Genomic DNA, 72,089 nt, shown 5'->3' with positions numbered 1-72,089 from the left:
CACCACAGTCATCAGGCTCCCAAAAGCCTGTTCATGTACCAGGGACAGATGCCGATCCCCCTGAATGGGTGCTTCCCAAACAGTTCTAGCCAAACAACCAACTTCCATATCCAGAGGGCCTAGTCCAGTCCCATGGGGCCTCCACAGCCACTAGTCGACAGTTCATGGGCTTCCACTAGTGTGGCCAGTCATCCCTGCATAGCTCAGTGGTTAAGAGCACGGATTGCACTTCCAGAGATTCTGAGTTCAATTTCCAGCACCCACATGGTGGATAACAGTGATGATTAATATCATGACAAAGAGGTTGCCTACCACAGTCATCAGGTAGAGGGTGGCAAATGGCAGCAGGAGGAAGATCTGTAGTTCCCTTGAGGCACAGAGTCCCTGAAAAACAAACTCAGACACCACAGACTGGTTTGCTTCTTCCATTTAGTACACTGTGCTCCAACTGGTTGAGAGAGACAGAGCCTAACTACGAATTGCTGAAAGAGAAACAACTTAATGTGCAGAGTCAAGTAAGCAGAAAAATTTTGAAATTGAAATCTTTGCATTGCACCAAACCAAATTTTAAATAAATCTTTCTTGTATTTGTGCATTGTGTCTAATGAGGGAAGGTTTTAAAAGTAGAATGATGAGTCAAAAGTTTTGCACATCTAAAAGACAATGTTTATAGGTATCAATATGAGTATACTGTTTAAAAATATCAGTAGCACGTATTCTCTTTGCATTTTTTCAAGCTTTAATCTGCTTTCTAAATGGAATCAAATAATTTTCTTCAATGAATATTAGAGTCATAGTTGCAGCCTGTTTACTTGACCATCATAATTTCAAAATGACAATCTATTGACATGTTTCTAACATAAACACAAAATTGCCAGGCACAAATCTACTGTTGACTGTAGGATCATACAGACTGAAACCAAGTTTACTACAAAATGTGAGAAAAAAAGGTTCATTGAATAAATTGAGAAGCCATGTGTTAAAGACACATGTTAACGTAATGTCTTTCCTTGATTTTTGCCTTATCTATTAGAGTGTATCTGTGAACAACCATTTTGTTCATAACCCTGGGGGGATGTTACTTATTGTCCTTTATTGACTGACTGGCTTTCATTTCTAAATAGTGAGATTTCATATGATATTCTGAATAACTAATAAATGAAAGCTAATTTCCCTGCCTTTCTACTCTTTCATCTCCTTCCTTCCCTCTTTCTTTGTATAAAATGACATTTTCATATAACTTACATTGAATTGGTGAATTTGGAGTGAAGTATTATTATTTAAACCTCCAGCATTCTCATCTCCTTCATACTCTTTTTACCTGGTTATCTACTTTATTATCCTTAGAAAATAGACATAAAAATTTGAGATAATAAGATAATTTTAGAGTAGGCTGTTTTGTCAGCAGTATGCTTCTTCAAGAGAGAGTCTTGTAACTTGTCATGTTACAGAGTTTATTTTATGTGAACATATACAACTACTTAACATTTTCAGAAGCCTCGAATGTTATGTGGAAAGGTAAACTTACATTTTTGGAAAATAGAACAATTAAAAATGCAGAGTCAAGATACTATGAAAATTACCTGTTGAAAAAAAAACTGTTCTTTTTTTTCTATAAGTGACATTTAATCTCTGAAATTCATAATATACCTTATGGTTCATGTTGCAGTTTCTTAAGCAACTTTCAAACATGTGAACTGAACCTCCATTTCGGGCATTACAGTGTAATTCAGACATTTTTATTGCTCAATAACTATTCTGAGGCTTGTTCTGCCCTAATTTATCTGCTGCTTTTGTAAAGGTAAGTTCAGGACTTGACAGCGTATGTTTGGCTTCCTGTGGTCTTCAGGAAGCAACATGAACTATTCAGGTGGCCAGGTGGTGGTGGTACTTGCTTTAAATCCCAGGCCTCAGGAGGCAAAAATGGTGGATCTCTGATTTCTAGGCCAGCCTAGTCTATGGGGTGAGTTCCAGGGCAGCCAAGGCTGTTACACAGAGAAACCCCATCTCAAAAACCCCAAAAAGCAAACCAAAACAACAACAAAACCCATCAACACAGCTGTAGATTTTAGGACAGTACATTATAGTTTCAGCTCTGTCCCAGTGACTTTGAGACATTTCATTAAATGGTCTTCTATTCTAAAAAAGGAATTGTGCGTGGGTGGGATTTAATTATTCCTCATTCCCATCTTTCATAAAAGTTTCCTGAATTTTTAGGATTTATTTATTGGAAGAGTATTGTATTAAGAAAAGTACAGTCCTTGGTAAAAGTATGAATAAATAATTTTTTGAGGTCAGTAATCTTTCACTATTTAATTACATGAAATTGGGCCAATGACAGATTACACAGTAAATAATAGCCAGGAAAGGTTCCCCCTTATCCTCATTGTTTTACATATGTAATAATCTTTGTGACTATATACTCTGCTATATTTCTTGCTGAAGGGACATAGTATAAATGCATTTAAGAATGGGGTTATTGCTAAGTCAAAGTTGAAAGATGTGTGGTTTTATAACAGCAAACCTCAAATATAGCAATATATTAATTTTCTGCAAAAATTTAACAAAAACCTATATATGGTTTTATTTTTTATTTTTAATACCTGAGCATAACACTTCCAGCCTAGACTAGTATTTCATCTATTCTAATATTCTGTGGTTGACATTAAGCAATGGTGGATGTGCCACAAGAAAACCTAAACATATAGCGTAATGTACATAATTATACACTACTATGTCATTATTACAGATGGTGTTTAGATTACACTCTGAAAGAAATGAGAACAAATCCTAATTCCCCTCTTTCCTCTACAGCTTCCCATATGGTGATGGGAAACGTCCAACAAAAGTAGAAGTAGAGAATAAATTAATGCTTTTGTAACATGACAACTGACCAAGAAATTGTCATCTAAAATGAAAAACTTCACACAGAACTAGAACCCAAAGTGACAAAAACATATTATTTGGAAGGGAGATTTTAATATACTACAAATCATGATTCATTCTAAAAGAACTACGTATAAAGCAGATGTGTAATTTTTAGCCAAAGTTAAAGACAAAACATTACAATTTCTACCAAAGGCCACGCCATTTTATGACATGCAAAACTTTTGTCTAGACAGCTGACAGCATTATTTTTAACTCTACAGAGAAATGACTTCACAGCTCTTTTGTAATGTTTTTAAATTAGGGATTAGGTTTATTAAGTGCTCATCTCAGTGTGTAAAACTACATAATGCATAAATCTAGTTCACCCTTTAGGCAATACTAGTTCCTAAATAATTACAGACAAAAATGCATTGCCTTTTTCAGATGTTTAGAGAAGACAATTCTTTTGGTAGTATAGCTAGGCATTGGTTTAACAACACTTTTATTCAGGAAAAAGTTCCCAACTAAATTGTCCATGGTATCATTTGAGTTCATTTTCTTTCTCTAACCTCAAGTAAGCTGGAGAATATCATATCATGCCATAATATCTCATGTATTTAAAACCTCTGATTAATGTCTTCTTTTCAAAATTACTACAGGTCTATGACCCAAATAGAAGTTGAGTCCCAGGTTCAGTTTTATTATAATTTCTATATGATATATATTATAGTTCAAATATGTGCTTCTAATGCAGAAAAACATTTTTTAAATTTTATTTTATAATTTAATTTAATTTTACATATCAGCCACGGATTCCCTTGTTCTCCCCCCCCCCATTTTCCCCCAGCCCACCCTGCATTCCCATCTCCTCCATGGCAAAGACTCCCCTGAGGATTGAGTTCAACTTGGTAGATTCAGTCCAGGCAGGTCCAGTCCCCTCCTCCCAGGCTGAGCCAAGTGTCCCTGTATAAGTGCCAGTTTCCAAACAGCCAGCTCATGCACTGAGGACAGGACCCAGTCCCACTGCCTGGATGCCTCCCAAACAGATCAAGTTAATCAACTGTCTCACTTATCCAGAGGGCCTGATCCAGTTGGGGGATCCTCAGCTATTGGTTCATAGTTCATGTGTTTCCATTCATTTGGCTATTTGTGTCTGTGTTTTTCCAACCTTGGTCTCAACAATTCTCGCTCATACAAACCCTCCTCTTTCTTGCCAATTGGACTCCTGGAGTTCCACCTAGGGCCTGGCCATGGATCTCTGCATCCAATGACTGAGGTTTCTAGCACGACAATTAGGGTATTTGGCCATCCTATCACCAGAGTAGGTCAGTTCCGGCTGTCTCTCGACCATTGCCAGTAGTCTATTGTGGAGGTATCTTTGTGGATTTCTGTGGACCTCTCTAGCACTTTGCTTCATCCTATTCTCATGTGGTCTTCATTTATCATGGTCTCTTATTCTCCCTCTCTGTTCTTGATCCAGCTGAGATCTCCTGCTCCCTAAAGCTCTCTTTCCCTCGACCCTTGCCCTTCATTACCCCCACTCACATCCAGGTTGATCATGTAGATCTCATCCATTTCTCTGTCACTGGGCAATCCCTGTGCAGAAAAAACTTTTTAAATGAATATTTGTGGTGAAAACCGACAGAATAACAATCACTTTGGGATGTACTTGCACTACAGGAATCATCTCATCAACCAGGTCTTCCCAAGTAGATCATATTCCCTCTAAAGTCTGCTTAAATCTGAAAAAGTGCCACATTGTAATAATGTAATTTCTTCTGTGAAGAAGGTTGGCAAAGACCTCATCTCAGTGTGGCTTAAATACATAGACAAAGTCACGTCTGCATTGAAACTTTCATTTTTCTGTACTTTAAATGGGTCCAAATCCCTGGGGATCCTGAATTGGGACATCGTGCAGTAATTCCCCATTTTCAATACTGCATTCATGTTAAGATTGCAAAATGCAATAAAAAAGTTTAAACAAAATATGAAATATGTTGCCTTAGGTGTGGAAAAACAGAACTCTTGTATCATTGTTGACAATATATGGTGTTACAGTACCTAAAAATGATGAAAGATTTTACAAAAATTAAAAATAACATTAATCTAAGCCTACTATCCAATCATTTGAGACACATATTAAATGAAATCCATATATCAAGGAATGCTGTATTACCATGTTCTTTGATGTATTATTTATAGCATACATTATCTACTGTAGTGTTTAGGGACAAATAGAGAAAGTTACACATCTGTATCATACATATATATGATACATACATACAAGCATGTGCATGTGTATATGTGTATGCACACACAGAGACATATTATTATTATTTAATTATTATTAATAATTGTGTTAATAACACAATGCCCTTACTTGTGGCAATGTGGATGACACTTAAGGACATTCTGTCATAGAAGAATAAATGTTGTGTATTTTCTATGTAGGTGAGGAATTTAAGACAACGAACTTTAGAAGCACAGAAAATAATGGTGGTTTCTAGGGCCTAGAGAAGGAAAAAAAGGAGGCATTCATTAATCATGTAATTATTTTACAAAACTTAACTTCTAGACATCTGTTTCACAGCATAGTGACAATAGCTTATTAAAGCTTCATTATAGAGGAGATCTATTTAGGGCTGGTCAGAGGACTAAAGTGCTTTCCACCCAAACATGAGGAGCTGAATTCACATCCCAGAATATACATATATTGGCAACAGTTCTACAGAAAAATGGGAGTTGGAAACAAGGGAATCTTGAGAAGCTAGGGCCAGCTATCCCAGGATACACAGTGGTCAAGAGTTAGAGAACCAGTCTCAAAAAGATGGAAGGAAATGACTAATACCCAAACTTGTCCTCTGTTCTTCACACATGAGCAGCAAAATGTTCTCTCTCTCTCTCTCTCTCTCTCTCTCTCTCTCTCTCTCTCTCTCTCTCTCTCTCTGTCAGAATGAAAAAATAAACCAAAAGTAAACAGAAAATGGAAACACAGGGAAGGAAATGTAATTTCAGATGGAATTGTAGATACAAAGCCATACCATTGTGTATATATTAAATGCATGTTTATTGAATATCAATTGTAGTGAACAATGTTGTTATGTTTAGCAAAGCTGTTAAATATAAAATGTGTTATTATTGTTTCTATAGAAGGATATGATGTACTTCTCCAGTATTTATATCTCATATCATAAAATTACATATCAAGATGTTATAACTGTCCCAGCAAAAGTTATTTGTTATGTACATGTGGAAGTGGCAGCCAGGTTAACATTGGCACACTGCCATTGTCCTTATGACTGATGAGCTTATATGAACATTTTCTTCCTTTACTCAAAGGAACATTGGGGATCACATCATGCTCAGTGCATCCTTTAGTTGAGTTCAGAAAAATCAAGTTTGATAGAAAAGCATACTGTGGTCCTTTTTCTAAGTGATTAGAGGACACTTCCTAAGATACATTAAATAAATAACCTAATAATACAAATAAATACAAGAGCTCAATAGTACAGAAAAAGAACTCTTTTCACTATTTATATATATAGTAATTGAGTTATCATTTCTGTATGTGCTATGACAACATACATGTTATATGCTGAATAATATGGGCCAGTGAGATGTCTCAGCAGGTAACATCACTTGTTTCCAAACCCAATAACCTGTGTTACATCATTAGGCTCAAATGGGTCTAACATGTTGGAGGGAAAAAAATGACTCCATCATGTTGTCTTCTAATCTCCACATATGTTGTTGCATGAATACATGTAAACATATACACATGCCTATATTCATGTGTGCATGTGGTGGTATTGTGTTTCCAGAAATATTGTGTACTCTAATAAACTTATCTGGGGTCAGAGACAGAACAGCCATAATATTAAACATAGAGGATAGGCAGTGGTAGCACACTCCTTTATTTAATCCTAGCATTCCAGAGGCAGAAATCCCTCTGGATCTCTGTGAGTTCAAGGCCACATTCAAAACAGCCAGGCATGGTGACACATGCCTTTAATCCCAGAAAGTGAGCCTTTAATCCCAGGGAGTGAGGCAGAAAGCAGAAAGATATAAGGTGTAAGGACCAGAAACTAGAAGCACTTGGATGGTTAAGCTTTCAGGCTTTCGAGCAGCAGTTCAGCTGAGATTCATTCTGGATGAGGACTCAGAGGCATCCAGTCTGAGGAAACAGGATCATCTGAGGAATTGGCAAGGTGAGGTAGCTGTGGCTTGTTCTGCTTCTCTGATCTTCCAGCATTCACCCCAATAACTGGCCTCAGGTTTGATTTTATTAATAAGACCTTCTAAGATTCTTGCTACATGTGCATGTACATACATACATGTAACAATTTTTTGAAAAATGGAAAATCCATTTGTCTGTAGTTTTACAGCTGTACATACACATTTACATAACTGTTGTGACATCTGAAACAGCCAATGAAGCCATTTATTTTCTCCCAGACTCTCTTTTGGTACTTTATTATTTATTTATTTATTTATTTATTTATTTATTTATTTATTTATTTATTTATTTATTTATATTTTTATAAAGATTTATTTATTTATTATGTATATAGAAGCTGGTGCTGGATCTCATTACAGATGGTTGTGAGCCACCATGTGGGTGCTGGGAATTGAACTCAGGACCTCTGGAAGAATAGTCTGTGCTCTTAACTTCTGAGCCATCTCTCCAGCCCTCTTTTGGTACTTTATGATCAACTGTACCACATCTATGACTCAGGCAAACAATCTTATTTTAGTTTGTATAGTTTTCTTTTTATTTTTAAATCCATTTATTCTATATGCTGAAGGTGAACACTATTATATTTTCATATACATGTATCGTAAAATTACATACCAGTACTTTACAAAGACACTGTGTGTGCATTAAAAGCATCTAAAAATCTCTTTGACTTACCATCATTAAATACCAATCTACTAGCTGTAGTTTTAATTCTGTACATTAATTTCCTAGAATTGTTAGCTACATACAACTATGAACTTATATATCTTCTATTTTTTCTGTGATCTACTTTGATGACCATAGTTCTATTATTTTCCTGTTTATTCAACTTTTTAAATCTTTACACCTTACAATTTTTTCTTTGTGCCTAGCATTTCATTTATCATAATTATCTCCACATTCACCAATGGCATTATATTCTTCTTTTTAAAGTCTTAACAGTATGGTATAGAACTTATTCCATATGCATTATGTGCTCTACATATTTGCTTTATATGTAATGGTAGTATTTTAGCCACTACATGTGTATCACATAAATTGTATTTACCTTGTAATCATTTAAAAACTATTGATAAGGAATTTGCATTGCATGTTGCCCAAAGTTAAACTATGTAGCACAAGTTTACTTGAAAAACATGATCTTCTTTCTTCAGTTTTCAGAGTGTTGAAATATTCCATGTTATTATCAACACTGGTTTTGCAAGTTTGTATTTGTATCAACAATTTAAGAATTCTTTTCTCCAAATATTTATCATAAAATCATGTATCATTTTTGATGCATATCTGAGAAGTTATAAGTATCTGAGAAGTTATAAAGTGTTATGCAATCACGACTTTGGTTTACATTGTAATATAGGATGTTCCCTTTTTGATTCATGGTTTCTTCTATCTGCACTTGTTATTAAACCATGCTATTGTATTAGTAACTTTCTTTTACTACTATTATTCCATTGTATGATGTCTATTTAGCTACTCCCTACTTCAGTACATTATGGTTGTATTCAATCTATAGCTTTTAGGAATACAACAGTAGAAATGTTTCTGTGCTTGTCATACACACAGATTTTTTAAAATTCAAGTAAATAGTTAATAGTGAGCTTGCTGTGCAAAGTGGCTTATCATGTACTCAATGTTATTAATTTTCTTAAGAATGGTGTTTAGATCCAGAGGCCTGCCTGACACCAAACAGCTCAGACAGCCAAGAGACACCCATGGGGCAGCCTTATGATAAACAAGTATATGGTGGAGAAATGGGAGTGAAAGAGAGGCAGAATGGTTGTGTGTTGTGGTAAGATGCAGATCTGAAGAAGTGAGGGTGGTGAGAAATGGACTGATGTTGGTGATATGCTTGCCACTCAGGACCAGGGTGATATCAGGTACTGAGCCATTGCCTGGGGCCATGTCTGGGTGTGTGGTCCTACTGCAGTTGATGTTCATGACCTGTGTTGTCACCAAAACCATGGGGATGCCCTGGGTTTGGGCTGCCACCTGTGGTCACTATGCTGTCCAGACCCTTGCCACCACTGGGGACATGCTGATTTGAGTGGCCTGTGTTGCCAGCAGGGGACATGATGACATCCTGCCCAAGCTGCTGCCAGGTGTCATGTCTGGGTCCATGCCCTGTACCAGTCAGCTCCATGAGTCCAGTTGAAGAGAGAGCAGAGGGATTCTATAAGATAGGGGGGATCAAGATCATGATGGGGAAACCTACAGAGACAATCAAACCAAGCTATTGGAAACTTATGAACTGTGAACCAATAGCTGTGGAGTCTCCATGGAACTGGACTAGGCTTTCTGCATAAGCAAGACAGTTGTGTAGCTTGATCTGCTTAATAGGCTCCCTGGTAGTAGGATCAAGATCCATCCCTGGTGCATGAGTTGGCTTTTTAGAGCCCACTACCTATGATGGGACACCTTACACAGCCTTGATGCATGGAGAAGGGCTTGGATCTGCCTCAACTGAATGTACCAGGCACTGCTGACTCCCCATGGGAGGCCTTATTTTTTTGGAGGAGGGAAACAGATGTGGGTTGGATAGGAAGGCTGTGGGGGTGGAAAGGGTGGAGAGGATGGAAGAGAGGTGTAGCCAGAAGTTTCTCCAGTCCTACCTGGTTCCAAGGTCCCACACCACTTATAAAATAATCAATCAGAGGCTGAATATTAATTGCAAATTCTATAGCCTATTGGCTCAAACTTCTTGCTAGCTAGCTCTAACAAATTAACTCAACTCATAACTATTAATCTATGTATTGCCATATGTTCAATGGCTTTGCTTGCAACCAATTACATGTTGCTCCTTGGACAGTTGTTGTGAAACCTCAGCAAACCACCCCCCACACTCTATCCCCTACAGACAAAGAGAAGCTTAAGCCAGGATTCCCAAGTGTAGATAACAACTTAGACCCCTTTTTTCCCAGGTGGCGGTATCTGCTACAGGGACTTTGAAAAACACAGAGTGAGGATATTTGACCAAAAGTCTAAAAAAGGGAGGCGGGTTGTGGAAAATAAATTATATGGTCTGTGCCTTTAAGAACTAGCCTCACAAAGAAAGGTTAGCACTCCTTCCAACCTCCCTGCTACATGAGAGATTTGGAATGAGCCTCCCTGCCAAGCCGCCCTGCTGAGTCTTGTAAATGTAGAATACACCTTGCTTTTGCATTCTGTACCTAAAGTCTCCAGTGGCTTAGGCTTGATCTGGGCATAACACAGGCCAGTTTGGGCTATAGAGATCCTGTCTCAAAACCAAATGGGATGGGAATATGGTGACACACACTTTTAATCTCAGCACTGGAGATAAAAGACCCAGACACAGTTTCCCCAGAAACCCAAAAGAGCTGAGGAAAGAGATATGTTAAAAATGAGTCAGTTCCCCCTTCCTGGAGAGGGTAAAGACTGGTGTTTTCAAAATAACAAAGTCAGGATATCTGGTGGTAACTGATTAACTATGAGATGCCCCTCTCCAGAGATAACATGACCAGACCTCAGAGATGAGTTGTAAAACTCCTGACAGGGCAAACAGATAAGATAAAATAAGACAAGGTCCAGGCCCAGGAAAAACTGGACCAATCAAGGATGGACCCGTACTAACCCCCTCCCCTCTAAGAAATTTTATGGGTTTTGCCTATAAAAACCAACTTCCCCAAGAAAGAGTAGTAACTTCCCTGCCTCACTGCCAGTGAGTGCTTGAGATGAGTTCCCTATCATGACTTGCAGCAGAAGTAAACCTTACTTTTGCATTCTAGTGTGCTCTCTGGGGTTTATGATCTGGGCACAACATTGTTTGGTGTCTCCTCCACTCTCCTTCTCCTCTCTCTCTAGTTCAAAAGTACTGCCTAACTGTATACTGCCTCGCCATTGGCCAAACAACCTCATTTATCAACCAATCAGAGCAACACATACTCACAGCATACAGAAACACACACAGGCCCGGCAGTGGTGGCACATACCTTTAATCCCAGCACTCAGGAGGCAAAGCTAGGTGATCTCTGTAAGTTTGAGGTCAGCCTGGTCTACAGAGTGAGATCCAGGACAGGAACCAAAACTACACAGAGAAACTCAAAAAAAAAAAAAAAAAAAAAAAAAAAAAAAAAAAAAAAAAAAAAAAAAAAAAAAAAAAGAAAGAAAGAAAAGAAAAGAAAAAGAAACAAGAAAAAAGAAAAGAAAAAGAAAAAGAAAAAAGAAAAAAGGAAAAAGAAAGACATACCGCAGTAGAGAGGGGGCTCTCTGGTTGGTATGTAAAATAAATATAAAATTTCTTAAAAATAAAAAGAAAACTTTTGGGAGCTGTAAATCTTCTACCATGTGAGTTTATGGGGGATTTAATTCTAGGACTCTGGTTTGGCAGGTAGCTCGTTTACATGCTGAGCTGTATCACTGGCCTCCATTGTGCTTCTAGAAACCCATATTACATACAAATAATGACACTGAATTGCTAAAATTTAATAAAATTTATATTCTTAGAAACTATATAAGCAATAAGAGGTCATTTTATAGGTTAATTATACAGTTTAGCAAGGAGTACTTAAGGTGTTCTGTTGTTATAGTATGACTGTGGCCAGGTGAGGGCAAGCTGTCTATAGGCTTAAAATCACTTATAAAATAATGCTGAGAAAGAATGTGGAAGAGGTTAGAAAGAAAGCAAGAACTGTGAAGTGTAATCTTGTGGGTATGGTACAGCCAATGCATTCATGATCCCAAGCAAATGATCACACAAGAAAATCAACAGTCAAAGATCATAGAGTAGCTATGTACTACTATATCTCCTTGCTGAACTGTGAGTTACTGATGATTCTGGGACAGAGCAAGGCATTTTCTTCAGTTGAGACCCACTGATGAGGTCATAGTGCCTCAGGGATAGTTGGAAACAATGGACACACAGATGGCTATGGGTCATTTCAGTGGATTTCAAAGCAAAACAAAAATACATAAATATTGGCATGATATTCAAAAGGTTCTCACTTTCATATACTTTTAGAAACAAATTAGACATCAAGCTATTGTAAAAATTTACACCATATAGTTTATCCAGCAAATGACTCACTACATTAAATGGTATATAACATGAATCATTATGTATACCATATTATCAAGAGCATATAATGTTTAGCTAACTGGCTTTAGCAGTTATGCTATTCCATTATATAATATAAAATCATGATCATGCAAATAATTTGTGAACTGAGGAAAGTATATTCAAATATTATAAACAGGTTGTCCTTTCAGTTAAGCAATAAAATAAAGAAAAATTCTGAATTCATATGAGTAGTTAAGACTTGAAAACTGACAGAGATTATATCAATATGAGGCAACTAGCATTATAATATGATTATTTTAGCATTTTGATTTCTAAGTGGCTTCAGTCTTCACAAATATCTTAAATGTGTTTTGTTACAAAGATAGAATTACGATTGATGTATAAATTCATATTTCAAAAGATGGTAAAATTGAAAAGTAATTCAAATAGGATTTTGTTAATAACAATGTAATTAAAGTGACATGCATAATTTTGGGAATTCAGATGATGTGTAGTAACATGTGATAATTATTTTTGCAACATTATTATCATCTTCTACTCTTCTATATACATGTATATTTGAATAGCTATTACTCACTCAAAGTGGGAAAACTATTAACATTATAATTTTGAATATATTTTTCTAATGGTTATTTTCAAAATGATATGCTAATTACAACTCTAATTCCAAAAACAAGTAATTATACTCTTCAATTTCCACTAAAAAAAATTGTATAAAATGTGCATACAATGAATTTGCCAATAATATTAAGATGTCTAAAAATTATTCCAGAACTCACATGTGATTTATCAGCTTCTTTATGGCATTTTTAATATCTCTATTTCTCAGTGTATAGATGGCTGGATTCAGGAGAGGTGTGATGACTGAGTAAAACACAGCAAGAAACTTGTCGACCCAAGTGATGTTGACTGGCCACAGATAGATGAAAATGACAGGCCCAAAGAACAGCACAACCACTATGATGTGGGATGTACAGGTAGAGAGTGCCTTTGATGAGCCATCTTTAGAGCGGAGTTGAACAGTTAACAGAATGTAAGTGTAAGATATCAGTAAGAGAATGAAACAAGCTGTTGCTAAAACACCACTCTCAGCATTTACCACGATTCCCAGAGTACTAGTATCTGTGCAGGCTAATTTCATCACCAAAGGAATATCACAGAAAAAGCTGTCTATTACTCTAGGTCCACAGAAAGGTAGTTCCAAAATCAGGATCAGCTGACTAATGGAATGCACCAATCCGATGATCCATGATATCAAAATAAGCCAGATGCATTTCTGTCTGTCCATGATGCTGGTGTAGTGGAGTGGCCTGCAGATGGCCACATATCGGTCATAAGCCATCGATGCAAGAAGTATCATCTCACCCCCTGCAAATAAATGCACACAGAGGATCTGGCTCATGCACCCGCCAAAAGAAATTGTTTTAGTATCTGTTAGGAGGTCTGTGATCAGTTTGGGGGTAGTAACTGAGGAAAGACAGAAGTCAATAAATGAGAGATTAGCTAACAGAAAGTACATGGGAGAATGGAGATGATGATCAGTGATGATTAATATCACGACAAAGAGGTTGCCTACCACACTCATCAGGTAGAGGGTGGAAAATGATATCAGGAGGAAGATTTGTAGTTCCCTTGAGGTACAAAGTCCCTGAAAAATAAACTCAGACACCACAGACTGGTTTGCTTCTTCCATTTAGTACACTGTGCTCCAATGGGTTGAGAGAGACAGAGCCTAACTAAGAATTCCTGAAATAGAAACAGTAACTTAATGTGTAGAGTCAAGTAAGCAAAAAGAATACAAATTACATCTTAGCATTGTATCCAGTCAAATGTAAAAGAACTTCCTTGAGTTTGTATATATTTTTTAATTAGGAATTTTCCTAAATATACGAAAAACTTTATTGTCAGTAGAAAATATTCTGCTTACATTTCCCAGCCTTAAAATCTAACTTTTTGGCATGGATTCAAAGGTAATTTTCTTTAATGAATATTAGAGTTATATTTATAGACTCTTCACTTGACTGTCATAATACCAGAATGACAATCCATTGACATATTTTAAACATAAATACAACATTCCAGGCACAAATCTATTTTTGATTATGTCTGAACAGACAAAATTGTATCAATTCTATTAAAAAGAATGATAAAAATGAAAAAATCAAATAAATTGAGAATCCATGTACCAAAGATTGTTTATTAGCATTGTCATTCTTTAAAATTTGTACTTGTCCATTGGAGTTTATCTCTAAACAACCATGTATTACTAGGCCTGAAGGATGTTACTTATTGTCATATACTTTCAGATTTTCAAATCTAAATGGTGAGATTTCATATAATAATTTGAATAATGTATTCATGAAAGCTGTTTTCTCTGCCTCTCTACCTTTTTGTTTCATTTCTTCTTTTTTCCCTTTCTTGAATCTCTCCCTTTATTTATTTCTCATATGTTTTCTTTCCTAATTGTAATATCTGTACTTTTTCCTACTATTTTTAGGTTTGAAAATGGAAAATTAAAATGTCAATAATCTGGGTGATATTTTAGGATTTCCTTGTTAAGTATTTAAAACATTATATGTTGGTAATAATAATGTTTACTGATTTTCTTGTCAATCAGCACTATGAAGTAGTAAAATTGTAGTGCAAAATGAGGTCTTGCTGTTCTGAATCCCCAATATCACTTCCAGATAATGAAATAAATGATAGGAATTTAGATTTTGAGAATTCCAAGAAAATTAATGACATTTGTAAAGCAAGTTACTTTGCTATTTAAATATAAGCACAAATAAGTAAAAATGACCAATTTAAGTAGTAAAAATTGTCAGGTTTACATAAAGTTAATTTTATTGTGGTCAAAATTGAACATACATAACTATGCAAATGTTAATGTCATTTTCCACACATCTTTCTTTAAATTTGGTGAATTATTAGTGAATTATGATTATTCTAATATTTGTCATCATTATCTCTCTCTAATTTCTGGTAACTACCTTCCTAATGTATTATTTGTATTTTGAGAAAATAGAAGGTCCAAAAAACTCAAAAGATAACCAGATAGCATTAGAGTAAGTTCAGTGACCTATGAGTACAATGTTTTTCTGTGTTGGGAGATTAGGAACTTATAAGATTACCCTAAGAGATCATTAGATGTGAGCATATAAAACTGCTCTATGTTTCTAAAGGTATCGACTAGTTGGAAGGGAAAACTATAATTCTTTGGTCAGGCACAACAATTAAAAAATAAAAATGCAATACTAATTGTAAACTCATGAAAGATTTTTAAAAATGTGCTACTAAAACAAACAAACTTTAAATGAGTAGTTGTGATGAAAAATGAAAGTACAACAATGAGTTTATAATGTACTCACTCTACAAGAATCACCTTATAAAACAGCACTTCCTTTTTAGATGATGTTCCTCCAACTTCCCCTGGAATCTGAAACTCTCACATTGTTTCTTCTGCTATGACCAGTGTTGCTGAGATGTTTCTACTTAGTGTGGCTTATATACACTGAGAAAAGTCATGTCTGCCTTGGAAAGTTTCCCATTCTGCACATTATGTAGGATCATGTAGTTGGAAAGCATTTTGCTTTCATAGTCCTTGGGGATCCCTAGACTTTCACTTCTCTTGAATTGGATACAAGATCTCAATAATAAAGAAGAAGTATTTCTTCACTATTACAAATATTTTGTAAATATGAGTTAATATTCTGTATGTGTTATGATAGTTCACAAGTTAAAAGATGAAGCACATGGGACAGTGACATTCCATAATTGCTAAAGTCACTTTGTGCTAAGCCTGATGACCTGAGTTAATCTTTGGTGTCCAGAGGGTAGAGGGATAGAACCCACTCACTCAGCTTCTGAACTCCACACATGTGCTGTTTCACGGGTGCAAGTACATAAGTAGACATGGCTACATTCATATACATACAACCATGTGAATAAATATAATAATTATTTGAAAAAGAGAGGAAACGTTTATAGTTTTATAGTTCACATGTCCATTTAGACAATTGTCTCCACATCTGGAAATACCAATAAAGACATGTATTTCTTTTGCACTCTCTTTTGAGAGTTTATTATCAACCCCTATGGCACCTTGAATCAGGCAAACAATCTTATTTTAGATTGTGCAATTTACCTTTTTGCAAATTCATTTCATTATATTTACTTAAAGTGACATCGTTATGTTTTCATAGACACATATATAGTGAAACTGATTTATGTAGAAACTGTGTATTCCAAAATCATTTAAAATCTCCTTTTGACTTTTCATCCCATAATTCTACTTCATTAATATAATTTTCATTTCATACAGTTTTAAAACTAATTTATATTCAACTCTGCATGTAGTCTTGTAGAGAAACATTATTATATATGAAAAGTAGTTTTATTAACAAAGTAATTATAGACCCCAAATGTGCTCCTAATCTTTTATATAATAAATCTCTTATTATAAGTATTTTCCCAAAGCATATTAACTACACTCTGTTATATATTTGTTATAGTCATAATGACCTCCAAACCCTTACATATAATCCTTCATGTTCTCCTTCAATTCCATGACTTTTTTTTTCTCATTAATTGTTAGTGCATGCATATATCCATTTGTAATCCCAAATTAATTTTCTCAGTCTGTATAATACTACCTGTATGTATGTTTTCTGACTTTTGGTCACTGTGCAACCAATTGATGTTCTCTTCTCTGGGATGAGGTTAAATATCTCTCAATCCCAGCTTTACTCAGTTGTATACACATATACATATACATATACATCATATACATATACATATATGTATGCCCATATATATTTAATGTGTGTGTGTGTGTGTGTGTGTGTGTGTGTGTGTGTGTGTGTAGGGTTGAGGTCTCATATGCTTTTCCCCATTAACTTTGACCTCTATTATTGTAGCCTTTGTTCATTTTATCTCTGAGCAGTCATGGTGGAAAGACTTTAAAGATGTAGATTTTGATATTAGTAGGAGACACAATCTCATAGCAAAGTCCATGATTCCCTGACTCTCACAATATTAATGTGTCCTCTTTTGTAATGATCACTGAGCCTTAGATGTGGGAGTGCTTTGTAAGGTATCCATTGGGACTGGGCTCTTGTTTTTTATGTGAAGTGCTTGGCACTGCCCATGTAGCATGACTGATGAGCATTAGAAGGTGCTCCTGACCTTTTTTACACAAGCAATGTGAAAGTTGTGAGAATCAAAGCCTAAATGATTTTTCCAACCCGAACAGCACAAAGAGAATGAAACAGTGAGGTTGTAAAGGAAGATTTCATGTGAGAAAATGAGTAGAAAGCAAAATAACTAAAATACAATCAAGCTTTGGATCTAAGCAATCCATATGTGCATCCTATAATTTCTTTTCTACCAGAGCCAATTCTCTCTTAGCCTCAGCTAATCATTTTCTTGGATTACTATTAAGCCAGAATGTAGAAATCACTAAGATGTCCTTACACTTAAGAATGGATAAGGAAATGTACATTTCACAATGAAATATTATTCAGATGTTAAAATTAATGACTTCCTGAAATTTGAAGACAAATGGATGGAATTAGAAAAATATCATCACAATTGAGGTAACCTTGACACAGAAAGATAAACATGGTATGAATTCCTTTACAACTGCATACTAACTGTGAAGGAAAGGATAACCATGTGACAATTCAAAGACCCAGAAAGGCTAAGTAATTATGAGGGTCCAAAACAGGGAATGAATTAATCTCTCAGGAAAGGGGAAATAGAACAGTTATCCTGGATAGACTGTGGGCAGATATAGACAGGAACTTGAGGGATCTGGTAGAGGAGGGTGTAGAGGAGAGAGTACTTGAAAGAGATGACTGGAAAGAGAGAGCTTTTCAGGGACAGGTAGAAAGCTGATGCAAGGGAAACTCCCATGAATCTACAAGGGTAACCCCAGCTAAGATTCCTAGCAATAGTGGATATGTAGCCTGAACTTGCCATCTCCTGTTATCAGATTGGTTACTACCACAATAATCATCAGAGAGCCTTTATCCAGCAAGCGATGGAAACAGATACAGAGACCTACAGCCAAACATAAGGCCAAGCTCAGAGAGGGATAAAGGATCATAGGAGCCAGAGGGATCAAGAATATCACAATCAAACCCACAGAAACAACTAATCTGATTCTTAGGAATTCATAGAGTTTGGACCAACAATCAAGGAGCCCTTGTTGGGACCTACTTAAGTCTTTTACAAATATGTGACAGTTGTATATCTTGGTCTATTTATGGAACTCCTATCAATGGGAGCAAGAGCTGCCCCTAATGCTTTTGATGGATCTTGTGAAACTTTTTTTTACTGGATCACCTTGCCCAGCCTAAATACAAGGAGAGTTGCTTAGTCTTACTGCAATTTGAATTGCCATGCTTTGGTGATACCAAAGGGAAGCCTGATCCTATCTGAACAGAAACAGAGGAGGAGTGGATTCAGAGGGGAGGTGGGGGAGGGAATGTGAGAAGAGGAGGGAGAGGAAACTGGTTGGGATACAAAATAAAAATAAATAAAAAGAGTTTGTAATTGATCTCTCCTGATTTGTACTTTCTGTGGTTGAGTTTTCTGTAAACCTATCTTATATCCTAGATAATTGATAGAATCTCCTCTCTGTATTTTTTGAAGAACAATTTGTAATCCCCAACAAGGAAAATTCTCTTTATTTTACCAAATATTTTTTCCTAAGGAAATGGACCCTGAATCAGCCAGTAAAATACCATCCATATAATGATAAATTGTAGAAAGAGGAAACTGTTTATGAATTATTTTTAATGGCTGATGTATTAAAAATTGACACAAAGTGGGACTGTTTAACATTCCCTGTGGAAGAACGTTCTATTTGTAATTTTAAGAGGTTGAATATTGTTATAAGTAGGTACTATGAAGTCAAACTTTTCTTTCTCCTCTTCTTGTAAATGTACAGTATAAAAACAGACTTTTAAATCAGTTACTACAGTAGACCATTTTTAGGTAATAAAAAAGGCAAGGGAATTCTAGGTTGTAAGTGCATTGGCTGAATAACCTTATTTATGGCTCTTAACTCTCCATCTGTTAACACTCTCCATTTTCCAGTTTTTTTCTAGTAAAATTAAAGGAGAATTCCAAGGCGTTGTTTATTCTACAATATATTGTATTGAGATTTAGCTGTTCCTATACTAGCTGTTCTGTGTCTGTACCTTTTCTGATGTCAAAGGCCATTGTTCCACCCAATGGGTTGTCAGTTATCCATTTTAAAGGCAGAGTGGTTGGTACCTTTGAATGACCAACAACTTTTGTATTCTGCTTATATACAATCTGAATGAAATGTGACTGTTCTTGATAATATCTTTTAATATTTTTCAGAAGCATTCTTTATGATTTATTTCCTGGGATTGGAGGAATGTTAATCTGTGTTTTTCATTGCTACAACAAATTATGTCCCCATAAATTTATGGCTATATTAGCAACAAATGTCTTTTACTTTCTTATTTGTCCTTCTGGCCCTATACACTAGACCTGTTTTGTACTTTGTTTTACTTGAGGTAAAGTTTCAATCCCTAGAAGTTGAATGTTTATCTCCTGAAGAGGCCACCTGAATGCCTAGATTTTGACAAAGTTATTGATAAATTTGCTCCAGTGTCTACTAAGCCTCCGATTTCAATGTCACTTATTTGTATTTTTTATTTTTGGTGTCTGATCATTTATAGCAGTTTGCCAAAATATTTGTTTTCTGTTATCTCCTTAATTTTTTGTTTCATCTACTGAAGTTTGTTCTGTCCTTGATTACATTCAGAGCAGTATGATTTTTAATAACAGGTATTAAATCTTTATTGTTCTGTAGATGAGTTTCTCCAATGCTGGCACAGAATGATTGAATCAAATTTGATATTGAAGCCTCCAGAAGTCCCCTGAGGGTTTTTCTTGACAGCAAAAAAGTTACCTTACCTATCCCTTATTGATCTGCATTTCTTAGTCTAATACTGGAGTTGCTGTGCCTTCTGCATACTCCAGAAGGCTGGAGACTTCTGTCTGGATTGTCTCTGAAAAAAACCTTGTTTCTAGGAACACTTTGCCTACAACCCATTTTCAAATGACCTTGTTTACCACAAATAAAATATCTGACATTTTGATTTTCCTTAAAACTTTTAGAAATTACTTTTCCTATCAGAGTAGCATCATGAATGTCACATTCAATATCAACTGTATTTTTAATCCATTCATCTATTTGTGCCAATCTTTCATTTTCAGGCCTAATAACACTTTTGCATTATAATTTTTAAAAGCCAAAAATTTGATTATTAATTTTCTGACTTCTGAATCTGATACTATTCTCTTTATAACTGATGTCAGCCTTTGCAAAAAATCAGTGAAGGTTTCTTTTGAGATTTTTGTAATTGTAGTAAATGACGCAGACCTCTTTCCTGATTCTTCATCTTTGTGCCAAGCATTTAAAGCTTCTAAACAACATTGCTTTATGATTTGACCTTCAAATTAAAAACTCAGCACATTGACCTTTGCCTAGAACTGGTCTTGGGAAATACTTATACTTGTAGCCCCATTTCCTTGTTCTATGGGCCTAGCTTCCTCTTTCCACCATTTTGGCTATTATAATTAAGGCGAAGCTTCCAATATTGATGTTGTCAAATCTTCCAGTCTTGGGGGATAATTCTATCTTGAGTTGTCCGTGTATTTAACATCTGCTTCATATAGGGTGAGTGCATACCATATGAAATGACTGCTTTCTTAAATATCCTCAAATTTAATATTTCTGTGGGATTCCATTTAACTTTTTTTTTTTTTTGAGACAGGATTTCTCTGTGTAGATTTGGAGCCTGTCCTGGAACTTGCTTTGTAGACCAGGCTGGCCTCGAACAAACAGAGATCTGTCTACCTCTGCCTCCCAAGTGCTGGGAATAAAGGCATGCTCCACCACCACCTGGCATTCCATTTAACTTATTGATAACTTTGTGGATGCCTACCATCTCCTGGTAGTTCTTATATAGTCACTGGATAAACTAAGGCTGGTTTTCTAACAGCCCTTGGCCATCCTCCTTCAGTTTCAAAATGTAGTGAGTGGTGCTTTAGTCTCTTGTCTAAATTCCTTTGTGTCAGAAAATATATTTTACATATTTTCATTTACAAGTCTTTCTAATGTTTGTATGTTTTCTATTCACTTTTCATATTTGGTGCAATAATCTACAAGGGCTATTAAGGATAATATATGAATTACCAGACTGATAGTAATTATAATCAGTATTATGTAAATCTCAGTTAAGTTATTTTTTCATTTTCTGTTTCTATTTTTAAGCCATCTAAAGTACCATTATGTAGGATCCTAATACCATACATTATAATATTTATCATCCTTAAAGTGGGAAAGATTTTTTCCTTTTAATATTACTCAACTCTCTCCTTGAGGACTTCCTAGTATTTTCACAGATATTATGTCTTCCCAGTTTGTCTGCTTCTGACACAATATCTTTGTCCATGTTGTCATGCCATGTCATTTTTATCTATACCTCAATCATTTGCTTTTACCAATAAAGACTCCAGAGCTAAATGCTGGGGTGAAAACCTGTTAGCTCACAGAGGCAGAGAAAGCACCTCCTATGCCTACATCCCAGAAAGAGAGTTTTTTTTTTTATAATGCTGTCTCAAACAAAACTTTTCAAAGTGAATGTCCCTCACTTCTACTTCCTGTGCATCTCTTTCTATCTGTTCTCATGACTCCATGTTTTTTTTACTCTATGGTTTTTTCCCTGTCAACTGGTTGCTTGCTCTGTCTTTTGACCTATGGGTTATCTTATTAAATCCTCTTTACAATATTCAAGCAGAAAGGTCTTGGATTAAAGGTGTGTGCTAGGGATAAGCCACACCACAATTAGAAACAGTTTTTTCCAGTACATAATGAAAAATTGGGGTTCACAGTATGATCAAATATCCTGCAACGTGTGTGTGTGTGTGTGTGTGTGTGTGTGTGTGTGTTCACCTGGTTTTCTTCATTTAGCATAAAGTTCTTGAATTCTGTCATGACATTGTATTTTTCTTAAAGAGAGTAAAGAGGCCAGGCAGTGGTGGCACACACTTTTAATCCCAGCACTTGGGAGGCAGAAGCAGGTGGATCTCTATGAGTTTGAGGCAAACCTGGTTGGTCTACAGAGCAAGTTCCAGTACAGACTCCAAAGCTACACAAAGAAAACCTGTCTCAAAAAGCTGAGAGAGAGAGAGAGAGAGAGAGAGAGAGAGAGAGAGATATTGAGAGAGAGTGAGAGAACATTCATTTAATCAAATTTTATATGGCCCTGGAAGCCTTTAGTAAAGAAGATCTGAAGACATGCAGAAGACTATGTATTCTCATGCTGGAACTCTGTGAAGAATGTACAGCATGTATGGATGTTACTAGATGGAAAAGTCTGGAATAGGATGAGGGACATGCCTTGCTTGTTAGATTTTTCTAAATTCTTCTCAGCCCATCTATTGAATAAAGGGAGTAAGGATAGACCCCTGCCATCAAAATTTTCTTCTTCCTGGATCATCAGCCATTTCTGTGAAGCACATTTACATTCTTTTGTTGCTTTGATGCCAGGCCATAATTTGCTCCTATACCTGCGGTGTATTGCATCATTAGCTCATTGAAAATATGGTCCAACTCTTCATATTTATTTTAACATAAAAGAATACTAGTTTGTACCTGAAAGAGTATTGAATCTCGTTTTAAAATTGAATTATAATGAAGATTTCAGTTTGCAGATTTAAATAACACCAGTGAAACACTGTGTTTGGGTAGGTGTAAGTCATAATATTGGAAGAAGAATAGGAAAAGAATGAAGAAGAGGGAATGATGAGGATAGTATGAAATCAAAGGAAAGTAAATGGGGTATGGATCTGGCATGAGAAAATGTAGAGGTCTCTGTCCCATAGGCTCACTCTCAGATGTAGGATGGAGGAGTTAAACATTCCAGTCTCATAAAGCCTGCGAGTACAGTTCATAACCTGAAGTCTGGTTAACATACAAATTAACGCCAATACTTCTCAAATTATTCTATGAAATAGAAACAGAAGGAACATTACCAATTCTTTTTTGTTTGTTTTGGGGTTTTTTAATTTTTTTTTTGATTCAGGTTTCTCTGTGTAGTCCTGGAACTCACTTTGTAAACCAGGCTGGACTTAATCTCAGAGATCAGTCCTCCTTTGCCTCCCAGTTGTTGGATTAAAGGTTTGCACCACCAACAACCAATTCTTCTTATGAGGCCACAGTTACTCTAATGTTTAAACTACATAAAAACCAAAAAAAAAAAAAGAATTACAGACCTATATCCTTATGAATATAGATACAAATTTTTCAATAAAATACTCCTAAACTAAATCTGAGATACATCAAAAAGCTCATTTACCATGATCAAGTAGGGTTCATCCCAATTATGCAGGGATGATGATTAAAACCATATGACAAATAAATCTAATCTACTATCTATACAAACTGAAGATATAAATCACATGATCATCTCATTACATGCAGAAAGAGGCCTTTGGAAAAATCTAACACCCCATTATTATAAATACCCTGAGGTTACAAGGCATAAAAGGGACATATTGTAACATAATTAAGGTGATTTACAGCAAGCCCACACCTTATATCAATATAAATGGTAAGAAATTCAAAGCATTTATACTAAATTTAGGAACATGACAGAGTTTTTCATCTCTCCATATCTATTCAATATAGTACTTTATGTCTTAGCTAGAACAAAAGAGGTCAAAGGAGTTAAATAGAAAGGCATCAAAGTATCTTTATTTGCAGATGATATGATGTTTAGTTTCACACATAAGTGAAACTAAAACTTCTGCCATGAAACTCCTACATCTGGTAAACACTTTCATTAAAGTAACAGGATACAAAATTAATACAAACCCAAAACAAAACAAAACAAAACAAAATTTGGTTTTCCTCTGTACAAATGCAAATGGCCTGAGAAAGAAATCAGGAAAATAATCCCTTTCACAATAGCCTCAAAAATATTTTGGGCTAATTCTAACCAAGCAAGTGAAAGATGTGTGTATGATAAAGATTTAAGCTATTGAAGAAAGAAGTTTTAAAAAAATATCAGAAAGTGGAAAGACCTCCTAAGCTCCTGGAGGTTTCAACATACCTTACGTCAAATTTTATTATAGAGCTGTAACAGTTAAAACAGCATAGTGTTGGTACAACAACAGATATGTTAATCAATGGAAACAGATTTAAGACACAGACATAAATCCACATACCTGTGAACACTTGAGTTTTGATAAAGAAGTAAGAAATACACATTGGAAAAAACCTGGCAGACTAGATAGTTGCATGGAGAAGAATGCAAATAGATTCACACAAATCTCAACTCCAAATAGATCAAAGACCACAACAAAAGACCAGATTCACTAAACCTGACCAAGGAGAAAGTGAGAAATAGCTTTGAACTCATTGAAACAGGAAAAGACTTTCTGAATAGAACACCAATAACTTGGTCAGTAAGAACAACAATTAGTAAATTGGACTTTGTGAAACTAAAAATCTTCTGTATGGCTAAGGACGTCATCATTTTAATAAAGCAGAAAGCTACAGAATGGGAAAATAATTTTCTCAACTACACATCAGACAGATAATTAATTTGCAAAATATATAGAGAATTAAATGAAACTGGACATTGAGAACACAAACAAAAAAATGGAAGAGAGGCACAGATCTAAACAGAGAGTTCCCCAAAAATGAAACATAAATGGCTGAGAAGCTCTTAAGAACAATACAACCATTACTAATCATGGAAATGTAAATAAAAACAACTTTGAGACTTCATCTTACAGCAGTTAAATAGTTAATAAAACAAATGACATCTCATGCTGAGGAAGATGTGGGGTTAGTTAAACACTAATCCATTGTTAGTGGCAATGCAAACTCGTACAGCCACTATGAATAACAGTCTGGTGGTTCCTCAGAAAGCTAGGAATGGATCTACCACAAGATACAACTTTAATACTTTTGGGCATATACTTCATCATGGTACGAAGATACGTGCTCAACCCTGTTCATTGCTACTCTATTCATAACAGTCAGAAACTAGAGACAACCTAGATTGCATCAATGGATGAATGGATAATAAAAATTTAGTACATTTATACAATGGAATCCTATTCAGTTCTTTAAAAATTGAAATCTTGAAATTTTCAGGTACATGGATGGAACTAGAATAATTATCCAGAATGAGCTAACCCAGACCCAAGAAGATAAATATAGTATATATTCACTTATACACATATGTTAGCTGTTAAGTCTTTGATAAGCAAGCTATAATCCATATAACCACATATTTTATGTATAGAGTAGAAGGATAGTGGTGGTGGTGGTGGTATCTCTCTAGGAGGAGGAAATATAATAAATATTTGTAAATACATAAAGGGAGGGACAGGAATGGCCAATTCAAGGCAGACTATTTCTAAGGTTATTGGTAACTATCCTCAAATTGAAGAAATGGTACTATTGTTGAAGACAACACCTACACAACCCATTAAACATAGAGAAATCCAGCTGTTATCTTCCTAGAGTCTTCACTCCTACAGACTAGTGTGCAAGGTATTGGGAAATACTCCTCTTCTAAATGAGAATGGAAACACCACCCAGCTACAAATTTCGATCTACTAGTGAGATGTACTAATGCAAAAGTGGCACAACACTTGTGGGTTTAGCCAACCAATATCTGATTGGAGCTAAGGTCCACTCCATGAGATGGAACCCATCACCAACACTGCTCAGGTGGCCAAGAATTTGAGACCACATAGACCAGAGTTTGAGGGGGAAAACAAAGTACTACTGCTCTTCTAAAGGAATGTGGCCATAAAATGATACCTAATGACATTCTGCTACACGATAAGTGCATTGTTCAGCCATAATCAAGGAAGCTTCTTGCAATAGATGACAAATAACACAGAGAACCACAGCTAGACAATGTGCAGACAGTGTAAGACTTTGAAACACTAGTTCTAAATGGGATGTTTTTATCAAACCCCACCCCTTAGTCTCAGAGATCTATGTAAAAGAGGAGCAGAAAGATTTTAAGAGCCAGAGAAGATAGATGCTACCAAGGAAACAGTGTCTTCTAGGAAAAACAGAAGGGCAATATGCTTATGAACTCATAGAGACTTGGTCTACATGTACAGGCCTACACAAGTTAAAGTCGGATAGACTTCCAATGCTGAAGGGGTAAGGAGAGACATGTTCCTAACCCTCACCAAAAATCAATCTCCTATTGGCATCAGCTTGCAAATGAAAATTTAGTTTACTCCAAAGGAGTCTCACTGAGTATATTAACCATACATAAGGGTAGGCCCAATGTCTAGTATTAGATGACCAACACAAAATGAACTCAGGATAGTTTTGTAGACTTTTTGTCTCATTTGGCTTTGTTTGGATATTTTTGTCTTACTGGTCTTTTGCTTGTAAACTGTAGTTTCCTATTTTGTGTTTTTATACGTGTTTATGTGTTTCTTTAGCATCTTCCTTTTTTTCTATCTTTTATATTTTGTTTCTCTTTTTTGTCTGTTGTTTGTTTTTCTGAGAGAAAAAGAACGGAGGTAGTAGTGGATTGGTGGGTATGTGAGTAGGCTATGGCAGTTGTTTGTGTAGGAAAAATCATGATTAGAACAAATTGCATGATAAATATTGAATAAAAAGAAGAAAAACAAGCAAGCAAACAAACAAATATTTTACCCTTGATTTCTCTGTGCATTCCTATAGTTCTTTCATTCCAACTTCCTGCTGGTAAGACTATCACCACCTTCTGTTCCTTCAAGTGTATTTTCTTCTACAGATATTTTTTAGAGAAAAATAACTGTATTTCTCAATATCCTATGTAATAATCACCTTCAATTTTATTTTTATTGACATTATTGCAAAATTTGTTATTATTTATCATTTCTTTATTACCACCTTTCTGACATTTTCCTTCTTGATATTTTTAAGTTTTGTGTCTCTTTTCTGTCACTAACAAAAAATTATATTTCCTCTGATTGTGGGCAGAATTATGTTAATTTTTAGTGAGTCAACCTTAATATTTATTAGCAAAACCTTATATTTATTAGCAAAACCTACGAAGTCAACCTTAATATTGATTAGCAAAACCTACAAAGGCTCCCTAACTGTTGGTTTAGAGTCCATGAGCTCCCACAAGTTCGGGTCAGTTGTCTCTGTGGGTTTCTCCATCATGAACTTGACCTCCCCACCAACTTGTTCATATAGTCCCTCCTTTATCTCTTCAATTGGACTCCTGGAGTTCAGTCCAGTGCTTGGCTATGGATCTTGGCAGAAACAGCATTTTTATTTGGGTCAGATACTGTTTTTCCAAACAAGTAGCTATTAATTTCATGTGTTTACTTTCAAGTAATTCTTTAACCTATTCCTTCCTCTGGATTTCCATAGTTAATTTTTGATTCTCTTTTCCATGTTTCCTTAATTGACATGTGTGAATGATATTACTGTCTCCTTCTTTTCTCATGTTTAAGTCATTGTCATTTTATATGATGCTTATGGATCTGTCTATCTAAAGATCAAGGCTGTCAATGTAATTTTCGTACCTAATCTTTGGGTGCAACAATAAACGTTTTGAAGCTCCTCAGCATATTGTAAAAAAAAAAAAACTTTGATGAAATAACAAATAGGCTATTTTCAAGGCCTATTTATACAGTGATTAAAGGAAATGTATTTAAAATATGAATAACTAAATTTTCTAATTGATTTTTACATAAATAATATTAACAAAATAGGAAACTGAGAAATATTAGCTGGGGTTATCCTTGTAGATTCCTGGGAATTTTCCTTGTACCAGGTTCCTACCTGATCCTGAAATGACCCCATTTCCAGTTGTCTCTTCCAGTATTCTTCCCAATCCCACTCCACCTGATCCCTCATGTTCCCTATCCCCACCTGCCCCTAGTCCACTCATGAAATTTCTTCTATTTCTTGTAGACAGAGGCTTTTCTGTCCCACCTGGTCCTGCAGCTTTTTTTAAAATAATCACTCAGAAGCTTAATATTAATTACAAACTGTGTGGCCTATTGCTCAGGCTTATTATTAACTAGCTCTTACAACTTAAATTAACCCATGTCTATTCTGTTTTTCCAGGTGTCTTGTGGTTTTACCTGTGTTCTAATACATCTTGCTTCTCTGGCGGCAGGCTGGAATATGTTCCCGACTCCTCCCTTCTTCCTGTCCTGGTGCTTGGATTTTCTTCCTGCCTCTTTTCTGCCTTGCTATAGGCCAAAGCAGCTTCTTTATTAGCAAATAGTAATAAAACATATTGACAATGTACAGAAAAACATCCTGTAGCAATTTATCCTTCTCAGAGAGATCTGAGTGTATCCCTTGAGCCCTCCTTTTAACCTAGCCTCTGGGTCTGTGGATTGTATCATGATTATCCTTTACTTTGCAGCTATATCCACTTATAAGTGAGTTCACACCATGTTTATCTTTCTGGGTCTGGGTTACCTCACTCAGGATGATTTTTTTCTAGTTCCATCAATTTGTTTTTTAATTTTATGATGTCAGGTTTTAACAACTGATTAATACTCTTCGTGTAAATATATCACATTTTCTTTATCCATTCTTTGATAGAGAACATCTAGGTTGTTTTCAGATTCTGCATATTACAAATAAACCTGCTATGAACATAATTGAGCAAGTGTCCTTGTGATATGATTGAGCATCTTTGGGTATGTGCCCCAAAGTGGTATAGCTGGGTGCTGAGGTAGATTGATTCTCAATTTTGTGAGGAGCACCATATTGTTTTCCATAGTGGCTGTTCATGTTTGTACTCCCACCAGTAATGGAGCAGCATTCCAATTGCTAGGCAGCATGAGCTGTCATTTGCATTATTTATCTTAGCCATTCTGACAGTTTTAAGATGAAATCTGAAAGGGGTTTTAATTTGCATTTCTCTGTTGGCTAAAATGTTGAGTATTTCTTTAAATGTTTCTTGGCCATTTGAGATTCATCTGTTGAGAATTCTCTGTTTTGATCTCTACCTCAGTTTTTATTTGGATTATTATTTATTTTGATGTCTAGTTTCTTGAGTTCTTTATGTATTTTGACAATCAGCCCTCTGTCAAATGTGGGCACGGTGAAGATCTTTCTCTATTCTGCAGGCTACTGTTTTGCCTATTGACAGTGTCAGCCTTGGAATAAAAGCTTGGCTATGAAAGTGTATTTTATCCACCAAAATTACACAGTATAAAAACCAGGATGTTCAAGCTGGAACAGGCATCGAGTGGGAGAGCAATGAAAGAGATACCATGATGTAGAGGGAGAGACAATGGGGACAGGGAGAAACTGGGTGCTAGGGAAGTTCCCAGAAATCCCCAAGGAGCTTAGACTACTAGCAATAGTAGAGAGGGTACATGAACTGGCTTACTCCAGTAGTCAGATCAGTGAATACCCTAACTCATTATAGAGCCTTTCTCAAGTAACTGATGGAAGCAGATGTAGAGATCCACAACCAAATATCAGGCCGAGCTCCATGAGTCCAGTTGAAGAGAAAGAAGAGGGATTCTATGAGCAAGGGGCCTCAAGATCATGATGGGGAAACGTATAGAGAAAACCAAACCAAACTAGTGGGAACTCATGCAATTTAGATCAACAGCTGTGGAGTCGGCATGGGACTGGACGAGGCCCTCTTCATAGTGAGACAGTTGTGCAGCTTGATCTGCTTAAGAGATGCCCTGGAAGTAGGATCAGAATCCATCCCTGGTGCATGAGCAGGCTTTTTGGAGCCCACTACCTATGGTGGGACACTTTGCACAGCCCTGAGGGAGATTAAAACTGCCTGTACTAAATGTACTTCCCCATTGGAGGCCTTACTTTCTTGTAGGAGAGAATGGGAGGTGGCATGGGACGGGGAGGATGGAGGGGCAGGAGGAGGGAAGAGGGGGATTTTTGTTTGGTATGCAAAATGAATAAAATTTTTTTCTTAATAAAAAAAACCATGCCTAATAAAACATGACCCACCCCCTAACAAAAAATAAGAGATGGTCTTTGACTTTTAAATTAAAATACTGTGAAACATTTTGGAAAAGAAAATCATCCTTCTGTCAATTCACAGGAGTTAACTATGCCTGATAAGTAGAGCACACATGGCCCAGAGCTGTGGGAAGGGTCCCACAGCTATTTTAGAGAGAATTATGGTAACTCACATGAGAATTACAGACAGAAGCAGACAGTTATTCATAGGCAATGGTCTTATAAGTCTTGCTTATCGAAATTCCTCCATCACATTGTTATTTGTCTGCTGGGTCAACCTTATGAATATCAGCTGTTATCTATTGTGTATTCTTGTTGACCTTGACAATAATTCTAGGTATACTATGAAATAATCACTTTAAATCTTATTTTTATTGACATCATTGCAGACAGAATTGAGGTTCTTTTTTTTTGAGATGAGGATTGAACCCAGGGCCTTGTGCTTGCTATGCAAGCTCTCTTCTGCTGAGCTAAATCCCCAACCCAGAATTGATGTTCTTTATCATTGCCTTGTTCCTATACTTATCTACCTATCAGTTTTTGGCATCTATTATTGGGTGTCTCTCTTTCATTATCACAGAAATTCTATTTCCTCAAATTACAAAAAGAAGCATGCTATATTTTCAGTGAAACAACATTAATTTTATATCTGGATCAGGTATTATTTTTTCTAAGCTAAGTATATGCATTCCACTCTCAATTTTTCTTTCTCCATGTCGTATTTTCTTAACTGACCTGTATGAATGATACCATTATCTCCTTTTTTCTCCTGTTTAATTCATTTTATTTGATACTTATAGATCTGTCTATCTAAAGGTACAGGCTGTCAATATGACTTTGTTAGCTAATCCTCGGATGCATCTATCAACTTTTTGAAATGTGAAGCATATTGTATAAAATTTTGATAAAACAGTATACTATTAAAAGTCTATTACTATTTTGATCATAGGAAATGTATCTAGTACATGAATTAATAAATTTTCCAATTGAGTTCTAGATTAATAATATTAATATTAAAGAACAGGAAATATTGAGAAATTATTTCCTCAAGTTGTCTTGAATGGAAAATAAAATTTATGACCGATAAGAGATTGGATTTTTTTTCATCTGATTTAGATCTATGTTTTCTAATGCCCAGATCTGGAATATTTCAAATATGTGTTTGTAGCTAATATTCAGTATACATAGTTAACACAAATCCTTCAAATTTGAGTCTGATTGTTTAGTTACTTTTCTATTGCTATGACAACATATCATGATGAAAGCAACTTATAAAAGAAAGCATTTAATGGGGGCTCATGTTTCAAGAGGCCTATAGTCCATGGCCATCATGGCAAGGAGCAGAGCAGCAGGCAGCAGGCAGGCATGACATTTTAGCAGTAGCCAAGAGCTCATATCTTATCTACCAACATGAGTAAGGGAGGGAGAAAGAGAGAGAGGGGGAGAAGGAGAGAGAGAGGGAGGAGAGAGAGAGAGAGAGAGAGAGAGAGAGAGAGAGAGGGAGGGAGGAGGGAGGGGGGAGGGAGGGAGAGAGAGAGAGAGAGAGAGAGAGAGAGAGAGAGAGAGAGAGAGAGAGAGAGAGAGAGGTGATAACTGGGAGTGTATGGACTTTTGAAAGTTCAAAGCCCACCTCAAATTGACACACCTTCTATAACAAAGCCACACCAAATACTCTTCAAACAATTCAACCAACTGCAGGACAACTATTTAAATACATGAGCTTGTGGGAACTATTCTTATTAAACAAACACATTCCACCCCCAGACTCCCATAGGTTGTAGCGATATCATAATTCCAATGCATTGAGTCCAACCACAAAAGTCCCTGTTTTCTTTCACAGTCTCAGCACAGTTGAAAAACACAGTCTCTTCTGCACTCAACGCAGTGTTTTGACTGTAACCCTCTCTAAAAGGGTCACAATTAAAGCTGGTGGTAGATCTATTCCCAATTTCCTGAGAAACCATCCTATTGATTTCCAAAGTTGCTTTTTTAAGTTTGTACTCCCACCAGGAGTAGAATGTCCCACTTGCTCCATATTATCTCCAGCATGAGCTTCCACTTGTGTTTTTGATCACAGGCTTTCTGACAGGTGTAAGATGGAATCTCAAAGTCATTTTGATTTGCATTTTCTTGATGGCTAAGTATGTTGAACATTTCTTTAAGTGTTTCTTAGCCCTTTTGGTTTTCTCTGTTGAGAATTCACTGTTTAGATCTGCATCCCATTTTTAAATAGTATTATTTGTTTTGTTGGATTCTAGAAGACCCAGCTCTACCACTTCTGGACACATACCCAAAGATGTTCTATTCCATTACAAGTATGCTTCCTCAACTCTGTTCACATCATCTTTATTCAAAAGAGCCAACACTGTAAACAACCTAGATGTTCCTCAACCTAAGAATGATTAAAGAAAATTTGGTTCATATATACAATGGAGTATTATTCAGCTACTAAAAACAATGACATCATTTAATGTACAAGCGAATGAATGAAACTTGAAAAAACTCATCCTGAGTGAGGTAACCCAGACCCAAAAAGACAGACATGAGTGTTCTGTGATGGAAGTCTAACAGAATTGCCATCAAAGAGACTAGAGAAACTTCATACAGCAACTGATGGGAGCAGGTGCAGAGTCCCACAAACAAATATTCGGCAAAGCTTGAAGAGTCCTGCATATGGTTGGGGGGAGGAAAGATAAGAGTAACTAGAGGGCACAGGGACACTACAAGAACACCACCTACAGAATCATGTGACTGGAACTCATGAGGGCTCTGGGAGATCAGGGGGCCTATAGCAGTCTGACCTAGGTCTTCTACATATATGTTATGGCTGAGTAGCTAGGGAATCCTAAAGTGGGAGTGGGGGCTGTATCTGACTGTTTTGCCTGTTTGTGGGATCCTTTTCTTCCTACAGGGCCTACCTTGTGCAGCTTTGATATGATGGTATATGTCTGGTATTGTTGTAGCCAATATGTCATGTTTAATTAATGTCCCTGGGACACATGCTCTTTTCTGAGGGGAGATAGAGGGGGTGGATCTGAGGTAAAGAGGAGGTAGGAAGAGAGACTAGGGGAAGGGAGGGTGGGGAAATTGCAGTCAGGATGTAGTATATGTGAGAAAAATAAAAAATACAACAATAATAAAAGAAAAAAAATAATCTTGAGGGAGTTGATTTTCTTCCTCTAACATGTAGATTTTGTGCATTGAATTGGGGTCATTAGGCTTGGCAGCAAGCTCCTTTACCTGATAAGTTGTTCCACCGGCTTCCACTGTACTTCTTCTTGATACACCAATTGTATGGAAACAATTTCACTGAATTGCTAAAAGTTAATTAAAATCATCTTCTTAGAAATCACTTGGGCAATAAAAACTCATTTTCCACTCTAATTATAGTTTATCAAAAAGTCCTAATGGTGTTCTATTTTTATAATATTCCTATGTGCAGGTGAAAGTAACTTGTTTGTAGGTTTGAAATCCGTGTTACTTTATAAGTAAGGAAGAGGGGCAGAGTAAAGACATGCAAGATTTATTTAACAGTGAAAAGCATTGTGAAATGTAATCTAGTGGGCCTGGCAGAGTCAATGCAGTCATGATTCCAAGGCTGCCTACTGTGGGCCCCTTATAGATAACTGATAATAGTCAGTCATAGATCAGAGTGTGATGTATGCTGTGCTCACCTTCTTACAGAACTGTAAACTCCTGATGATTCTGAGGAAGGCCAGACATTTTCTTCCTCTGTAACCCACTGAAGAGCTCACAATTCCCCACGGATGGTTCCAGACCAATGGACAGACACATGACTCTTGTAATCCAAGTGGGCCACAAAGTAAAAACAAAACAAAACCATACAAAAAGAACATAAATGTAGAAAGGGACAAGTGTGCATGTGGCTGGGGTAGTGGAAAATAGGAGTGGGAGGGAAATAATGGTCAGGGACATTAGTCAAATGCAATCAGCTTATTGCAGATATTGTCAAAGAACAAATTTCAGAAAAGGAAAAATGGTGACTTTAAATTTTGGATAGTGAAATCTATCTGAGAAAATATTTAAAAAAAAAAGGTATCAAAACATCCTAATATATTTTGCATATGCTCAAGGTGTATAGTGAGCCTTGCTTATACCTAATTTGATTTCAGGAAAACATGATACAGGTATGTGCATGGTTTTTATTAGTTTATGTTATAAGAACATCTTTATTAGAATACACATACAGATTGATTGCAACTATACTTCATGAACTATTAGGACAGGTTATTCACAAAATTATGATGTATATATCTTTTCAGGGATACACTGGATATCGAACTATTGTAAATGTGTATACATATAGTTTTATCCAGCAAATGGCATACATTATCAATGGTAACTAACATGAACAATCTCACTCTCTCGATGTAAATATATGTATATTAATATACCTATTATATATGTAATGTTTTCAAAAGCATAAAAAATTTTAAAACACTGTCCTACTTTCATAATATAAAGTAAAATTAAGGTCATAAAAATAATTTGTGGACTGAGAGAAGTGTATTATAATAAATATTATGAAAGATGCCATTTTAGTTATAGAGTGAAAAAGGTGAAAAGGATTTCATTTGAATAGGTACAAATTGGCACATGACACAGAATATGTCAATATGAGGCAACTAGTATTATCATTTGATTTGAAAGTCATTTTGTTCTGTAAGAGAATGTAGACCTCAAAAATATATTCAGTATCTCCGGTAGTGAAGTTATAATCAGGGTTGGAATATAATGATACGTTTTTAAATGATAATTTTGACGAGTAATTCATTGAAAACTTTGCAAATAATAATCCTGTTAAAACGACTTACACAGTGTTGTGACCATGGGTAATGATTAGTAAATTTTAGTGATTGTTATTTTATAACATTATCTTCATCCTCTACACTTCAGACACAAATAGGTATATGATGCAGTTATTACTGGAAGTGGTAAAAAATATCTAAGTATTAGACTTTCAAATTATTTTCATAATAGTTGTTTTTATAACAATATATTCATGCAAATAATATCATGAAGTGAGTCATATATGCGATCTTTGTTACTGTAAAAATACAGTTAAAATAGTATACACACAATGAATTTTCTGATTAGGTGTCTAAAATTTATCTCCAAATTTACCCATGATTTCTCAGCTTTTTTATGGCATTTTTAATATCCTTATTTCTCAGTGTATAGATGGCTGAATTCAGGAGAGGTGTGATGACTGTATAAAACACAGCAAGAAACTTGTTGACCCAAGTGATATTGACTGGCCACAGATAGATGAAAATGCAGGGCCCAAAAAACAGCACAACCACTATGATGTGGGATGTACAGGTAGAGAGTGCCTTTGATGAGCCGTCTTTAGAGTGGAGCTGAACAGTTAACAGAATGTAAGTGTAAGATATCAGCAAGAGAATGAAACAAGTTGTTGCTAAAACACCACTCTCAGCATTTATCTCGATTCCCAGAGTATCAGATTCTGTGAAGGCTAATTTCATCACCAAAGGAATATCACAGAAAAAACTGTCTACCACTCTAGGTCCACAGAAAGGTAGTTCCAAAATCAGGATCAGCTGACTCATGGCATGCACAAATCCAATGATCCATGATATTAAAACAAGCCAGATGCACTTCTGTCTGTCCATGATGCTGGTGTAGTGGAGTGGCCTGCAGATGACCATATATCATCATAGGCCATTGTTACAAGAAGTACCATCTCACCCCCTCCAAAGAAATGCACACAGAGGATCTGCCTATGCAGGCCCAAAGGAAATGGTTTTATTTTCCTTTACAAGGTCTGTGGTCAGTTTGGGAATAGTAAATAAAGAAAGGCAGAAGTCAACAAATCAGAGGTTAGCTAACAGAAAGTACATGGGAGAATGGAGATGATGATCAAAGATGATTAATATTACTACAAAGAGGTTGCCTATCACAGTCATCAGGTAGAGGGTGGCAAATGGCAGCAGGAGGAAGATCTGTATTTCTTTCAAAGTACAAAGTCCCTGAAAAATAAACTCAGACACAACAGACTGGTTTGCTTCTTTCATTTAGTACATTTAGTGCTCCAATGGGTTGAGAGAGACAGAGCCTAACTAAGAATTCCTGAAATAGAAACAATAACTTAATGTTTAGGGTCAAGTAAGCAGAAAAATATTCAAATTGAAATCTTAGCATTATATCCAACTTAAATTTTAAATAAATCTTTCTTGTATTTGTGCATATTTTATAATCAGAAAAGGATTCTATATGTAGAATGATGGGTTAAAATCTTTGCATATCCAAAATATAATATTTATAGGTATGGATATGAGTATATTGTTTATTAATATTAGTAGTACATATTTTATTTGTATTTTCCCAGCTTCTTTCTGCTCTTTCTGAATGGAATCAGAAATAATTTTCTTTAATGAATATAGAGATAAAGTTACAGCCCATTTACTTGACCATCATAATTCCAAAATGACAATCTATTGAAATATTTCCAACATAAACAGAAAATTCTCATTCACAAATCTACCATGGACTATGAACATATAGAATGAAAACAAGTTTACTAAAAAATATAAGAAAAAAATATTCATCAAATTAATTGTGAAGCCAGGTGCCTAAGACATATTGCCAATATTATGTCTTTCCTTGATTTCTGAATTATCCATTAGAGTGTATCTGTGAACAATCATATATTCATAGACAAAGAGAATATTACTTATTGTCCTATATTGACTGGCTTTCATTTCTAAATGGTGAGATTTCATATGCTATTCTGAATAATTGATAAGTGAAAGAAACTTTCCCTGCCTCTCTACCTTTTTTCTCCTTCCTTCTTTCCTTATATAAAATGTCATTTTCATATAACTTATATTGAATTGAAAATTTGCAGTGAACTATTATTAATTAAACCTCTAGCATTCTCAACTCCTTCCCATTCTTTTTACCTGATTCTCTACTCTATTGTCTGTAGAAAACAAATATTTAAAATGTTCTAAGATGATAAGCTAATTTTAGAGTAAAGTAAGTGGTTTTTAGCAGCATGCTTTTTCAACAGAAAGTCTTGTAACTTGTTATGTTACATAAAGAGTTTATTTATGTGAACATATAAAACTACTTAAAATTTCCAGAAGTCTCAAATGCTTTATGGATAGGTAAATTTATATGATGATTTTGGAAAATAGAACAATGAAAAATACAGATGCAGGATTCTCTGAAAATTCCTAGTGATAAAAACTGTGCTTCTAATGCAGAAAAAACTTTAAATGATTATTTGTGATGAAATATGACAGTACAGCAATCACTTTAGTATGTATTTACACTACAGGAATTACCTTGTCAACCAGGTCTTACCAAGTTGTTAATGCTTCCTCTAAATGCTGCTTGAATCTGAAACTGTGCCACATTGTAATAATGTGATTTCTGCTGTGTTGAATGTTGGCAAGAATTTCATCTCAGTGTGGCTTATATACACAAAGTCATGTGTGCTTTGGAAACTTTCCTGTTCTGTACATTAAATGGGTCCAAGTCCTTGGGGATCCCGAATTTAAGACATTTTTCAGCAATTCCCCATTTTCAATACTAGGTTCAAGTTAAGATTGTAAAATGCAAGAAAAAAGTTTAAACAAAATATAAAATATGTTGCCTTAGGTGTGGGAAAACAGAACTCTTGTATAAAGCTGTTGACAGTATACAGTAATATAGCACCTAAAAATGATGAAAGGTTTAACAAAACTTAAAAATAAAACTAAGCTATTTATCAAGGAATGCTGCATTCCCATGGTCTTTGATGTATTATTTATAGCATATATTATTTACTGAAGTGCTGAGGGACAGATGAACTAATAGAGAAAGTTATATGTCTATATCATAAATATATATGGTATATACATATATGCATGTTCATGTGCACATGTGTATGCACACACATACATATATTACTATGAATTATTATTAATATTGTGTTAATAACACAATGCTGTTATTTGTGGCAATGTGGATGAATGTTCAGGACATTCTGTCATAGAAGAATAAATGTTGCATAGTTTCTATATAAGTAAGGAATTTAAAACGAATAGGTGTCAATGGTATGATGTACATACTTTAATCTTCCAAATTCTGCAAAATGAAACACATCCATTTGCCAAATTTCATTTCTTTGTATACCCTTTGGATTGCTCCCTGCAGGTAATGGAGTTTGGTTATAGATAGAACAAGTAGGACATTTTTTCACAATAACCTTAGCCTGTTGTAAAGTGATGGAAAAATCCTTCTTCAAACCTTTGCTATTTACATGGTATTTCTTATGACATTCTGAGGCTTCTAGCACATTACCTATTAGTAACTGATCAATCTCATCATTACCTTGTGCTAGAGGTCCTGGCAGACCTGTATGTGTTATATATATAAATATATATACATATATATATGATGTTCCCTTTTTCTGATGATTTCCTGCAATTGTGTGAATAATGAAGTTAATTCTGTATTATCAGGAATAAATTCAGCAGTTTTAATATGTAAAACAACTCTCTCTGCATATTGAGAGTAAGTGACTATATTGAGGGGCTCTGTGAAGTCCATCAGTACCATAAGAATGGCATACAGTTCTGCCTTTTTTTACAGAGCTGTATGGAATTTGTACCACTTTACTTAAGTCTCCTGATTTATATCCTGCTTTCCCTTATTTATTTGCATCAGTATAGAATGTGAGGACTCCAGCAATTGGCTTTTGTTGTACAATGTGAGGAAGGACCCATTCAGTCTTTTTATGAATTCTATTCTCTTGCTTTTGCGATAGTGGTTGTTAATCTCTCCCAAAAAGTTACTGCAGGCTCTCTGCCAGTATTCATTATCTCTCCATAGTGATGAAATTTCCTCATTAGTTAACGGTACTACAATTTCTGATGGGTCCATTCCTGTCAACTGGTGGAGTCTTAATTTACCCTTTTGAATCAATCACAGATATTTTCTATATAAGTCTTTAATTTCTTTTTTGGTTTACGTGGTAGGAATATCCATTCCAATATAATATCTTCCCTCTGCATCAAAATACCTGTTGGGGAATGTCTGGAGGGGAATATGACAAGAATGCATTTAAGTTCTGGATCCACACGATCCACATGTGCTACTCAAATTGTCTCTTCTACTAGAGCCAATTCCTTCTCAGCTTCAGTTGATCATTCTCTTGGACTATTTAATTCTTTGTCCCCTTCTAGAGTATTAGCCAAATTTTTTAGTCCATCTTTGTGTATTCCCATGATACCTAGTAAGTTGGAAATGCTTCCTAATAACTTTTGAAAATCATTAAGATTCTTCAATCTATCTCTCCTTAGTTGTACCTTTTGGGGTCTAATTGTTTTTATAGCTCTATCTTATATCCTAAGTAATTAAAAGAATCTCCTCTTTGTATTTTTTTCAGGAGCAATTTGCAGTCCCCAGGGAGGCAAAACTTTTTTTTACTTCTTCAAACATGCTTTCTAATGTATCTAACTTTGGATCACCTAATAGGATATCATCCATATAGTGATAAATTATGGATTGTGGAAACTTTACACGAATTATCTCCAATGGTTTCTGCACAAAGTATTGGCACAAAGTAGGGCTGTTTAACATTCCCTGTGGGAGGACCTTCCATTGAAATCTCTTGACTGGCTGAATATTTTTATAATTAGGTACCGTGAAGGCAAAATTTTCTCTATCATTTTCTTGTAAGGGTATGGTAAAGCAACAGTCTTTTAAGTCAATAACTGCTATAAGCCATTCTTGGTTAGCAGAGAGGGCAAGGGCATCCCAGTCTGTAGAGAGCCCATTGGCTGAATTACTTTATTAATAGCTCTCAGATATGTCAGCATTCTCCAATTACCAGATTTTCTTAAAATGACAAATACAGGAGAATTCCAAGGGCTGGTAGATTCTTCAATGTGTTGAACATTTAACTGCTCTTGAACCAGCTGTTCTAAAGCTTGTAGCTTCTCTTTTGTCAAAGGCCATTTTCCAACCCAGGCAGGTTTGTTAGTTAGCCATTTTAAAGGTAAGGCAGTTGGTACTTCTGAGAGTTCAACAACAGTCATGTTCTGTTTGTGAACAACCTGAATGGTTAGTGACTGATTCTTATAGCATGTCATGATATTATTCCTAGAAACATGCATTGTTCTGTATTCCTTTTCTGAAAGTGTAGGAATTTTAATCTGGGTATTCCACTTTTGTAACAGATCTTGGCCCCAAAGATTTACTGCTACATTTGCTACATATGGCTTCAGACTTCCTCTTTGTCCTTCTGGCCCAATGCATTCAACCCATCTTGAACTCTGTTTTATCTGATATAGGGTGCCAATCCCTAAAAGTTGGACATCTACCTCTTGAAGAGGCCAATTCGGATGCCATGATTTTGGTGTAAATACAGTCACATCTGCACCTGTGTCTACCAGGCCCTCCAGAACCAGGCCATTAATTCAGATTCTCAGCTTTGGTCTTTGTTCATTTATGGAAGTCTGCCAAAATACTTGTTTTATAATGTTCTTTGTGACCTGTGATCCATCTATCAAAGCTGTTTTATCATCCATTGCAGTATCGGTTTTTCCATTAGGCATTGGTTTATTCAGTTGTCCTGGAGAGGAATTTCTTCCACAATGGCTGGGAATGTTTGTACTACATTTGATTTTGGGGCCTACAAGAGTCCCCCTGAGTCGTTTTCTGCCAGTAAAGGGTTGCCTTGTATATCTATTTTTGATCTGCACTCACTGGTCCAATGTCGTCCTTTGCCACATCTTCTACATAATCCAGGAGGTGGTTGGGGTCTCCTGTTTAGGCTATTCCTAGAAGGAGTATTACTTCTACGAGTACCCCATGTACAGTTTTTACTTATATGACCTGGTGTACTACATTTAAAACATTTGGTACTATGGGGCCTTCTTTCACCTCTGGAATTTGTCTCTCCTATCCAAGTTTCATTACTGTAGTTAAGAGACTGAACACCATTAGTATATTGAATCCATTCTTCCAAAGGAGCTGATCTGATCTTTAATGGTGTAAGTATTCTTTTGCATTCTGCATTAGCATTGTTGAATGCCAAGGACTGAGTTTATACTTTTTTTAATTCTTTATCTGACAGCTCTTGTTATAGCTGTGTTCAGTCTTTGTAAAAAATCAGTGAAGGGTTTGTGCGGTCCCTGAAATATCTTTGTGTATACCTCAGTTGGTTTTCCAGGTTCTGGAATTTTTTCCCAAGCATTTAGAGCTGCTGTATGGCATAGAGATATTGTATGCTCATCATAAGTGGCTTGTACATTCCTGTCAGTGAAACATCCCTCACCAAGTATTTGATCTTGGGAGATCAAAAAACCTCTGAGTATACCTTGTTGTTCTAAATTTTTTGCCTCCTCTCTCAACCAGTTTTCCCACTGTAACTGCTGGCTATATTCCAGAACAGCTGAAATTAACTGATGCCAGTCATCTGGAATGATTCTATGTGAGGTAGACCACGAATTTAACATCTGTTTTACATATGTGGAGTGTATCCCATATGTAACTACTGCTTCCTTTATATTTTTAAAGTCCCTTGTTTGAAATTGGTTGTAATGTATATGTCATTTATGGCTCGGGGTGTGTGTCATCTGCTGGCTTCTCATGGACAATAACAGGATAAGCCATTATATGAGAGCCATTTGGAGATGTTACAACCTCTATGGTCTTGACCTTCTGCTTATTAGTTCCCTTGTCATGTTTACCGAGAGTTTCTTCTAGGGCTTGCAAATGAGCACCTAGGGTCTGTTCTAGGGAGTGAATCTCCTCTCTTGCAAGGGACTCCAGATTTCACATGGAATCACTGAAGTTTTTATGTTCCTCAGAAACACATGATTCCATGGACCTTATCCTATCAATTAATGATAATCTTTCTTTCTTATATACTGTCTGAGTAGCCACCTCTTCACTCTGGAGAATTAGTGTTCTATCCATTAAATATTCATATTTATTATCAATAAAATCAATTTTGGGTACAAGCCTGTTTTGTAAATTCTGATTAGCAGATTCTAGAGAAAGAATCTTTTTCTGTAAGTCTTCACTGCTATTTTTGAAAGCCTGTAAATCCTGGTTAGCAGATTTCAGAGAGAGAATCTTTTTCTGTAAGCCTTCATTGCTATCTTTTAAAGCCTGTGTCAGTCCAAATAATGACTCATCTTTGATCCTAAACCAATGTTTGAACACTGTGTGAATTATTATGATGAATGCCAAAATGGTATAGGCCAGTTATGCCTTAGGAATGTCGTATATTTCCCGGAAGATGTCATTCATCCTACAGGCAAAAAGGTTTTTAAATTCTTGTGAGGTAATGTTGTCGGCCATATTACATGAATTACTAAAAATTTTTTAGTCAATTTTAAGGTGTAAAATTATCAAGTACCTTCACTTGAAACAATATGCTTACCTTTTGTGGTTTGGGGGCATGTAGTAGCACTTTTCAGCCAGCAGGTGGCGTTGGTACAGCTCCAATACAGGGCCTACTGGCGATCTTGGCTGGAGTGGAAGATGGTAGAAACCAGAGCCAGCATGCAGGAAGCAGGCCAGGGAGCAGGGGAGTGCCTCTTTCCCTGGCCTCGGGGCTCAGCTAGGGAATTGAGACCGGACTAGCTGCTCCCTTTTTCGGGAATGGAACCATGTAGGTGTTCCCTGGTCATATGGAACTTTGCAGGTGGGTTTAGGTACCTGACAGCCAGGGAGGAGAGATCTGGAGCTACCGAGGCCTTTGGAATTTGCCCCACATGAGTGCCAGATATTGGTGAAATTATTAAGGCCACTCCACTTAGTTAAAAGGAAGATTTATTTAGTGGGTAACTTTCAAAAAGGGAAAGATAGGTTGCAGGGTCTGGGGAAGGTGTATCACAATCCAGCGGTGTTCTTTGGAGCTCTGCCTGGTCCACCTCCACCATTCAGGGTCCCGAAACACAGACACCACTCACCCATCCAGATCTCGGGTCTCCCGGCTCCTCCCTTGGCCCCTCCTCGTAGGCGTGACAGTTGCCAGAGTCTCAATGGGGGTTGGAACTTCCAGATCCAAGCTGGAATGGCTACCCACTACAGATATTTGCTTAACTTTACATTTATATGGCTCAGTCAGTGTGTGTGTGTGTGTGTGTGTGTGTGTGTGTGTGTGTGTGTGTGTACTTTTTATTCATTAAACTTCCCAACTCTATTTTTTTACATGGTCTTTGATAATGTTGCACAATATATTTGATGATATTGATCCCATCAACTCTTCCAAGATGCATCCCTTTTCTTTACACATTCACCTTTGTGTCCTTTTTTTCTTTAATTTTATCAAATCTATTTGTGTTGCTCAAAAATTCTTGAATGTGTGGCTATCCTCTAAAACGTCCAGTGGCTACTTATGACCAAATAGGTCATAGGTCCTAAGAAAAATCTATTAATATATATTCCAGTATATGGTCACAGATTTAAACATTTTAATTATACCTATATATTTGTGTATATCTCAATCTTTTTTCTAAGAGGTATCTATTGGCAGTAGATGGAGATTAACACAGAGATCCATATCTGTCACTGTCCACAAAACTTAAGTCCCAGTGTATCAAGGACCTCAACATAAATCCAGCTACTCTGAACCTGCTAGAAGAGAAAGTAGGAAGCAGTCTTGAACTCATTGGCATAGGAGATCACTTCCTAAATATAATACTAGTAGCCCAGACACTGAGAGAAACAATCAATCAATGGACCTCTTGAAACTGAGAAGCTTTTGTAGAGCAAAGGATCCAGCTATACCACTCTTGGGCATATACCCAAGAAATGCTCAATCATACCACAAGAGCACTTGCTCAGCTATGTTCATACCAGCATCGTTTGTAATACCCAAAACCTGGAAACAACCTAGATGCCCTTGAACTGAAGAATGGATAAATAAATTGTGGCACATATACACAATGGAATACTACTCAGCAGAGAAAAACAATGACATCATGAGGTTTGCAGGCAAATGGATGGATCTAGAAAAAATCATCCTGAGTGAGGTAACCCAGACTCAGAAAGACAAATATGGTATGTGCTCACTCATAGGAGGATACTAGATGTGGAACAAGGATGACTGGACTGCTACTCACATCACTTGTGAGGCTACCTGGAAAACAGGATCCCAAGAAACACACAAGGATCTCCAAGGACGGAGAAATGGCTGAGATCTACATGAACAACCTGGACATGAATGGGAGCAGTAAAGGGTGAGGTTCGAGGGAAAGAGAGTGGGAGATCCCAGCTGGATCAAGAACAGAGAGGGAGAACAAGGAATGGGAGACCATGGTAGATGAAGACCACATGAGAAAAGAAACAAAGTGCTAAAGAGGCCCACAGAAATCCACAAAGATAACCCCACAAAAGACTGTTGGCAATGGTCGAGAGACAGCCGGGACTGACCTACTCTGGTGATGTGATGGCCAAACACCCTAGTAATTGTGCCAGAAGCCCCATCCAAGGACTGAGGAATCTGGATGCAGACATCCACAGCTAGGCCCTGGGTGGCACTCCGGGAGTCTAATTAGCGAGAAAGAGGAGGGTTTATATGAGGGAGAATTGTTGAGACCCAAGTTGGATAAAGCACAGGGACAAATTGCCAAACAAATGGAAACACATGAACTATGAACCAAAGGCTGGGGGGTCCCCAGCTGGATCAGGCCCTCTGAATATGTGAGACAGTTGATTGGCTTGATCTGTTTGGGAGGCATCTAGGCAGTGTTACCAGGTCCTGTGCTCATTGCATGTGTTGGCTGTTTGAAACCTTGAACTTATGCAGGGACGCTTGGCTCAATCTGGGAGGAGGGGACTGGACCTGCCTGGACTGAGTCTATCAGGTTGATCTCAGTCTTTGGGGGAGACTTTGCCCTGTAGGAGATAGGAATGGGGGCTGGGCTGGGGGGAAGAGGAGGGGGTGAGAAGGGGGAGAACAAGGGAATCTGTGGCTGATATGTAGAACTGAATGGTATTGTAAAATAAAATAAAAGGAAAAAATAACATTTAGTTTTATGTGTAAGTATGTTTGTGATAAGTCTTTGATCCACACACCAATTACACGTTTGAGATCTGGGCAGTGAATGGAGTGTCTAAATATAACCCTAGTCCGGACCAGTCAGTGTCTGTCACCGTGACAACCAACCAAGCAGCGCCATCACCCATTGCCTTGGTCCAGGTTAAAGAAGTCACCAGATACAGTGTAGCTCTGGCTTAGTTGGAACCAGATCGACCAAATGGAGTAATCTTAGAGTATGAAGTCAAGTATTATGAAAAGGACCAGAATGAACGAAAGCTATTGCATAGTGCGGATGGCTGCTCGGAACACAGATATCAAAGGCCTGAACCCTCTGACTTCCTACGTGTTCCATGTGCGAGCCAGGACTGCCGCTGGCTATGGAGAATTCAGCGAGCCCTTGGAGGTCACTACCAACACAGTGCCTTCCCGGATCATTGGAGACGGAGCCAACTCCATCGTCCTACTGGTGTCCATCTCTGGCAGTGTGGTGCTTGTGATCATTCTTATCGCGGCTTTCGTCATTAGTCATAGACGGAGTAAGTACAGCAAAGCGAAACAAGAAGCAGATGAAGAGAAACATATGAATCAAGGTGTTAGAACTTATGTGGATCCCTTTACCTATAGACCCCAACCAGGCAGTTCGAGAATTTGCAAAAGAAATCGATGCATCCTGCATTAAAATTGAAAAAGTCATAGGAGTTGGTTAATTACACAGTTTAGCAAGGAGTCCTTAAGGTGTTCTATTGTTACAGTATGACTATGGCCAGGTGAGGGCAAGCTGTCTATAGGCTTAAAATCACTTATAAAATAATGCTGAGAAAGAATGAGGAAGAGGTTAGAAAGAATGCAAAAACTGTGAAATGTAATCTTGTGGGTATTGTACAGCCAATGCATTCATGATCCCAAGCAAATGATCACACAAGAAAATCATCAACAGTCAAAGATCATAGAGTAGCTTTGTACTACTATATCTCCTTGCTGAATTGTGAGTTACTGATGATTCTGGGACAGAGCAAGGCATTATCTTCAGTTGAGACCCACTGATGAGGTCATAGTGCCTCAGGGATAGTTGGAAACAATGGACACACAGATGGCTATGGGTCATTTCAGTGGATCCCAAAGCAAAACAAAAATACATAAATGTAGAAAGGGACTTGTGTGTGTTTTTGTGCCTGGGGAAGGGGATAATAAGCGTGGGAGAGGAATAAGAGGTCATGAACTGAAACAGATGTAATATTGTCCAAGAACATATTTAATAAGTAATATGGTGACAAAATAGTTGAGAGGTAAATCTGTAAACACATTGGAGAAATTTTTTTTTCTGAAAAAGATACCAGAACCTACAATATGTACACATCAAAGTCTGTGGCCAGATATGAGTCATGGTTATCTAACTTATAATTTTGGGAAAATATAATTTTGGGAAAACATGATACAGATATTTGTGTGGTTTTGTTAGATAATTTATGTTTGACAACCTGTTTAACTTATTAGAATATAAATACAAGTTGATTTTAACCATTAGCTCATGAAATATCGGCATGATATTCAAGAAGCTCTCACTTTCATATCTATTTAGAAATAAATTAGACATCAAGCTATTGTAAAAAGTTATACCATATAGTTTTATCCAGTAAATGACTCACTACATTAAATGGTATATAACATGAATCATTATATATACCATATTATCAAGAGCATATAATGTTTAGCTAACTGGCCTTAGCAGTTATGTTATTCCATTATATAATATAAAATCATGATCATGCAAATAATTTGTGAATTGAGGAAAATATATTCAAATATTATAAACAGGTTATCCTTTCAGTTAAGCAATAAAATATAGGAAAATTCTGAATTCATATGAGTAGTTACAACTTGAAAACTGACAGATTATATCAATATAAGGCAACTAGCATTATAATATGATTATTTTAGCATTTTGATTTCTAAGTGGCTTCAGTCTTCACAAATATCTTAAATGTGCTCTGTTACAAAGATAGAATTATGATTGATGTATAATTTCATATTTCAAAAGATGGTAAAATTGAAAAGTAATTCAAATAGGATTTTGTTAATAACAATGTAATTAAAGTGACATGCATAATTTTGGGAATTCAGATGATGTGTAGTAACGTGATAATTATTTTTGTAACATTATTATCATCTTCTACTCTTCTCTCTATATATGTATTGAATAGCTATTACTCAAAGTGGGAAAACTATTAACATTATAATTTTGAATATATTTTTCTAATGGTTATTTTCAAAATTATGTGCTAATTACAACTCTGATTCCAGAAACAAGTAATTATACTTTTCAATTTCCACTAAAAAATTGTATAAAATGTTGTACACACAATGAATTTGCCAATAACATTAAGATGTCTAAAATTATTCAGGAACTCACATGTGATTTATCAGCTTCTTTATGGCATTTTTAATATCTCTATTTCTCAGTGTATAGATGGCTGGATTCAGGAGAGGTGTGATGACTGTACAAAACACAGCAAGAAACTTGTTGACCCAAGTGATGTAGACTGGCCACAGATAGATGAAAATGACAGGCCCAAAGAACAGCACAACCACTATGATGTGGGATGTACAGGTAGAGAGTGCCTTTGATGAGCCGTCTTTAGAGCGGAGTTGAACAGTTAACAGAATGTAAGTGTAAGATATCAGCAAGAGAATGAAACAAGCTGTTGCTAAAACACCACTCTCAGCATTTACCAAGATTCCCAGAGTACTAGTATCTGTGCAGGCTAATTTCATCACCAAAGGAATATCACAGAAAAAGCTGTCTATTACTCTAGGTCCACAGAAAGGTAGTTCCAAAATCAGGATCAGCTGACTAATGGAATGCACAAATCCAATGATCCATGATATCAAAATAAGCCAGATGCATTTCTGTCTGTCCATGATGCTGGTGTAGTGGAGTGGCCTGCAGATGGCCACATATCGGTCATAAGCCATCAATGCAAGAAGTATCATCTCACCCCCTGCAAATAAATGCACACCCTGGATCTGGCTCATGCACCCCCCAAAAGAAATTGTTTTAGTATCTGTTAGGAGGTCTGTGATCAGTTTGGGGGTAGTAACTGAGGAAAGGCAGAAGTCAATAAATGAGAGGTTAGCTAACAGAAAGTACATGGGAGAATGGAGATGATGATCAGTGATGATCAATATCACAACAAAGAGGTTGCCTATCACAGTCATCAGGTAGAGGGTAGAAAATAATAGTAAGAAGAAGATCTGTAGTTCTCTTGAGGTACAAAGTCCTTGTAAAATAAAGTCTGACACCACAGACTGGTTTGCTTCTTCCATTTAGTACACTGTGCTCCAATGGGTTGAGAGAGACAGAGCCTAACTAAGAATTCCTGAAATAGAAACAGTAACTTAATGTGCAGAGTCAAGTAAGCAAAAAGAATACAAATTACATCTTAGCATTGTATCCAGTCAAATGTAAAAGAACTTCCTTGAGTTTGTATATTCTTTCTAATTAGGAATTTTTTTTTTTTTTTTTTGATTTTTCGAGACAGGGTTTCTCTGTGTAGTTTTTGGTGCCTTTCCTGGAACTCACGTGGTAGCCCAGGCTGGCATCGAACTCACAGAGATCCGCCTGGCTCTGCCTCCCGAGTGCTGGGATTAAAGGCGTGCGCCACCACCACCTGGCTTTAATTAGGATTTTTTTTAAATATAGGCAAAATTTATTGTCAGTAGAAAATATTGTTTACATTTACCAGCCTTAAATCTAACTTTTTGGCATGGATTCAAAGGTAATTTTCTTTAATGAATATTAGAGTTATATTTATAGCCTCTCCACACTTGACTGTCATAATACCAGAATGACAATCCATTGACATAAATTAAATATAAATACCACGTTTCCAGGCACAAATCTATTTTGTATCAATTCTATTAAAGGAATGATAAAAATGAAAAAAAATCAAATAAATTGATAATCCATGTGCCGAAGATATGTTTTTAGCATTGTCATTCTTTAAAATTTGTACTTGTCCATTGGAGTGTATCTCTAAACAACCATGTATTACTAGGCCTGAATGATGTTACTAATTGCCATATACTTAGAGATTTTCAAATCTAAATGATGAGATTTCATATAATAATTTGAATAATGTATTCATGAAAGCTGCTTTCTCTGCCTCTCTACCTTTGTTTCATTTCTTCTTTTCTCCCTTTCTTGAATCTCTCTTTATTTATTTCTCATTTGTTTTCTTTCCTAATTGTAATATCTGTACTTTTTCTTACTATTTTTAGGTTTGAAATTGGAAGATTAAAATGTCAATAATCTGGGTGATATTTTAGGATTTCCTTGTTAAGTATTTGAAACATTATATATTAGTAATAATAATGTTTATTGATTTCCTTGTCAATAATCACTATGAAGTAGTAAAATTGTAGTGCAAAATGAGGTCTTGCTGTTCTGAATCCCCAATATCACTTCCAGATAATGAAATAAATGATAGGAATTTAGATTTGAGAATTCCAAGAAAATTAATGACATTTGTAAAGTAAGTTACTTTGCTATTTAAATATAAGTACAAATAAGTAAAATTGACCAATTTAAGTAGTAAAAATGGTCAGGTTTACATAAAATTAATTTTATTGTGGTCAAAATTGAACATACATAACTGTTCATATATTAGTGGCATTTTCCACACATCTTTCATTAAATTTGGTGAATTCTTAGTGAATTATGTTTATTCTAATGTGTGTCATTGTTATCGCTCTCTAATTTCTGGTATCTACTTCCATAATGTATTGTTTGTATCTTGAGAAAATAGAAGGTCCAAAATAAATCAAAAGATGACCAGATAGCATTAGAGTAAGTTCAGTGGCATGTGAGTAAAATGTATTTCTGTGTTGGGAGATTTGGAACTTATAAGATTACCCTAGGAGATCATTATATGTGAGCTCTATGTTTCTAAAGGTATCAAGAACTAGTTGGAAGGGAAAACTACAATACTTTGGTCAAACACAACAATTAAAAAATATAAATGCAATACTAATTGTAAACTCATGAAGGATTTTTTAAAATGTGCTATTAAAACAAACGAACTTTAAATGAGTAGTTGTGATGAAAAATGAAAGTACAACAATGAGTTTATGATGTACTCACTCTACAGGAATCACCTTATAAAACGGCACTTCCTTTTTAGATGATGTTCCTCCAACTTCCCCTGGAATCTGAAACTCTCACATTGTTTCTTCTGCTATCATTAGTTTTGCTGAGATGATTCTCCTTAGTGTGGCTTATATACACTGAGAAAAGTCATGTCTGCCTTGGAAAGTTTCCCATTCTGCACATTAAATAGGATCATGTAGTTGGAAAGCATTTTGCTTTCATAGTCCTTGGGGATCCCTAGACTTTCACTTCTCTTGAATTGGATCCAAGAGCTCAATAATAAAGAAAAATTATTCTGTATGTATTATGACAGCTCACAAGTTAAAAGATGAAGCACATGGGACAGTGAGATGCCATAATTGTTAAAGTCACTTTGTGCTAAGCCTGATGACCTGAGTTAATCTTTCGGATCCACAGGGTGGAGGCATAGAACCTATTCACTCAGCTTGTGAACTCCACACATGTGCTGTTTCATGGGTGCAAGCACATAAGTAGACATGGCTACATTCATATACATACACCCATGTGAATAAATATAATAATTATTTCAAAAAGAGAGGAAATATGTTTGTAGTTTTATAGTTCACATGTCCATTTAGACAATTGTCTCCACATCTGGAAATACCAATAAAGACATGTATTTCTATTGCACTCTCTTTTGAGAGTTTATTATCAACCCCTACAACACCTTGAATCAGGCAAACAATCTTATTTTAGATTGTGCAATTTAACTTTTTGCAAATTCATTTCATTATATTTACTTAGAGTGACATCGTTGTGTTTTCATAGACACATATATAGTGAAACTGCTTTATATAGAAACTGTGTATTCCAAAATCATTTAAAAATCTCCTTTCAACTTTTCATTCCAGAATTCTATTTCATTAATATAGTTTTCGTTTCATACAGTTTTAAAACTAATTTACATTCAACTCGGCATGTAGTTTTGTAGAGAAACATTATTATATATGAAAAGTAGTTTTATTTACAAAGTAATTATATACCCCAAATGTGCTCCTAATCTTTTATATAACAAATCTCTTATTATATGTATTTTCCCAAAGCATATTAACTACACTCTGTTATATATTTGTTATAGTCATAATAACCTCCAAACCCTTACATATAATCCTTCATGTTCTCCTTCAATTCCTTGACTTCTTTTTCATTAATTTTTAGTGCATGCATATATGCTATACATATATACATTCCTATATACATTTTTAATCCCAAATATAATTTTCTCAGTCTGTATAATGCTACCTATATTTATATTTTCTGACTTTTGGTCACTGTGCAACCAATTGATGTTCTCTTCTCTGGGATGAGGTTAAATGTCTCTCAATCCCAGCTTTATTCAGTTGCATATATATATATATATATATATATATATATATATATATATATATATAAAATGTGTGTATGTGTAGGGTTGAAGTCTCATATGCTTTTCCCCATTTACTTTGGCCACTATTATTGTAGCCTTTGTTCATTTTATCTCTGGGCAGTCATGGTGGAAAGACTTTAAAGATGTAGATTTTGATATTAGTAAGAAACACAATCTCATAGCAAAGTCCACGATTCCCTGACTTCACAATATTAATGTGTCCTCTTTTGTAATGTTCCCTGAGCCTTAGATGTGGGAGTGCTTTGTCAGGTATCCATTGGGACTAGGCTCTTGTTTTTTATGTGAAGTGCTTGGCACTGCTCATGTAGCATGACTGATGAGCATTAGAAGGTGCTCCTCACCTTTTTTTTGCATAAGCAATGTGGAAGTTGTGAGAATCAAAGCCTAGATGCTTTTGCCAACCCGAACAGCACAAAGAGAATGAACCTATGTAGCTGTAAAGGAAGATTTCTTATGCACATTGACTAATGGAAACCATCAGAAAAGACTCTACCAAGACCACAACACACAGAAAATCCACCACAGTCTTTTACATAAAATACTTATTCAGGGACACCTGTCCAGGAACTCTTAGCTCCACTTTATTCTGAAGTGATCCTGCAGTTAACCCCTTTGATGAGAGTTACTTTTTCATAATAACTGATGGGTCTTCCTCACTTTTGTCTTTTAAAATTTTCATTCATACTGTAGATACCTTTGTTGGTAGAATGCTTGACCTAGAATGCATGAACTCCTGAGTTTATTCACCAGCACTGTAGGAACCAGATTGGATGTGGAGATACAACCAGAATCCCAGCACTTGAGAAGCAGAGGAAGAAGGATGAGAATTTCAAGGTCATCCCAGCTACATGTTGAGTTTGAGGTCACCATGGGCTATATGAGGCTTTATACAAAAACAAAACAAAACAAAACAAAACAAAAAAACCAAAACCAACCAAACAAACAAACAACAACACAGGCAATTTATCCTGGCCTTAATTCTATAAATAGGCCCACAGTTCCCTTTGTAGTGTTATCCCCAAATATATATTGTTGTTCTTTGAGGAATATTTTTATTTGCATTGATATATCTAATGTTATTTTATGGTAATGCAGTATTTTAAGAATAAAGCTAACTAACAGGTACTATTTCTCATAATATACTTTACTGAAGGGCTAATGCTAAAAAAATAGACAAACTTAGAGCATAGCCATATTTAGCCCAATTGACATGGGCAGCACATGTTAGAAGGCATGCCATGGACATTTTGCTATCAAGACTGGTTTACTTTATTACATTAATTCTTTAGAATTATTAGCCACACATTATTGAAAAATTATAAACTCTGTTCTATTATGCAAATTTTCCCTCCAAGCTTCTTTTAGGGTCACATTTCTACCAGTCTTCTGTTTATCCAAAAGTCTGTATCTTAGTGAAAGCTTGCATCTTTTGTGTGTGTGTTTGTATATGAGTGTGTATGTACTTGTGTTATGTATGTGTGTCTGTATATTTTTTGTGTGTGTTTGTTGTTTGTGTTTTCTTTTCATTATTATTTGTTGTAGTAGAATAAATAGCTAATTCTACATCATCCAGAATAAGTTAAGTGGTTTAAATATGTTTAAACAACCTTTCTGAGTATTGAGAGTCACTAATATTATTAAGAGATCCAGGAAAAAGTAATAATGCTGTAAGAATGGCATACAGCTCTAATTTTTTAACTGAATAATAAGGGCTTTGAGCCACTTTACTTATTTTTCCTTACTTCTAAGTTGAATTTCCTAATTTATTTGCATTAGTATAAAATGTATATACTCCAGAAATTGGTGTTCCTTTTACTATATGAGGTAGAATCCAATTAGTACTTTTTATGTACTGAACTCTCTTGTTTGGGGATATTTGTTGATAATCTCTCTCAAAAAATTAGTGCAAGCTTTTGCCAGTGTTCATTCTGGCCATAATGAGGCAATTTCAGTATTAGCAAAAGGTAACGCAATTTCTGCTCTGTCTACTCCTGCTAATTGACATCTTCCTTTTAGAATCAATTCAGAAATCTTTTCTCCATAGGTCTTTAATTTTTTACTCTGCTTGTATGCTAACAATAAATATCCATTCTAAGATATTAACTTCTCCCTGCTTAAGATTTCATGTGAGAAAATGAGTAGAAAGCAAAATAACTAAAATACAATCAAGCTTTGGATCTAAGCAATCCATATTGCATTCTATAATTTCTTTTCTACCAGAACCAAATCTCTCTGAGCCTCAGCTAATCATTTTCTTGGATTACTATTAAGCCAGAATGTAGAAATCACTAAGATGTCCTTACACTTAAAGAATGGATAAGGAAATGTACATTTCACAATGAAATATTATTCAGATGTTAAAATTAATGACTTCCTGAAATTTGAAGACAAATGGATGGAATTAGAAAAATATCATCATAATTGAGGTAACCTTGACACAGAAAGATAAACATGGTATGAATTCCTTTACAACTGCATACTAACTGTGAAGGAAAGGATAACCATGTGACAATTCACAGACCCAGAGAGGCTAGGTAACTAGGAGGGTCCAAAAGAGGGAATGAATTAATCTCTCAGGAAAGGGGAAATAGAACAGTTATCCTGGATAGACTGTGGGCAGATGGAGACAGGAACTTGAGGGATCTGGTTGAGGAGAGGGTAGAGGGGAGAGTACTTGAAAGAGATGACTGGAAATCGAGAGATTTTTAGGGACAGGTAGAAACCTGATGCAAGGGAAACTCCCATGAATCTACAAGGGTAACCCCAGCTAAGATTCCTAGCAATAGTGGATATGTAGCCTGAACTTGCCATCTCCTCTTATCAGATTGGGTAACTCAATCATCAGAGAGCCTTTATCCAGCAAGCGATGGAAACAGATACAGAGACCTACAGCCAAACATAAGGCCAAGCTCAGAGAATTCTGCTGAAGAGAGGGATAAAGGATCATAGGAGCCAGAGGGATCAAGAATATCACAATCAAACCCACAGAAACAACTAATCTGACTCTTAGGAATTCATAGAGTTTGGACCAACAATCAAGGAGCCTTTGTTGGGACCTACTTAAGTCTTTTACAGATATGTGACAGTTGTATATATTGGTCTATTTATGGAACTCCTATCAAAGGGAGCAAGAGCTGCCCCTAATGCTTTCAATGGATCTTGTGAACCTATTTTTCTTACTGGATTACCTTACCCAGCCTAAATAAAAGGAGAGTTGCTTAGTCTTACGGCAATTTGACATGCCACACTTTGGTGATACCAAAGGGAAGCCTGATCCTATCTGAACAGAAACAGAGGAGGAGTGGATTCAGAGGGGAGGTGGAGGAGGGAATGTGAGAAGAGGAGGGAGAGGAAACTGTGATTGGGATTCGAAATAAAAATAAATAAAAAGAGTTTGTAATTGATCTCTCTTGATTTGTACTTTCTGTGGTCGAGTTTTCTGTGAACCTATCTTATATCCTAGATAATTGATAGAATCTCCTCTCTGTATATTTTCAAGAGCAACTTGTAGTCCCCAACAAGGAAAAATTCTCTTTATTTTACCAAATATTTTTTCCTAAGGAAACTGACCCTGAATCAGCCAATAAGATTCCATCCATATAATGATAAATTGTAGAATGAGGAAACTGTTTATGAATTATTTTTAATGGCTGATGTATAAAAAATTGACACAAAGTGGCACTGTTTAACATTCCCTGTCGAAGAACTTTCTAGTTATACCTTTAACAGGTTGAATATTGTTATAAGTAGGTACTATGAAGTCAAAATTTTCTTTCTCCTGTTCTTGTAAATGTACAGTATAAAAACAGACTTTTAAATCAGTTACTATAGTAGACCATTTTTAGGTAATAAAAAAGGCAAGGGAATTCCAGGTGGTAAGTGCATTGGCTGAATAACCTTATTTTTGGCTCTTAACTCTCCATCTGTTAACACTCGCCATTTTCCAGATTTTTTCTAGTAAAATTAAAGGAGAATTCCAAGGAGTTGTTTATTCTACAATATACTGTATTGAGATTTAGCTGTTCCTATACTAGCTGTTCTGTGTCTGTACCTTTTCTGATGTCAAAGGCCATTGTTCCACTCAATGGGTTGTCAGTTAGCCATTTTAAAGGCAGGGTGGTTTGTAACTTTGAAAGACCAACAACTTTTGTATTCTGCTTATATACAATCTGAATGAAATGTGACTGTTCTTGATAATATCTTTTAATATTTTTCAGAAGCATTATTTATGATTTATTTCTGAGATTGGAGGAATGTTAATCTGTGTTTTTCATTGCTACAACAAACCATGTCCCCATAAATTCATGGCTATATTACAACAAATGTCTTTCACTTTCTTATTTGTCCTTCTGGCCCTATACACTAGACCTATTTTGCACTTAGTTTTACTTGAGTTAAAGTTTCAATCCCTAGAAGTTGAATGTTTATCTCCTAAATAGGCCACCTGAATGCCTAGATTTTGACAAAGTTATTGATACATCTGCTCCAGTGTCTACTAAGCCTCCAATTTCAATGTCACTGATTTGTATTTTTATCTTTGGTGTCTGATCATTTATAGCAGTTTGCCAAAATATTTGTTTTCTGTTATCTCCTTAATTTTTTGTTTTATCTACTAAAGTTTGTTCTGTTCTTGATTACATTCAGAGCAGTGTTGTTTTTAATAACAGGTATTAAATCTTTAATTGGCCGGGCGTTGGTGGCGCACGCCTTTAATCCCAGCACTCGGGAGGCAGAGCCAGGCGGATCTCTGTGAGTTCGAGGCCAGCCTGGGCTACCAAGTGAGTTCCAGGAAAGGCGCAAAGCTACACAGAGAAACCCTGTCTCGAAAAACCAAAAAAAAAAAAAAAAAAAAAAAAAAAATCTTTAATTGTTCTGTAGATGAGTTTCTCCAATGCTGGCACAGAATGATTGAATCAAATTTGATATTGAAGCTTGCAGAAGTCCCCTTAGGGTTTTTCTTGACAACAAGAAAGTTACCTTACCTATCCCTTTTGATCTGAATTCCTTAGTCTAATACTGGAGTTGCTGTGCCTTCTGCACACTACAGAAGGCTGGAGACTTGTGTCTAGATTGTCTCTGAAAAAAAACTTGTTTCTAGGAACACTTTGCCTACAACCCGTTTTCAAATGTCCTTGCTTACCACAAATAAAATATCTGACATTTTGATTTTCCTTAAAACTTTTAGAAATTATTTTTTTTTTTGATTTTTTGAGACAGGGTTTCTCTGTGTAGCTTTGCGCCTTTCCTGGGACTCACTTGGTAGCCCAGGCTGGCCTCAAACTCACAGAGATCCGCCTGGCTCTGCCTCCCAAGTGCTGGGATTAGAGGCGTGCGCCACCACCACCCGGCTAGAAATTATTTTTCCTATCAGAGTAGCATCATAAATGTCAGATCCAATATCAACTGTATTTTTAATCCATTCATCTATTTGTGCCAAACTTTCCTTTAAAGTCCTAATAACACTTTTGCATTATCATTTTTAAAAGCCAAAGATTTGATTATTAATTTTCTGACTTCTGAATCTGATACTATTCTCTTTATAACTCATGTGAGCCTTTGCAGAAAATCAGTGAAGGCTTCCTTTGGGATTTTTGTAATTGTAGTAAATGACACAGACCTCTTTCCTGATTCTTCTTCTTTGTGCCAAGCATTTTAAGCTTCTAAACAACATTGCTGTATGATTTGACCATCAAATTCAAGTTGCCTTTTTAACTCAGCATATTGAACTTTGCCTAGAACTGGTCTTGGGAAATACTTACACTTGTAGCCCCATTTCATTGTCCTATGGGCCTAGCTTCCTCTTTCCACCAATATTGATGTTGCCAAATCTGCCAGTCTTGGGGGATAATTCTGTCTTGAGTTGTCCATGGATTTAACATCTGCTTCACATAGGGTGTGTGCATACCATATGACATGATTGCTTTCTTAAATCTCCTCAAATTTAATATTTCTGTAGGATTCCATTTAACTACATTTTTTTTTTTGTTTTTTTTTTGAGACAGGATTTCTAAGGTTTGTATGTTTTCAATTCACTTTTCATGTTTGGTGTAAAAATCCACAAGGGCTATTAAGGATAAAATATGAATTACCTGACTGATAGTAATTATAATCAGTATTATGTAAATCTCAGTTATTTTTTCATTTTCTGTTTCTATTTTTAAGTCATCTAAAGTACCATTATGTAGGATCCTAATACCATATATTACAATATTTACCATCCTTAAAGTGGGAAAGATTTTTCCTTTTAATATTACTCAACTCTCTCCTTGGGGTCTTCCTTGTATTTTCATAGATATGATATCTTCCCTGTTTGTCTGCTTCTGAAACAATATCTTTGTCCATGTTGTCATGCCATGTCATTTTTATCTATACCTCAATCATTTGCTTTTACTAATAAAGACTCAAGAGCCAGATGTTGGGGTGAAAACCTGTTAGCTCATAGAGGCAGAGAAAGCACCTGGCTGACATCCTCCTTTGCCTACATGTTAGAAAGAGAGCTTTGTATAATGCTGTCTCAAACAAAACTTTTCAAACTGAATGTACCTCCCTTCTACTTCCTGTGCATCTCTTTCTCTCTGTTCTCTTGACTCCATCTTAGTCTCTATGCATTTTTCCCTGTCAACTGGTTGCTTACTCTGTCTTTTGACCTATGGTTTATCTTATTTAATCCTCTTTACAATATTTAAGCAGAAAGGTCTTGGATTAAAGGTGTGTGCTAGGGTTAAGCCACACCACATTTAGAAACAATTTTTTCCCCAGACATAATGAAAAATTGGGGTTCACAGTATGATCAAATACACTGCGACGTGTGTGTGTGTGTGTGTGTGTGTGTGTGTGTGTGTGTGTGTTCACCTGGTTTTCTTCATTTAGCTTAAAGTTCTTGAATTCTGTCATGACATTGTATTCTTCTTAAAGAGAGTAAAGAGGCCAGGCAGTGTTGACACATGCCTTTAATCCCAGCACTTGGGAGTCAGAAGCAGGTGGATCTCTATGAGTTTGAAGCAAGCCTGTTTGGTCTACAGAGCAAGTTTCAGGATGGACTCCAAAGCTACACAAAGAAAACCTGTCTCAAAAAAGTAACGGAGAGAGAGAGAGAGAGAGAGAGAGAGAGAGAGAGAGAGAGAGAGAGAGAGAAAGGTAGTGGGTAGTCATTCCAGCTTGGATCTGGAAGTTCCAACCCCATTGAGACTCTGACAACTGTCATGCCTACGAGGCGGGGCCAAGGGAGGTGCCTGTAGACCCAAGAGCTGGATGGGCCAGCACTCTCTCTGTGTGCTCTCTCTGTGCCAGGATGCTAAACGTTGGAGGTGGACTGAGCAGAGCTCCAGAGAACACCACTGGACAGAGAACACCTTTCCCAGACCCTGCGAACTACCTATAACTTAATTTGTGAGTTATGCCATTAAATAAATATCCTTTTAACTACGTGGATTGGCCAAAATAATTTCACCAATATCTGGCGCTCACGTTGGGCAAATTCCAAAGACCTGGGTGGCTCATACCCTCTACTCCCTAGCTGGCAGGGACCTAAACCCGCCTGCAAAGTTCCATATAACCAGGGAACGCCTACACGGTTCCATTCTGGAAAAAGGGAACAGCTAGTCTGATCTCAATTCCCTACCTTAGCCCCGAGACCAGCGAAGGAGGCACTCCCCCGCTCCCTGGCCTGCTCCCTGCATGCTGGCTCTGGTTTCCACCATCTTGGACTCCAGAAAAGATCGCCAGCAGGCCCTGTTTTGGAGCTGTACCAATGCCACCTGTTGGCTGAAAAGTGCTACTACATGCCCCAAAACCACAAAAGGTAAGCATATTGTTTCAAGTAAAGGTACTTGATAATTTTACACCTTAAAATTGACTAACAAATTTTGAGTAATTCGTGAAATATGGCTGAAAACATTACCTCACAAGAATTTAAAAATTTTTTTTGCCTGTATGATGAATGACATCTTCCTGGAAATATACGACATTCCTAAGGCATATCTGGCCTATACCATTTTGGCATTCATCATAATAATTCACACAGTGTTCAAACACTGGTTTAGGATCAAAGATGAGTCATTATTGGGACTGATACAGGCTTTAAAAGATAGCAATGAAGGCTTACAGAAAAAGATTCTCTCTCTGAAATCTGCTAACCAGGATTTACAGGCTTTCAAAAATAGCAGTGAAGACTTACAGAAAAAGATTCTTTCTCTAGAATCTGCTAATCAGAATTTACAAAACAGGTTTGTACCCAAAATTGATTTTATTGATAATAAATATGAATATTTAATGGATAGAACACTAACTCCCCAGAGTGAAGTTGTGGCTACTCAGAGAGTATATAAGGAAGAAAGATTATCATTAATTGATAGGATAAGGTCCATGGAATCATGTGTTTCTGAGGAACATAAAAACTTCAATGATTCCATGTAAAATCTGGAGTCCCTTGCAAGAGAGGAGGTTCACTCCCTAGAACAGACCCTAGGTGCTCATTTGCAAGCCCTAGAAGAAACTCTCGGTAAACATGACAAGGGAACTAATAAGCAGAAGGTCAAGACCATAGAGGTTGTAACATCTCCAAATGGCTCTCATATAATGGCTTATCCCATTATCATCCATGAAAGCCAGCAGATGACACACACCCCAAGCCATATATGACATATACATTACAACCAATTTCAAACAAGGGAATTAAAAAATAAAAGGAAGCAGTAGTTACACATGGGATACACTTCACATACGTAAAACAGATGTTAAATTCGTGGTCTACCTCACATAGAATCATTCCAGATGACTGGCATCAGTTAATTTCAGCTGTTCTAGAATATAGCCAGCAGTTACAGTGGGAAAGCTGGTTGAGAGAAGAGGCAAAAAATTTAGAACAACAAGGTAAACTCAGAGGTTTTGTGATCTCCCAAGATCAAATACTTGGTGAGGGATGTTTCACTGACAGGAATGTACAAGCCACTTATGATGAGCATACAATATCTCTATGCCATACAGCAGCTCTAAATGCTTGGGAAAAAATTCCAGAACCTGGAAAACCAACTGAGGTTTACACAAAGATACAAAGATATTTCAGGGACCGCACAAACCCTTCACTGATTTTTTTACAAAGACTGAACACAGCTATAACAAGAGCTGTCAGATAAAGAATTAAAAAAAGTATAAACTCAGTCCTTGGCATTCAACAGTGCTAATGCAGAATGCAAAAGAATACTTACACCATTAAAGATCAGATCAGCTCCTTTGGAAGAATAGATTCAATATACTAATGGTGTTCAGTCTCTTAACTACAGTAATGAAACTTGGATAGGAGAGACAAATTCCAGAGGTGAAAGAAGGCCCCATAGTACCAAATGTTTTAAATGTAGTACACCAGGTCATATAAGTAAAAACTGTACATGGGGTACTCGTAGAAGTAATACTCCTTCTAGGAATAGCCTAAACAGGAGACCCCAACCACCTCCTGGATTATGTAGAAGATGTGGCAAAGGACGACATTGGACCAGTGAGTGCAGATCAAAAATAGATATACAAGGCAACCCTTTACTGGCAGGAAACGACTCAGGGGGCCTCTTGTAGGCCCCAAAATCAAATGTAGTACAAACATTCCCAGCCACTGTGGAAGAAATTCCTCTCCAGGACAACTGAATAAACCAATGCCTAATGGAAAAACCGATACTGCAATGGATGATAAAACAGCTTTGATAGATGGATCACAGTTTACAAAGAACATTATAAAACAAATATTTTGGCAGACTTCCATAAATGAACAAATACCAAAGCTTAGAATTTGAATTAATGGCCTGGTTCTGGAGGGCCTGGTAGACACGGGTGCAGATGTGACTGTATTTACACCAAAATCATGGCATCCGAATTGGCCTCTTCAAGAGGTAGATGTCCAACTTTTAGGGATTGGCACCCTATCTCAGATAAAACAGAGTTTGGGATGGGTTGAATGCATAGAACCAGAAGGACAGAGAGGAAGGCAGAAGCCATATGTAGCAAATGTAGCAATAAATCTTTGGGGCCGAAAACTGTTACAACAGTGGAATACCCAGATTAAAATTCCTACACTTTAAGAAAAGTAATACAGAACAATGCATGTTTCTAGGAATAATATCATGACATGCTATAAAAATCAGTCACCAACCATTCAGGTTGTTCACAAACAGAGCACGACTGTTGTTGAACTCTCAGAAGTAGCAACTGCCTTACCTTTAAAATGGCTAACTAACAAACCTGTCTGGGTTGGAAAATTGCCTTTTACAAAAGAGAAGCTACAAGCTTTAGAACAGCTGATTCAAGAGCAGTTAAATGCTCAGCACATTGAAGAATCTACCAGCCCTTGGAATCCTCCTGTATTTGTCATTTTAAGAAAATCTGGTAATTGGAGAATGCTGACATATCTGAGAGCTATTAATAAAGTAATTCAGCCAATGGGCTCTCTACAGACTGGGATGTCCTTGCCCTCTCTGCTAACCAAGAATGGCCTATAGCAGTTATTGACTTAAAAGACTGTTGTTTTACCATACCCTTACAAGAAAATGATAGAGAAAATTTTGCCTTCACAGTACCTAATTATAATAATGCTCAGCCAGTCAAGATATATCAATGGAAGGTCCTCCCACGGGGAATGTTAAACAGCCCTACTTTGTGCCAATACTTTGTGCAGAAACCATTACAGGCAATTCATGTAAAGTTTCTACAATCCATAATTTATCACTATGTGGATGATATCCTGTTCGCTGATCCAAAGTTAGATACATTAGAAAGCATGTTTGAAGAAGTAAAAAAAGTTTTGCCTCCCTGGGGACTGCAAATTGCTCCTGAAAAAATACAAAGAGGAGATTCTTTTAATTACTTAGGATATAAGATGGAGCTACAAAGTATTAGACCCCAACACGTACAACTAAGGAGAGATAGATTGAAGACTCTTAATGATTTTCAAAAGTTATTAGGAAGCATTTCCAACTTACTGGGTATCATGGGAATACACAAAGATGGACTAAAAAATTTGACTAATACTCAAGAAGGGGACAAAGAATTAAATAGTCCAAGAGAATTATCAGCCGAAGCTGAGAAGGAATTGGCTCTAGTAGAAAAGATAATTTGAGAAGCACATGTGGATCTTGTGGATCCAGAACTTAAATGCATTCTTGTCATATTCCCCTCCAGACATTCCCCAACAGGTATTTTGATGCAGAGGGAAGATATTATATTGGAATGGATATTCCTACCACGTAAACCAAAAAAGAAATTAAAGACTTATATAGAAAATATCTCTGATGATTCAAAAGGGTAAATTAAGACTCCACCAGTTGACAGGAATGGACCCATCAGAAATTGTAGTACCGTTAACTAATGAGGAAATATCATCACTATGGAAAGATAATGAATACTGGCAGAGATCCTGCAGTAACTTTTTGGGAGAGATTAACAACCACTATCCCAAAAGCAAAAGAATAGAATTCATAAAGAAGACTGAATGGGTCCTTCCTCACATTGTATGACAAAAGCCAATTTCTGGAGTGTTTACATTCTATACTGATGCAAATAAATTAGGGAAAGCAGGATATAAATCAGGAGACTTAAGTAAAGTGGTACAAAGTCCATACAGCTCTGTACAAAAGGCAGAACTGTATGCCATTCTTATGGTACTGATGGTCTTCACAGAACCCCTCAATATAGTCACTGACTCTCAATATGCAGAGAGAGTTGTTTTACATATTGAAACTGCTGAATTTATTCCTGATAATACAGAATTAACTTCATTATTCAAACAATTGCTGAAAAATCATCAGAAAAAGGGAACATCATATATATGTAACACATATCAGATCGCATACAGGTCTGCCAGGACCTCTAGCACAAGATAATGATGAGATTGATCAGTTACTAATAGGTAATGTGCTAGAAGCCTCAGAATGTCATAAGAAATACCATGTAAATAGCAAAGGTTTGAAGAAGGATTTCTCCATCACTTGGCAACACGCTAAGGATATTGTGAAAAAATGTCCTACTTGTTCCATCTATAACCAAACTCTGTTACCTGCAGGGAGTAATCCAAAGGTATACAACAAAATGAAATTTGGCAGATGGATGTGTTTCATTTTGCAGAATTTGGAAGATTAAAGTATGTACATCATACTATTGACACCTATTCAGGATTTCAATGGGCAACCCCTATGAGTTCTGAAAAGGCTGATTCTGTGATTATACACCTATTAGAAGTAATGGCCATCATGGGAATACATGTACAAATTATGACAGACAATGCCCGAACATATGTCTCCAATAAAATGAGACAATTCTTTGCTTATTACAATATTAAGCATATTACAGGTATACCACACAATCCCACAGGCCAAGCAGTCATAGCAAGATCTAATCTAACTTTAAAGGATATCCTAAATAAACAGCAACAGGTAGCAATGACTCCTAGAAATAGACTGCATAGTGCTTTACTAACCTTGAATTTTCTCAATGCTGATGAGAAAGGAACAACAGCTGCCGACAGACATTGGACAACAGACAAAACTCCTGAGCTTAACCAACTGGTTTATTTCAAGGATGTGCTGACCTCAGAATGGAAAACTGGATATGTTTTATGTTGGGAAAGGGGTTTTGCCTTTGTTTCTGCAGGAGAAGAAAAGCTATGGATACCAACAAAATTAATAAAAATTCGATTCAAACGCGAAAAACCCCTTGATGAAGAGAAGTAAAAGATCATCCACCAATGTGACATCTCTACAAGGTGTAAGAAAAATTTAACTGTAGCAGGAATCTTAAAAGTTCTTATTAATAAAATCAAACCTGAGGCGAGTTATTGGGGTCCATGCTGGTAGATCAGAGAGACAGAACAAGCCACAGCTCTCTCACCTCGCCGGATCCTCGTCTGTTCTTGTCTCCTCAGACTGGAAGCTTCTGTGTCCTCATCCCGAATGAATCTCAGCTGTACTGTGTTGCTCCATAGCCTGAAAGCTTAACCAGGCCAAATGCTTAACCAGCCAAAATGCCTAACCAGCCAAATGCCTCTAGTTTCTGGTTCTCATGCCTTATATATCTTTATGCTTTCTACCACCACTCCCTGGGATTAAAGGCTGGCTTTCTGGGATTAAAGGTGTGTGTCACCATGCTTGGCTATTTCCAGTGTGGCCTTGAACTCACAGAGATCCAGAGGGATTTCTATCTCTGGAATGCTAGGATTAAAGGTGTGAGTGCCACCATTTTCTAGCCTTTGTATCTAGTGGTTGTCTGTTCTCTGACCCCAGATAAATTTAGAGTACACAATATTTTGGGGAAGACAATACCACCACATTTAACAATCAAAGTTTGGGTAGGGTTCTGTTTTTGTCTTTCCAGGATAATGGAAATACCCATTTTCCAAAACTCATAAGGCCTTGGATGTCCAGATATTTAGAGCAGAAAGGAAGAATCTATTGGTACCAATCTACACATGGTAAAATCTCACTGTCTAACATCTATCTCTCTATCAATCTAGAAAAGTTGTGGTTCCAATTCAATTATAAGCCAAGCTGCCATTGGAGATGGAATTGGCTCACTCTTTCTCTAAACCCAAGCATATTGCTAAAAGAAAAGTTTGAGAGATTCTTCAGTCCCGTATCAGAAGAGCCCTCTGGTGTGAGACAGAAGGAAACCAATAAAAAGGGACCATTGTCTTCTAAATTCTAATTCTCTCCATGCTTATTCTTGATTTCTCAGAATCCTTTCTTACATGCTATGTCCTCTTTAAATCCAAACCTACCATTTTTTGATAACATAAGTTTTTTCCAATAGCAATCTCAGAAGTCTCCAGAGGGAAGATGGGGCCCCAACAACAACAACTCTACCCAATCCAGAATGATGCCATGGTAACCATCATCATACTACACTTCTTGCCAGAATTTCAGACAATCTTACCCATTACTCTAAATCTTGCTGCAGAACCTACAGTTAGTCTAACTGAGATTTAACTATCTGAGCTTTCTCATAGTACCCAACAGAGATAAATCACCCCCTAAATGGCAGGAAGCAATTCTAAGAAAACGACGCCCCTTCTCCCTTAGGTTTCATAATTCTCAAGGTTATGGATGATGGTTATAGGGTTGGGGGTGGAAGAAAATATTAGACTCAGCATTGTAAAAAAAAGGGGGGGGGAAGGAGAAGAAATGGAATGTATAGATATAAGATATGAAAGTAAATCATTGTATATACTAGTAAACAATTAAGTAAAATAGCAACCTTAGATAATTTGCACTGTAATTTGTACTGTTATGGATTCTTATATGTTGATACAAATGTAAACTATATTTATACTCTTGTTTAAGATAATTTGTATATTGATACAAATACAGAACTATATTTGTTATAATGTACATATATTTCTACTCTTATTTGAAACATTTTTATATTGATACAAATGTAAATTTATATCTGTTAAAATTTAGGTATGTTCTACTTCTGTTTAGGATATTCGGTATATTGATATATATATAAGATTACTGTCATATTGCATATTGTACTATATATTCCTACCTCTGTTATAAATATCTTGTGCATTGTCACAATTTTGAAGTCATTGTTCTTCACGATATATTTGCTTATAGACTGTTTACCTTGTTTATGTGAAGCCTTAGTCCTTAGGTTATTTTGGAGATAAGACTTATAGATTTATAATCACCTATGCCTGTCATCTCTATAGTTACCTTAGTTAGGTTATCTGGATTTACAGATATATATGTCAGATGGACAGGTAATCTTCAAACACTTCATAGACCTAGAGAATATGACATTTAAATAATTTAGAATTCTGTTGATGTGAGACACAATTGCTCCTGGCTGCACCAATTGATCCTGAGAGAATGTTGGGCTTCTAAGACATTTCCATTTGGAAGTTTGTCTTTTTGGCACAAAATGGCCTACTGGGCAAAGAACTGCCCTTGCCTTGATGGCTGACAGTACAAATGCAATGCTGTCCTTTCTGGACAAGTGGGACACAAGGAAAGCGACCACTGTATTCTGCCAAGACAGGGTAAGATGGTCTTTCAGAATTCCTGCTTCTGAAAATTGTCTGTCAGATACTCTAGGCCTGTAGCCAATTTAAATGCACCAACAATGTTGAGAAACATTAGGTGACTGTCCAGGCTACCAGCTGTCTTGGTCTATTCTTGCAAGATTCCCGAAATTTGCTTGCATCCATCTACCATTTCTCAGGTACCACTATGTTCCTTCTCGGGTCTTTGATGGGATAGAAGACTAGTAGTTATAGTTACAACTTAGTATATATAATATCTTAGATAGAACATATTAAGTATTAGATTTAGGTTCTTTAGGATCGGATACCTTTGAATGATCTTTATAACATGCCATTTACCTATGCTCTATACTTCTCTGGATTTTAGTATGTGCTTCTTGCTTGATATTGTTTGCATTGGTTGTAGTTCCATCTTATCTAGGTCATTATCCCTCATTATTCCTGGACAATATTTGATAACAATTCCTTTGTATATAGTCTTGTATTAGTTTAGAACCTTCTTAGTTAGACAAAAAGGGAAGATGTAGTGGGTGGCCATTCCAGCTTGGATCTGGAAGTTTCAACACCCATTAAGACTCTGGCAACTGTCATGCTTATGAGGCGGGGCCAGGGGAGGTGCCTGGAGACCTGAGAGCTGGATGGGCCAGTGCTCTCTCTGTGTGCTCTCTGTGCTGGGACTCTGAACTTTGGAGGTGGACAGAGCAGAGCTCCAGAGAACACCGCTGGATTGCGATACACCTTTCTAAGACCCTACGACCTACCTATCACTTAATTTGTGAGTTACACCATTAAATAAATATCCTTTTAACTACATGGAGTGGCCAAAATAATTTCACCAATAGAGATCATTCATTTAATCAAATTGTATATGGCCCTGGAAGCCTTTAGTAAAGAATATCTGATGACATGCAGAAGACTATGTATTCTCATGCTCGAACTCTGTGAAGAATGTGCAGCATGTATGGATATGAATAGATGGAAAAGTCTGGAATAGAATGAGGGACATGCCTTGTTTTTTAGATTTTTCTAAATTCTTCTCAGCCCATCTGTTGAACAAAGGAAATAAGGAAAGACCCCTGCCATTAAGAGTCTTTTGGGACAAAGACAGGACTGATGGTAAGAGAGAACATCTGTTATGGTCTCCTTCACATGAAAGTTCTATGCTTTGGGGTTGTTCCCTGGGCTTTCTACACCTGGGGAATTTGGTGTGCTCCTATTTTACTTTTGAAACCCAATTCAGATGTCCCACTCTTATGTAAAATTTTCTTCTTCTTGGATCATCAGCCATTTCTGTGAGGCACATTTACATTCTTCCATTGTTTTGATGTCAGGCCATAATTTGCTCCTATACCTGTCATGCATTGCAGCATTAGCTCATTGAAATTATGGTCCAACTCTATGTATTTATTTTGACTTAAAAGAATACTAGTTTGTACCTGAAAGATTATTGAATCTCATTTTAAAATTGAACCATAATGAAGATTTCAGTTTGCAGATTTAAATAACACCAGTGAAACACTGTGTTTCGGCAGGTACAAGTCATAAAATTGGAAGAAGAAGGACGAATAGGAAAAGAATGCATTAGGGAGAATGATGAGGATAGTATGAAATCAAAGGAAAGTAAATGGGGTATCGATCCGGCATGAGAAAATGTAAAGGTCTCTGTCCCATAGGCTCATTCTCAGATGTAGGATGGAGGAATTACACATTCCAGTCTCATAAAGCCTGTGAGTACAGTTCATAACCTTGAAGTCTGGTTAGCATACAAATTAATGCCAATACTCCTCAAATTATTCTACGAAATTGAAACAGAAGGAACATTACCAATTCCTTTTTGTTTGTTTTGGTTTTTTTTTAAATTTTTTTTTGATTCAGGTTTCTCTGTGTAGTCCTGGTTGTCCTGGAACTCACTTTGTAAACCAGGCTGGCCTTAATCTCAGAGATCAGTCCTCCTTTGCCTCCCAGTTGTTAGGATTAAAGGTTTGCACCACCAGCAACCAATTCTTCTTATGAGGCCACAGTTACTCTTATGTCTAAACCACATAAAAGCCATATAAAAAAAGAATTACAGACCTATATCCTTATGAATATAGATACAAAAATTTTCAATAAAATACTCCTAAACTAAATCTGAGATACATCAAAAAGCTCATTTACCATGATCAAGTAGGGTTCATCCCAGTTATGCAGGAATGATTAAAATCATATTACAAATAAATCTAATCTACTAGCTATACAAACTGAAGACATAAACCACATAATAATCTCATTAGATGCAGAAAGAGGCCTTTGGCAAAAATCTAACCCCCCTTTATGATAAATACCCTGAGGTGACAAGACATAAAAGGGACATATTGCAACATAATTAAGGTAATTTACAGCAAGCCCACACCCCGTATCAATATAAATGGAAAGAAATTCAAAGCATTTATACTAAATTTTGTAACATGACAGAGTTGTTCATCTCTCCATAACTATTCAATATAGTACTTTACGTTTTAGCTAGAACAAAAGAGGTCAAAGGAGTTAAATAGAGAGATATCAAAGTATCTTTATTTGCAGATGATATGATGGTACACATAAGTGAAACTAAAAATTCTGCCATGAAACTCCTATATCTGGTAAACACTTTCATTAAAGTAACAGGATACAAAATTAATACAAACCCAAAACAAAACAAAACAAAATGTAGTTTTCCTCTATACAAATGCAAATGGCCTGAGAAAGAAATCAGGGAAATAATCCCTTTCACAATAGCCTCAAAAATATTTTGGGCTAATTCTAACCAAGCAAGTGAAAGATGTGTGTATGATAAAGATTTAAGCTATTGAAGAAAGAAGTTTGAAAAAAATATCAGAAAGTGGAAAGACCTCCTAAGCTCCTCGAGGTTTTCAACACACCTTACCTCAAATTTTATTATAGAGCTGTAACAGTTAAAACAGCATAGTGTTGGTACAACAACAGATATGTTAATCAATGGAAACAGATTTAAGACACAGACATAAATCCACATACCTGTGAACACTCGCGTTTTGATAAAGAAGGAAGATATATACACTAGAAAAAAACTGGCAGACTGGAGAGTTGCATGGAGAAGAATGCAAATAGATTCACACAAATCTCAACTCCAAATAGATCAAAGACCACAACAAAAGACCAGATTCACTAAACCTGACCAAGGAGAAAGTGAGAAATAGCTTTGAACTTGTTGGAACAGGAAAAGACTTTTTGAGTAGAACACTAATAACTTGGTCAGTAAGAACAACAATTAGTAAATTGGACTTTGTGAAACTAAAAATCTTCTGTATGGCTAAGGACATCATCATTTTAATAAAACAGAAAGCTACAGAATGGGAAAATATTTTTTTCAGCTACACATCAGGCAGATAATTAATTTGCAGATAATTAATTTGCAAAATATATAGAGAATTAAATGAAACTGGACATTGAGTTCCCCAAAATGAAACATAAATGGCTGAGAAGCTCTTAATAACAATACAACCATTACTAATCATAGAAATGTAAATAATAACTACTTTGAGACTTCATCTTACAGAAGTTAAATAGTTAATAAAACAAATGACATCTCATGCTGAGGAAGATGTGGGGTTAGTAAAACACTAATCCATTGTTAGTGGCAATGCAAACTCGTACAGCCACTATGAATAACAGTGTGGTGGTTCCTCAGAAAGCTAGGAATGGATCTACCACAAGATACAACTTTAATACTTTTGGGCATATACTTCATCATGGTATGAAGATACTTGCTCAACCCTGTTCATTGCTACTCTATTTATAACAGTCAGAAACTAGAGACAACCTGGATTGCATCAATGGATGAATGGATAATAAAATTTTAGTACATTTATACAATGGAATACTATTCAATTCTTTAAAAATTGAAATCTTGAAATTTTCAGGTACATGGATGGAACTAGAAAAATTATCCAGAATGAGCTAACCCAGGCCCAAGAAGATATAGTATGTATTCACTTATACACATATGTTAGATGTTAAGTCTTTGATAAGCAAGCTATAATCTGTATAGCCACATATGTTATGTATAGAGTAGAAGGATAGTGGTGGTGGTGGTGGTATCTCTCTAGGAGGAGGAAATATAATAGATAGTTATAAATAAATAAAGGGAGGGACAGGAATAGTGGGTTCAACTCAGACTATTTCTAAGGTTATTGGTAACTGTCCTCAAATCGAAGAAATGGTACTATTGTTGAAGACAACACCTACACAACCCATTAAACATAGAGAAATCCAGCTGTTATCTTCCTAGAGTCTTCACTCCTACAGACTAGTGTTCAAGGTGTTGGAAGATACTCCTCTTACTCCTAAATGAGAATGGAAACACCACCCAGCTACAAACTTTTCGATCTGCTAGTGAGATGTACTAATGCAAAAGTGGCACAACACTTGCGGGTTTAGCCAACCAATATCTGATTGGAGTTAAGGTCCACTCCATCAGTTGGAACCCATCACCAACACTGCTCAGGTGGCCAAGAATTTGAGATCACATAGACCAGAGTTTGAGGGGGGAAAACAAAGTACTACTGCTCATCTAAAGGAATGTGGCCATCAAATGATACCTAATGACATTCTGCTACACTCATAAGTGCATTGTTCAGCCATAATCAAGAAAGCTTCTTGCAATAGATGACAAATAACAAAGAGAACCACAGCTGGACAATGTACAGACAGTGTAAGACTTTGGAACACTTGTTCTAAATGGGATGTTTTTATTAAACCCCACCCATTAGGTCTCAGAGATCTATGTAAAAGAGGAGGCAGATAGATTTTAAGAGCCAGAGAAGATAGATGCTTCCAAGGAAACAGTCAGTGTCTTCAAGGAAAAACAGAAGGCAATATGCTTATGAACTTATAGACACTTGGTCTACATGTACAGGCCCACACAAGTTAAAGTCGGATAGGCTTCCAATGCTGAAGGGGTAAGGAGAGACATGTTCCTAACCCTAACCAAAAATCTATCTCCTATTGGCATCAGCTTGCAAATGAAAATTTAGTTTACTCCAAAAGAGTCTCACTGAGTATATTAACCATACATAAGTGTAGGCCCAATTTCCAGTATTAGATGACCAACACAAAATGAACTCAAGGATAGTTTTGTAGACTTTTTGTCTCATTTTGCTTTGTTTGGATATTTTGTCTTGCTGGTCTTTTGCTTATAAACTCTAGTTTCTGATTTTGTGTTTTTATACATGTTTATGTGTTTCTTTTGCATTTCCTTTTTTTCTATCTTTTTTTTCTCTTTATTGGTCTGTTGTTT

The 72,089-nt window shown here is 36.3% G+C and overlaps 2 protein-coding genes and 2 pseudogenes across 2 annotated transcripts; all 4 read right to left on the bottom strand.

Annotated features, from left to right (window-relative positions):
• The window catches only part of LOC114687865, an 8,858-nt pseudogene extending 8,429 nt beyond the window's left edge, over window positions 1–429 (bottom strand).
• A 12,486-nt stretch (window positions 430–12,915) lies between these two features.
• Window positions 12,916–13,833, bottom strand: LOC114687872 (olfactory receptor 4K3-like). Its single transcript, XM_028862511.1, has one exon. The coding sequence runs from the start codon at window positions 13,831–13,833 to the stop codon at window positions 12,916–12,918; it is 918 nt and encodes a 305-aa protein (XP_028718344.1).
• A 21,494-nt stretch (window positions 13,834–35,327) lies between these two features.
• On the bottom strand, window positions 35,328–36,242 carry LOC114687866 (annotated as a pseudogene).
• An 11,381-nt stretch (window positions 36,243–47,623) lies between these two features.
• On the bottom strand, window positions 47,624–48,541 carry LOC114687868 (olfactory receptor 4K3-like). Its single transcript, XM_028862508.1, has one exon. It carries the CDS (start codon window positions 48,539–48,541, stop codon window positions 47,624–47,626), a length of 918 nt encoding a protein of 305 aa, XP_028718341.1.
• Between the last annotated feature and the right edge of the window lie 23,548 nt (window positions 48,542–72,089).

Source organism: Peromyscus leucopus, chromosome 4 (assembly GCF_004664715.2).
Source record: "Peromyscus leucopus breed LL Stock chromosome 4, UCI_PerLeu_2.1, whole genome shotgun sequence".
NCBI classification, from domain to species: Eukaryota; Metazoa; Chordata; class Mammalia; order Rodentia; family Cricetidae; genus Peromyscus; species Peromyscus leucopus.
This window is presented reverse-complemented; position numbering and strand designations above follow the sequence as displayed.

What these genes read in the sequence shown, in the direction of transcription:
- LOC114687868 (XM_028862508.1), bottom strand. Translation starts at nt 48,541, where the DNA reads ATGGAAGAAGCAAACCAGTCTGTGGTGTCAGACTTTATTTTACAAGGA.
- LOC114687872 (XM_028862511.1), bottom strand. Translation starts at nt 13,833, where the DNA reads ATGGAAGAAGCAAACCAGTCTGTGGTGTCTGAGTTTATTTTTCAGGGA.